General features: G+C 40.5%; 1 protein-coding gene across 1 annotated transcript; it reads right to left on the bottom strand.

Moving 5' to 3' along the window:
- Positions 1-32,542: 32,542 nt before the first annotated feature.
- LOC131241298 (tubulin gamma-1 chain) lies at positions 32,543-49,241 on the bottom strand. Its single transcript, XM_058240086.1, has 11 exons — positions 49,029-49,241; positions 48,112-48,312; positions 40,632-40,743; positions 38,096-38,496; positions 35,571-35,624; positions 35,389-35,493; positions 34,363-34,437; positions 34,235-34,279; positions 33,688-33,816; positions 32,888-32,992; positions 32,543-32,809 (listed from the first exon to the last, which is right to left on the bottom strand). Exons 1-11 carry the CDS (start codon positions 49,155-49,157, stop codon positions 32,741-32,743), a joined length of 1,425 nt encoding a protein of 474 aa, XP_058096069.1. The 5' UTR covers positions 49,158-49,241; the 3' UTR covers positions 32,543-32,740.
- Between the last annotated feature and the right edge of the window lie 16,857 nt (positions 49,242-66,098).

A 66,098-nucleotide genomic window follows, 5' to 3' on the forward strand; every position in this document is an offset into this window, starting at 1 on the left:
GTAGAAAGGTTTTAACAATGGGCATCATTGTCCCCACTTTATGTGTCGTGGTCCACTTGAGGTTTGGGTCTGCTTTAGTTTTACAGTAAAGCCTTAAAATGATATCTCAAAATGGTTAGACGGTATGGATATAACACATATATCATAGAGGACCCCACACAATTGGTGACGGCAGCGCACCCCAAGATTATATAACTCCGATTTATCCGGTTTTGCCCTTTTTTTCTGGGATGGCATTTGAAAATTTATCATCCAACGGCTCACACTAAAACACGACTCGACCGTATGTTATGATTCTATGTGCTCGACCTTATAGTACTATTTTACTATGTACTTAACCGCATAGTAGCTTCTCATGAGGTCGAGTGTTGGCAGCACGCTAGCGGTCCGATGGTGAAACTTCCAAAAGAATGGTGAGATTTTATAGGGAGAACGGTGAGATTTTATGATTTTATAAGAAGAGTGGAGAAACAAAACCGGTGAAACCGGTTATTAAAATACCAACTCCACCTCTCTCTCTCATGCATATTTCTTATGAAGCCTTCTGCAAGAAGAGAAGGTCCTACCCTAGAAATTTTTGTGAGGCCTACCGTGAGATTTTTTGAGAAATTTACCCGTCCATCCATTTTTCCATATCTTTTAAGGGGTTGAACCTTAAATTGAACCAAATCCAAATCTCAAGTTGATCATATCACAAGAAATAGTGAGAATAATGATTTCAACCATTGAAAGCTTGCTAGGCCCCACAGTAATGTTTATTTGTCATCCACCATTAGGGCTGTACACGATCCAGGTTAGCCCGGTTAACTCGCTCGACTTGGCCCGAAAAAGCTTGACTCGGCCTGACCCGGATCTGGGCTGTGTTGAAGCTCAATTCTTTGACCCAGAAGTTTGTATCGTGGTTATTACGATACATGGTCGTGGTGTTAATGTTCGATGGGTCATAGTTGCCATGACCATTTATATATATATATATATATATATATATATATATATATATATATATATATATATATATATATATATATCCTAAATCATTATCCTAATCATTTAAGACAGAAAAGTGAGAACATCATCCATCCCTTTGTTGATGGAGCAGGCCCGAACTCACCCGATTGTTGATCGGGCCGAGTTTCGGCTGGACATGTTGGCCCGGTGACCAGGCCAAGCCGGGTTCGGGCTAGGTTTGACAGGTGACCGGACCGGGCCGGGTTGAGCCTAGTTCGACTCGGTTCGGCCTGATGTACACCCCTATCCACCGTTAAAATCAAATATCAGCTCAATCGGGAACTTTTGTTCCATAAAAGAAGTTTTTAATGGTGGGCTAGTATGATCCACTTAGAATTTGGATATGCTTTAGCGTGGATATATAATAAATCTATCAAGATGGCTCCCACTCCTAGAAAGGCTTTAACCGTGGAGGCATTATCTCCACCGTTTCTTGTGGTGTGGTTCACTTGAGCTATTTTTGATATACTTCAATTTTGAACTCCGTCCTAAAATGAGGTGGTAAAATAGATAGACGGCATGGATTTTAAAAATCTTACTACCTGAAGTGAAACCAAAGGGCAGTAGAGTATTTCTTCCCTGCCATGGCCATCCTGGATAAGCTCCCAAATCAAGATACTGACGGGTTGTAGGGAGACTTGATAATAAAGTGACGTCACCAAGTTCCGTGGGACCCACTATGATGTATGTGTTGTATCCATGTGGCCATCCATTTGGAGAGATTATTTTAGGGTATTAGACAAAGAATGAATCGTGGAGTAGACCCCACCGTAGAAAACAGTGGAAAGAGTGATGCCCACCGTTGAAACCAACCTAAGGTCCACTATGATGTTTACATAAGATCCAACGTGTTTATAAGTTAAGACAGACATGAAAGAAGGGAAAACACAAATTTCAGCTTAATCAAAAACTTTTGTGGCCCTTAGGAATTTTTAATGGTAGGAGTCAACTCTATCTTCTGTTTTTGGTGGTGGGATCCATTCGAGTTTGTATCCTACTCATTCTTTGACTCATACTTTAAATTGATATCTCCACGTGAATGTACGGTATGGATATAACACATATATCATAGTGGGTTCCACAGAACTTGGTGATGTAGCGAGTGGGTACTCAATCAGTAGCTAATCCCCGTCCGCTGGGGACGCGGATTGCGCCCTACCCCCGCCCGTCCGTGGCCCGTCTCTAGCCATGGACGGGCAGTTCTGTCGGCGGGCAAACCGTAATGTATTGGTTTATCCACGCCTTCCACCGTTGAAACCTTGTTAGGCCTAATAGTGATGTTTATTTGTCATCCAACCTATTCATAAGATCATATAGACATAGATGAACGGAAAACAAAAATATAAGCTTGATCTAATACTTATGTGCCTGAAGAAATTTTTAACAGTAGAAGTTCAATTCAACTGTTTCATGTGTTGTGGTCCATTTGAATATTGTATATACCTCATTTTTGGAATCAAACCATAAAATTATCTAAGAAAATGGATGGATGGAGAAGATAAAATATATAAATCATAGTGGACCTCACTGAGTAAAGGCTGGTGCATCACACACCAGGCATATAGCTGGTGTAGATACGTGTCACCCAAAGACAAGCGCCCGATGTTCCTCGAGCTCCAAGTTGTACTAATGGTTCAAAGGAGATCAAAGTTACATGGCCCCACAATGATTTATTTATTATATCTACACCGTTCATCCACTTTTCGAGATAAATTTAGACCATTAAATAAAAAATAAATTATACTCAAATGGACCACACCAAAAATTGCAGCAAGGACAATGATTTTCACCATTAAAAAATTCATAGGGCCTACCATAATGTTTATTTTCCATCCAATCGGTTAATAAGATTACAAATACATAGATGAAGAGGAAAAAAAATCTCATATTGAATAGAAACTACTGTGAACCTCAAAAGGGTTTCAAGGGTAGACATTCAATCCCCCATTGCTTTTTGCAGGTGACTGGATCTTTATATTTGTCTTATCTTTTGGCTCAAGCCTTAAGACGAGCTTGCCAAATGGATGGACGTTTTGGATATAACACATAATTCATGATGGGGCTCACAGAACTTGCTGACGTGAGTACACCAGCTATATAGTTGGTGTGTGGTACACCAGCCAATCCGCTTCCGTCTCGCGGATTACCTAACGAGAGGTTGAGTAACTAAAGTAACGTCACCACCAAGTTATATGGGTCCCACCATGATGTATGTCTTATATCCACACTGTCCATCCATTTTGAGGGATCATATTATAGCATTATCTAAAGAATGAGGCAGATCAAAAGCTCTAGTGGACCCCACCACAGAAAAAAGTGGGGAGAGTGATGCTTGTGGTTAAAATCATCCTAAGGCCCACTATACTGTTTATTTGACATCCAATCTGTTGATTAGGTCATGCAGACCCATATGAAGGGAAAAAACAAAGATTAGCTTGATCCAAAACTTTTATGGCCCCCAAAAAAAATTTAATGGTTTACGTCCATTCAACACTGTTTCCTTTAATGTGGTCCACTTGAGATTGGGATATACTCATTTTTGGTCTTATATCATAAAATGATCTAGAAAAACAGATAGACGGTATAGATGAAACACATACATCATGGTGGGGCCCACATAGCACCGACCAACCGCCATTGGCAGGTGGCGTGGGAGTAGCTTTCCCATGAAAATCCTCCAGAAGGATTCTATGTGGAGCCCACTATGATCTTTGTGTGAAATCCAACCCGTCCATTCATTTTTAGATATCATTTCAAGACATTATACCAAAAATGAGAAGGATCCAAAATTCAAGTGGGCCATACGAGATGAAACAGCGGGGAAAAGAATGCTTACCATTGAAACCTTCGTAAGCTCAACCTTGGTGTTTATATTCCATCCAAACCATTTATAAGGTTATTTTCACTGAGATGAAAAGATAACACTTGGAACATAAATCGATACAAAACTTTTGTAGCCATATGAATGTTTCAATGGTGGTCACTAAATCCTCACTGTTTCCTCTCATGTGGCCCATTTAATTTTTAGATCCTCCTCATTTTTGGTCACATGTCCTAAAATGATTTCAAAAAACAGATGGACGGGTTGGATTTATCACAATTATCATAGTGGGCCCTACACAAAATCCTTACACATGATTTTTCAACGAAAGATCCGCTTGCAATTTCAAGAATGTCTCCATGAGCATAGGAGAGAGTCTTTTTTTTTTAACACTCTCCCTCTCTGTACAGCTGAATCTCAACCGCTCTCATCATCTCACGCTGAAGGCTCGCACATAAATTCCTTGTCGTATGGTTTGCAGGAGACCATTACTATCTATTTATAAATATGGGAGCTTCATTAATTTCTATTAATATGAATGAGGGGATATCAATTTCATCTGGGTCCCACTCATTAAAACCGTTCATTCGTTGGGGAGAAAAAACTGCAGTGGACCAACAATCCAAACCATATTTCTTTTACATGGTTTGGATTTGTTGAACATTGTGATTTTTTGCATGTGGTCCACTTATGTAGCCTTGTGGTAGATGAAGAGTTCAGATCATCGTACTCACATGCCATTATGAAGAGTTCAGATCATCATACACCGAAAAGGTTCTATGCGGTCGAGCTCATGGGAACTTCCCATGATGTCGAGCTGTGTGGGGCCCACCATGAAGTATGTCTAACAACAACACTGTGCATTTGATGGGTCCCCTTTAAATTTACGGCTATCCCAAAAATCAGCCATATACGGAACTCAGTTAGGCCATACCATCTAAAATCATGCCTAAAACATATAAAAGCACTAGGCGGGGATGCATCTGAAACTTGGTCTGACCCCTCATCCAAGTGGGACACACATAATGGATGGGCTGAATTTTGAACCATAGTACAGTTGGCCCAAGAAATGATTATGAACGTTTTAATGGAGGGTAACCCCTCTCAACTTTTGTATGTGGTGTGGCCCACAAAAGTAACAGATTGCCTTGATTTTTAAGCCTCAAGCCATGTTCAAACATGGAATGGTGCATCTGACTGATGGGGTAGATGGTCGAGTGAATTTCACAACTTGGTTTAGTTTAAGTTAATGGAAGCCACGTCTACAAGTTCCGAGTCCTGAGTATCAAGGTACTGTGCAGGCGGAGTATCAAATAACTGTTGTTCTTTTTATTTTCTTTTTTCTTTTGAAAAGCTTTTCTGGTTTGACGAGTAGCTAGCTTTGTGGAGAGAGGGTGAAGCCCATGGCAGTCCAAACCATTGACTAATGGGCCCACAGGAATGGTGGATGCCTCGAAAATCTCTCTCTCTCTCTCTCTCTCTCTCTCTCTCTCTCTCTCTCTCAAGTCTAATAATCTTTAATATTTCGTCCTTTTTCTTGAATTCTGACCGTTGCTTTACCTTTTATCTTAAACATCTATAGGGTCGTTTGGCACTGTGGGGGTGGGCTCTCTCTCTCTCACTCGAGTCTAATAATCTTTAATATTTCGTCCTTTTTCTTGAATTCTGACCGTTGCTTTACCTTTTATCTTAAACATCTATAGGGTCGTTTGGCACTGTGGGGGTGGGCTCTCTCTCTCTCACTCGAGTCTAATAATCTTTAATATTTCGTCCTTTTTTTTGAATTCTGACCATTGCTTTACCTTTTATCTTAAACATCTATAGGGTCGTTTGGCACTGTGGGGGTGGGAGGGGGCGTTGAGGGGATTAACCAGGGTTTGGGACCAGGGTTTCAAATCCTACGGTTTGAAATTCAAGCTTTCAATCCTTTTAAGAGTTGCACATGTAACATGTATGTCACTAGCCTATTAATTCATTGGGCACAAGACCCACTGAAGATATCCCAAAACAATCAGATTATCAATTGTATCACTATAATTACGTTAATAAAATAATTTGCACCGTCTAAACATTGTCTGTGTAAATCAACCTAAAATCGTTGGTTAGTCACTCGGATGTGATCTTGTGCTCGTGGCACATTGGAGTCTTGTAATTTCACCATTTTCAAGGAAAGCATATATTTCAACGGGTTTATTATAACCATTGTCTCAAACATTACATACATACACTAATTAGATATATTAAAGTTGATTTAGTAATTAAATTCAAACATATGTTAATATACTATGCATAGCTACTTTTGGAATACATGAGATTTTGAATTCAGGCGGCCAAACACAACAAGAAGATTTCAAATTAAGGGGTTCCAAATCCAACCCAGAAGGGTTGGAATATTCTCTCATCTAATCTCGAAAAGTCCATAAGCAGCCACTATCTACTGTAGGGCCCATCTTACCAACGGTCAAGGGGTGTTTGGAGCATGAGATTAGATGGGTTTAAGTGGGATGGAATTACCAAAATGTAATCATTATACTGTGTCAAGGATTGTCGTCTATTCCCATGTCTTGGAGGCCATTCCACTTCATGTTTGGGAAACGAATTGACTACTCATCTTACCACTACTAGTCGGTGCTCTGTGGGCCCCACCATGATGTATGTGTTTCATCCATGCCGTCCACCCATTCTTCCATGTCATTTTATGGTATGAGCCCAAAAATGAGTTTGATCCAAATCTCAAGTGGACCGCATAGTTGGTGTCACGCCCCAAATCCAGAAATCGGATGCACAGGAATCCCGAATGCTGAATCCGGTGCCGACAGCCTCCGTAGTACCCCATTCTCTGCTCCCAGCGCACATATGCCAAGTTCCGATCCTGGGATCCTACAATGAGGATTTTCCAATGTACATTTTACTCGTAAGAAGCATAACCACAAGTATACCCAAATCACAAAGGCATCATCATCACATATCCACTAATATAAACATTTGACTACAGTGCTGAAAGGGAAATACATATATCAAATATCAAAGCTCCAGAAGACGGCTGCATGCTCCAAGCTTGACGCTGCTGCAACCTAACATTACCTGCACGCATCTATCGTGCATAAGCTTATAAAAAGCTTAGAAGGTGGTGTAAGTGTGTGCACAAGGTAAGTCACAAGTATTCAATACAATGTCATCATCATACAATACCGGTGTCACGCTCCAAACCCGGAAATCGGATTCACAGGAATCCCGATCGCCGAATCCGGTGCCGACAACCTCCGTAGTACCCAATTCTCGGCTCCTAGCATCCATATGCCAGATTCCGATCATGGGATCCTACAAGGAGGATTTTTTTTTTTGTATATTTAACTCGTAATAAGCATAACCACAAGATTACCCAATTCACAGAGGTAACATCATCATCATATATTCACTAATATAATCATTTGAGTACAATGCTGAAAGGAAATACATAAATCGAAAGTCAAGCTCCATAAGACTGCTGCACGCTCCAAGCTCAACACTGCTACAACCTAACATCACCTGCACGCATCTATCGTGCATAAGCTTATAGAAAGCTTAGAGGGTGGTGTAAGTGTGTGCACAAGGTAAGTGCCAAGTATTCAATGCAATGTCATAATCATATAATGTCGAAATAGGCGCAAGGTCATGAATAATATGTTATCAGAGTAAGCGAAAATACTGACAAGTCCATGAGTCAAGCAATATCAGAATGCGCAATACAGATCAACTATATAAATGAGGAATCATAAAGAGTCAAATATCAGATGTCGTATCTAAACCATATAAATGCAGAAACATAGTAACCCAAAATGACATATGCAGCGGATGTAATGCGATATGCGGTGCGAATGTAATGACCCTGCTGGAGTGTGAAGTCGAGGTGATAGTACGTAGTATCACTGGCTATGGGGTCCATCACAAGGGGCTTCTATCCAAATCAGTCCCATACCTAAATTTGGATAGTTAGACTCGATGTGGTAAACTCCTGATCTCAGGTAAGTCGCGCGCCCCAACTGAAATCCTAGTCATTGCGAAGGTACACGTAACAAATAGTTGCGTACCACCAGCCCGAGTTGATAGTGAATGAATGAATATGCAACTCCTGCCCAATAAGTCCACATATCAGTACGGTTTATCTCTGGGATCATCACTGGGGTTTAGTACACTCCAAATGGCACTGCCGCTCTCCCAGCCGCACAGTCCAAGTGAACGTAAAAAACCTTACTATCCGCCTGGCCAATAGTCTGTCAATACCTATTCGGCACGTCGATAGCGGACCCATTCACGAGCTGGTCAAACTCAGCCTAACAATGGCCCCAGCTCTTGGGCGGGTAAGGCCACACCCCCTCCCAACCAACCACGACACAGTGAGAGACGCAGCCTCCTGGTATTCTGCACTCGGGCACTCATATGTATCCACTCGGTCTCGACGTTGGGGCGTCCTTTGATACCAAGAGGGTTTAGAAATTTTCACCCAGGGCCATCTATGGCAGCCCGATGCTAGAATAAATTTTTGGTGCCCCGTCTGGCCATCCACGATATACCTGTGGAGGCTACAACCCTGATGTCGCTAGGGCGTACAGTAATCATAATGCAAGATGCATGAGTCATACAATCCAGTCATGCATCAATCCTGTGCATACCGTGCGCTCATGTGAGATAATCTCCTCCTATCAGGGAGTCTCATAACAACATGCTCAATGACATATGCAATGATTAACCATATCTCATAACAAACATGCACATAATGCGTATGGACATGTATCATGATGCTATGCTGTCACATACTCATAATCGGTATCAACGATCGGCTTCGACAATGTGGACATTTAACCAACATTGCCCCCAAGGAATGGCTCACATAGAGCCAAACATATAATGGGCCCACGGCCCCACATAAAGGCCTAATATACAACACAATGGGCCTTACTCAAGGGCCACATATACACAAAGGCCTAATATACTCAAGGGCCCCACATAAAGGCCTAATATACAACACAATGGGCCTTACTCAAGGGCCACATATACACAACAGGTGGGCCCTGCTCATGGGCCTCAACTACATGACATGTGGGCCCTACACATGGGTCTCGAATACATCAAATGGGTCATGCATCATGGGCCTAATACATATCATAATGGGCCTTGCCCATAGGCTACGAATACATCACAATGGGCCTTGCCCATGGGCCTCAAATACATCACAATGGGCCTTGCCCATGGGCCTCAAATACATCACAATGGGCATCAACTACGGGTCGCATATACATTATATAGGTATCAACAATAGGCCTTGGCAATCAAAATCGGCCTTAACAATCGGATTCAACACTCGGAACCGACCTCGATACTCGGCGTCGGCAATCAGAATCGGCCTATACAATTGGTATCGATGAGAATGGGCCTAACTAGGCCTAAGGGAAGGTCACCATACGGGCGTTTAACCATCATTACCCAAAAATGTGGACATTCAACCAACATTATTCCCAAACAGTGGTCCACATAGAGTCAAACATAAGGTGAGCCCAAATATCCAACAAGTGGCCTCAAATAGTCATTACAGGTGGGCCTTACACATGCAGCATGTGGGCCTACACATCATGGCGGGTCGATACATTGGGCCGCACCATTGGCCTAATATACACATCACGGTGGGTCGCATCATTAGGTCGCACCAATGGGCCTCATATCCAACAAGTAGGCTGCATCAATGAGCCACACCAATGGGCCTTATACACATCAAGTTGGGCCTCGATAACTGGGCTGGAAATATATCACAATGGGCCACGACATACGAGCCGAAAATACATCATAATGGGCCTCGACCCATGGGCCGAAAATACATCTCAGTGGGCCTTACCAAATGGGCCATAAACGCATCCTAATGGGCCTCAACCATGGGCCTCTTACATATCATAACGGGCCACAACCATGGGCCTCAAACGGCTATAACCATGGGCTTCAATATACATCGCAATGGCCCGCAACCCATGGGCCTCACATACATCATGTGGGCCGCAATACACGGGCCTCAGATACATCCCAATGGGCCCCAACACCTGGACCGGGTATACATCATATTGGGCCTCGAACATGGGCCATATATATCACATTGGGCCTCGCCATCTGGGCCTTAAATACGTACATCACGTGGAGGTCACATGAATGGACGGTGTGAATATACAACATATATATCACGGTGGGTCCCACTATGATATGGGTCTCCCAGGAAGGTGGAGGGTTTATAGATCACGATGAGAGCTAGGATTACATCTAAAATCATTTCAATAGTTGTAGGTGCAACATGTGTATCACTGTACACAATCATTTTATGGGGGTACATGGCTCACTAATTGTAACCAGCATTGTCCAAATTTTGCCTATGTGAATCAACACCTTCCAGACATTGCCCAGCACCATCCAAACACTCTGGACGGTGTGGATACGAAACATACATCGAGGTGGGGTCCGTAGCACCGCCTAAACACTATTCGGCACCGTCCAAGCATGTCCAGCACTGTCCAGATCATCTGGACGGTGTGGATGAAACAAATACATCACTGTGGTCCCCACGTGGGTCCCACAACATATACATATACATATATATATATATATATATATATATATATATATATTATAATATATATATATATATAATAATAAAAATAATATAATACTATCATTATATCTGACCAGCGCCCGGCCCTGGACGAGCAGCCTGGATACAAAATATATACATCACGTGGGCTCAAAATACATCATATCGGGCCTAATCAAGTGGGCCCCAAATATATCAAATCGGCCTCATCAAATGAGCCCCTATAAATATCAAGGTGAGCCTCAACAACGGGCCACAAATACATCAAGGTGGGCCTCCTCAAATGGGCCTCATAAATATCAAGGTGGGCCTCCTCAAATGGGCCTCATAAATATCAAGGTGGGCCTCCTCAAATGGGCCTTATAAATATCAAGTTGGGCTTCAACAAACGGCCACACAAATGGGCCCCAGGTATATCAAATGGGCCACACCCAAATTATAAGTGGTGACAATGATTTCCACCATTAAAATTCCCAAGGCCCACGATAACATTTATTTCCCATCCAACCTGTTCGTAAACTAACATGGTGATAGATGAAGTGGAAGCAAATATCAACTTATTAGGAAACTACTATGGCCCCTTAGAAATTTTGAACGGTGGACGTCATTGTCCACTACTTTAAATGGTGGGGTCCACTTGAACTATGGATCCGACTCATTCTTTATGCCCATGCCATAAAATGAGCATTCCAAGTAGCTGGACGATTTGGATGCAGCACACGCATCACAGTGGGTCCCACCGTCCAGGTGTGGACGGTGTGAGTAAAACACATACATCACTGGTGGGTTCCACGTGGGGCCCACCATAATGTTTAAATGTCGTCCAACCTGTTGATAAGGTCACGCTAACCTGGATGGAAGGAAAAACAAATTTCCTATTGACCCAAAACTTCTGTGGTGACCCAAAAAGGGTTCCAATGGCAGCCGTTAGACCCCACTGTTTCCTGTGATGTGGGCCACCTGAGTCCTAGATCAGGCTGATTTTTGGAGTGGGTCCACTTCAGGGAGTGGCCCACCCGATGAACGGTGTGGATATCAAATATACATCATGATGGGGCCCACGGCAGGGGTCGTGGGTCCCTGCCTTTCGCCCGCCCGTAATGACTTAGGCGTTGCCTGCCCCTGCAGCAGCAGCGCCTGCTGCATATGTTCCTTTAAAAAAAGAAAAAAAAAATCTCTGAGGTTTTTCACGTGTGGGGCCGGCATCGGAAGCATCCGCCCCACCCAATCGGTCCTATACTCCATAAGCAATCTATCAAGCCCAATATTGGGCATCTTTCAGAGTGTAGAAAAATTTAAGTGCATTTAAACAGTGAAAATCACTGTTTTCTAAGGTATGGCCTGCCTGAAAGTTGGATCAGCTTCATTTTTCGGCTCAATGCCTAAAATGAGTGGGTAAATAAGATAGATGGCGTGGATTGAATACATACATCAAGGTGGGGCCTATACAAGTGGCCCACCCCAAAATGTCTTAAACCAAGCTCATATTTGTGTTTTCCATTCAATGTCCAGTGTCCCTGGACGCTGGACAGTCTGGACATAATACATACATTGAGGTGGGCCCCACCTATAGATGTGGGCCACCAAAGAAGGGGTTGGAGGGCATGGGAAATACATACATCAAAGTGGGGTCCATCCAAGTGGGCCACACGGCCACATCATCGCATACAATAGAAAGAAAAAAAAAGAGAGGGAGAGAGAGAGAGAGAGACGAGACATGTGTGATGGAGGGCTCCGCCACTATGAGTCCTCCCTTGCTTTCAATCATACATCAAGTGGGTCCCAATACATGTGGGCCCACCAAATCAAAGATCAACGGTGGAGATTCCTTCTCCACCCAAAATGGACGGTCTAGATGGCCTCTTTTCATGCAAGGAAATATAAACATCATAATGAGGTCCATGGAGAATGGCCTCATCATGGAATGATTATGAGGATCAAGTGGGCCATCGGCCACACCTAAGGTCCAAAGTGGGATCCATACCATCAATCGGTAGGCCTTACATGAAAAGAGGCACCCACCTCTAGATCAACTCCTTCTTCCACCATGCAATCTAGAGCTCCAAGGAGACAATTTCGACGGTTAAGATGATGATCTAAGCGTTGGATTGGGTGGTAGGAAGGTGGGCCACACAAGCTCTCCCATGGAAGCTTGCTTGGATGTGGGATGCTTGCTTGGAGAACGAGAGAGATGAGAGAGAGAGGTGTAAGAGAGAGAGATGGGGGTGATGGGTGTGATGTGTACTTATGTAAGAGAGAGTTGACTTTAGGGGAGGGGTGGTTGTACTTGGGGATGGGTGAGTGATGGAGTGTGATGTGTACTTTGATTGATGGGATTGATAGGATTTATGTGATGGATTCTTGGGATTGCAATGCGCTGTGTTCTCCTCGAACTGAACGCGGGCCCACATATCCTGGCACGGCTATCGCCTCGGCGAGCGAGACGTGGCGTCGAAACCGCGGCGACGGCGCGGTCGCAAGGGTATAGGTCTCGGGTCGAGCCGACTCTAGAAAATGGGATATGACTTAGGGTTGCACGCAACTGCCGATTATATATCGTGAGTCGCCAAAATTTTACCGGGAGGACCGCGAAAGCCAACGGAACAGTACGGGCTAGGATATGGGCCTTACAACCAGAATTACTGGTAATCCATAAATCGTACAATATCGGAATAAGCAAAAACATTGACAAAATCATAAATTATCAGAGTAAGCAAAAATACTAACAAGATCATGAATTATCAGAGTAAGCAGAAATACTGACAAGAGCAGGAATTATCAGAGTAAACAGAAATACTGACAAAATTATAAATCATATGATAACAGGGTAAGCGGAAATACGGACAAGTCCATGAGTCAATCAATATCAGAATACGTAATATAGGACAGCTATGCAAATGAGGAGTCATAAAGAGCCAAATATCAGATGTCGAGGATGCTATGCAATATGCAAATCCTGATGAGTTCACAAATAGCGTCAGCCATATCTAGGCCATATTAATGCAGAAACACAGTAACCCAAAATGTCATATGCTGCGGATGTAATGCAATATGCGGTGCGAATGGAATAACCATGCTGAAGCGTGAAGTTGGGATGATAGTACGTATTATCGCAGGCTATGGGGTCCATCACAAGGGACTTCTATCCAAACCAGTCTCATACCTAAATTTGAATAGTCAGACTTAATGTGGTAAACTCCTGATCTCAGGTTAGTCGCGCGCACAAACCGAAATCCTGGCTATTGCGAAGGTACACGTAATAAATAGTTACGCACCACCAGCCCGAGTGGATAGTGAATGAATGCGAATGCTACTCCTGCTCAATAAGTTTATATATCAGTACAGTTAATCTCTGAGGTCATCACCGGAGTTTAGTACACTCCAAATAGCACTGCCCCTCTCCCAGCAGCACAGTCCAAGTGAGCGTAAGAAACCTCACTATCCGCCTGGCCAATAGTCTGTCAATATCTATCCGGCACGTCGATAGCGGACCCATTTACGAGCTGGTCAAACTCAGCCTAGCTATGCCCCCTACCCTCGGGCGGATAAAGCCACACCCCCTCCCAACCGACCACGACACAGTGGTAGATGCGGCCTCCTGGTATTCGGCACTCGAGCGCTCATGTATCCACTCGGTCTCGACGTTGGGGCATCCTCTGGTACCAAGAGGGTTTAGAAATTTTCACCCAAGGCCATCTATGACAGCTCGATGCTAGAACAAATTTTCGGTATTTCATCTAGCTATCCACGATATGCCTGTGGAGGTTACGGCCCTGATGTCACTAGGGCGTACAGTAATCACAATGCAAGATGCATGAGTCATACAATCCAGTCATACATTAATCCTGCGCATACCGTGCGCTCACGTGAGATAACCTCCGCCTATCAAAGAGTCTCATAACAACCTGCCCAATGGCATATGCAATGGTCAACCACATCTCATAACAGACATGCAGATGATGCGTATGGGCATGTATCATGATGCTATGCTGTCACATACTCGTAATCAGTATTGATAATAGATGCCGATGATCGACATCGATAATCGGTCTAACAAAGAGGCCTAAGGAAAGGTCACGATGTGGACATTTAAACATCATTGCCCATCAATGTGGACATTTAACCAACATTTCTCTCGAGGAATGGCCCACATAGGGCCAAACATATAGTGGCCCATGGCCTCACTCAAGGGCCTCACATATACACTGTCATGGGCCGAATTAAATGGGCTTCATATACAACACATCGAGCCTCATCAAATGAGTCCTAAATACATCACATTGGGCCATACTACCAGGCCCTTGAATACATAATAAAGGAGGCGCAACACATGGGCCGTAACAATAGGCCTCCAATGCGTCACTATGGGCCCCAACTCATGGGCCTCAATACATCATAGTAGGCAACCACCCATGAGCCTCAAATATATCATAATGGGCCTTGTATACATCAAGTGGGCTGCACCCATACCATTGCTGAGTCAAAACAGAGATCATACCCTTGTGAAGCAAAACATGAAAATTTCAAAAAATGACCCAAAACCAATGGGAAGAGAAAGAACTTGTGCATGCAATTTTAGCATTCAAAAATTACCTTATTACAAAAGCAATTTGAAAACTGATGTGGGACCCGGGGGGGTCCCTTGATATACATTGATACACCACATTCTGAACATTGCCAGTACTTATATTTGTCATTAGATATGTGTGTAATTTGATTGTTATATGTAAGCAACCCTTGTAATAATATGCTTTGCTCAACGCATGTTTTAAGAAGTGCGTAAAACATCCAGTCTGTGGGGGCCACCATGTCAGGTTCTTCTACCCTCAATGTTAGTCAATGAAACAAAAAATCAACTAAATCCTAGGTGGGCCACATCATTTGGAACAATGGGGATGGAATACCAACTAGAGGTTTGTATGTGGTGCTTGTTGCTACCACACATGTGATCAAGGGTTCATATTTGGTTTTTGTGTGTAAGCATGATGTGCGGTTGTACCAAAGTCTACTTGACTCAAAAGTCTTATTGAATCGCTGGTGTTCACCCGCATTGAGACGGACAAATTAGAGATTGGATATAGGATTCAGTTATCCTCTCAACCACCCATTGTGCTCAGTGTTGAGGTGATTTGTGAAAGGATAGAAGTTAACATTTCTGAATGAATTCTTTTTGCCTTGTAATAATAGACGTGAGAATTTATTTTTTCACCAATACTTTCAGCTCAATATTTCTTAAAAGAACAAAAAAGTGTGTGTGTGTGTGTGTGTGTGTGTAAAGGCTAAATAATGCTACTTTTGTTAATAATTGAAAATGTGGCTTATTACAATTAACAAAGTATTGAATAACCAAAGAAATAAATGAACCAAAAAAAAAAATACATGATTCGTCTATCAAAACAGACGACTAGGATGGGTAGTCAGCAAGATGTTGTATGGGTATAATTAGCTGAATAAAAAATTAGTCGATCATGAATCTACAACTTAAGATTGCGGATATTTAATCTACTTATAACGTACTATAGCGAAATCTGCTAGGCAGTAGTGATCTATGTTAGAACTAGGCTAAGTTATGCTAAGGTAACTATAAAGTAGATAAATGTGTTTGGTGTGGGCATCGAGCTCTTCATCGCGTGCTCCTTTTATAAGCTTCAAGGAGGGGGTGATCTTGCATTATTCATCATCATAAAATATCTAGTAAATTGTCTCTGGAAATTTTCGTGATTCTTCCACGTCAGTATAGCCTATTGTGTATGCTTATGTGTATAAGAGAGACCTTCACTTCTTCAGATTGTTAATTGGCTAGAGTCATCTATCATTGGTATCCCATAGAGAGTGCTTTTGGCATGACTCTAACATTTAATGCTAGATAAAGATATGTTTTGATAATATGTTAGCATTTAATGTTGAGAGAGATATATATTAGCTTTAATGAGACTTTTGCTTTTTTATATGGTATTTTTGTTTACACCCATTTTTGACGCCCCGATGTAGGCCAATAAGAATACGTCATGTGGAGACACTGTGTTTCGCATAATTAGAATCGTACTCTCACCCAAAGGAGATTTGCATCTAATTTTTCTTCGGCATTATGCATTTTATCATTATTATGATGGTATAGACACCTATCAAAGCCCTTAGGGGGACAAACCACTGCACGCCACATGGCCATGATAAACGTGCCCATGAAATGAGGGTCGTGCCTGGCACGGCTATAAAAGACTCGTTGGACGGGCGTATTACATCTCACCACCGGATGTGATATCATCGGCAAAATCACCTCCAACAGACGTTTCAAAATGGGAGATTTTCCTAAAGACGTTGGAGAATTATTAGCAATTCAGAAGATTCTAAATATCCTCATATTGGGCCAATTTATGTACGAATCCAGCATAGGATTAAGCCATGATAAGGAGCAATGTTCAAGTTGTCGGTGTCGTTACAAGTTTCGCTGACCGAAGATAAAGATATAATATCGTTATCGCCGATAATATCGCCGATCACTGGAAATGCGAAGAAAAATGGTGAAAATTGGAGAAATTGATGGAATTTTTCAGTAAAACTTCAGAACATGCCTAAATACACATATTTGCATATTTAGGAATAAAAAAAATTACAAAACAATGCATTAAATAATAAGTTTTCATTTAATAGGGCTCAAAAAGCATGCGTTGCCATAAGAAATCGCTCCAATTGTAATCAAAATGAGTTTATATAATACTTTATGGGGCCCACTATAATCAAAATCACTCCAATTGTAATTAAAATGAGTTCATGTAATACTTTATGTGGACTGAGTCAACTCTATGGGGTCCACTGATTTATATACTTTTATCCACTCCGTCCATCCACTTTACCGTATAATTATAGGGCTTGATTCCAAAGATGAAGCATATCCAATGATTAAGTGGACCACACCGCAATAAATAGTGTGAATTTGAACGTCTATCGTTGAAAATTTGTTAGGGGCCATAGAAGTTTTGGATCAATGTAATTTTTGTTTTTTACCTTCATCGATGACTATGCAATCTTATGAACAGCTTGGATGACAAATAAAGATCATTGTGGGCCCTAGGAAGTTTTCAACGATAAGAGTCATTGTCCCCACTGCTTTTTATGGTGTGGTCCACCCAAGATTTGGATCTGTCTAATTTTTGGGTTCATGACCTAAATTGATCTCACCAAATGGATGGACCGTGTGGATATAACACATTCATCATGGTGGGGTCCACGGAACTTGGTGACATCCAAGCCACCGAGGTCAGCAGACGCCTGCTGCTTTCACTCCAAAGGGACGTCCTACCCCCGCCCGGACGTATTACCATCCAAGCAGGGATCTGCGGGGCCCACCGTGATGTAAGTGTTTTATCACGCCGTTCATCATTTTTCTCAGATCATTTTAACATATGAGCCAAAAACTGAGGCAAGTATAGGGCTTAAGTGGACCACAAACTGGGGATTGAACGTCCACCATTAAAAACTTCTTGGAGCTGGAGAAGTTTTGGATTAAGCTGATATTTGTTTTTTCACTTCATCAACGTCTACATGACCTTATGAATAGGTTGGATGGTAAAAAAGAATCACGGTGGCCCTTAGGAAGGTTTCAACGGTGGGTGTCATTATCTCTATATCTTCCTTTGGTGTGGTCCACTGGAGTTGTGGACCTACTTCATTTTCATAGTGAAATCTTAAAATAATCTAAGAAAAGCAATTAACGGTGTGGATAAAATATTTACATCATGGTGGGCCCCACAGAGCCCTGCTCGGACGGATTACCGTCTGAGCGAGCAGGGTAGGACGCAATAGAAGGGTGCGCAGATTGCGTACCGAGTAACTTAGCAAGCTAAGCGTACTAAGTAAAGTCTGTGGGGCCCACCATGATTTGAATATTTTATCCACTCCGTCCATCATTTTTAACATATAATTTTAGGGCTCTAAACCAAAAACTAAGTACATCCAAATCTCAAGTAGACCTCACCACTGGAAACAGTGTGAATTGAAATTCTACCGTCCAAAATTTCTTGGGGCCACAGAACATTTGGATCAATCTTTTATTTGTGTTTTCCCTTCATCCATGTCTGTGTGATCTTATGAACAGGTTGGATAATAAATAAACATCACTATGGGCCCTAATGAGGTTTCAACGGTGGAAGTCATTATTCCCACTGTTTCCTGTGGTGTGGTCCACTTGAGTTTTGGGAATTCTTAAATTTTTGGCTCAACCACTGAAATGAGCTAGAAAAATGTATGGACGGTGTGGATAACCCACATACATTCACAGTAGGCCCAACTGAGTTTACTCAGCACGATAAAAGCGTATGGAGTAACTCATACGCAATCTGATTCTGTAAAAGGGTTTCATAACTCAAAACCCTAAAAAAACTCGAGCAAAAGCCGCCGATAGAAGAGGTTCCGGAAGGGAACCCTAAAAACTCGAAAAATCTCTCCAAATTTCTCAAGATTTCGCATATTTTTCGCCCCATTAATTCCGATCAACGATCCTATTCTACAGGTACATACTTCCAAAAGTTTCTTTTTTCCCTTTTTTTCTCGATTTTTTTTGGTATTTACGCAGCTCCCTATATTATCGTCCCTTTTATCATCAAGAAGGAGTTGTCGGCTACAGTTATCCCTTGACAGAGATGCGATTTTTGGTCGACAACTGTATTTTACATTAAAAATCGATAAAATGGCCGAATATTCACCGATATTAGGAAGAGAAATGAAAAAAGTGAGTTTCGGTGTCGCAACTCCAGCAACACCGATAATATCGACGATATTATCGATTTTTCGCCGATAATATGAACACTGATAAGGAGGAACAAAAACATCATCCGGGGTGGGTCCACAACCATAGCCCATTTAGAATTAAGAAAATGGGAAAGATTGATGTGACCCAGCACATCTTCGATTGGTATTTGATGTTAAATCTCACATTTGTTGGGAACCGAGTGATCTACACCAGATCTCCACAACAAGCAGCTGCAATTAAGCGAAAGATGCTCCCTTGATCAAATCAGGAGTCTTGTAAGGGTGCATCTATGTAAGGAATGGAAATCTGAAGAGTCAATCGCCTCCAACATTTCAGAGACCATCCTGGTTAAAAGCTTCTAAGATTGTTAAGGAGGAGATCATGCCCGGAAAACACGCACGAAGAATCCAAAAGACCGGTGAGGGGCTTCCACGGCCTCGAGAAAGCTATAAAAGGAGCACTCAAATAAGAGCTTGAGACCTCATGCCAAATACATATATCTACAGGTCAACTTTATTTTCATGTCTATTTTACTTTTCTTAGCTTAGTTCGCTACTAACCATCAGCTCCGGCTGCAGTGCGTTTACCTTAAGAGTAGTTAAATATGTGCGGCCATAAGTTGTCAGATCCTTATGTCCATCAAGTTCCAATTTAGTTTTCATACCTTGGTCATATCATGTTGATCATCCGCCCCGATCTTCTGTTCCAATAGGCATATAAGATATTTATCTTTTTTCTTTTTTTGCTCTAATATTAAGAGCGTGAGGTACAACAATTGTACTATGGCCAATATATCAAAAAAAATCGATCGTGTTTAAGAGCGTGAGGCATGACAATTGTACTATGGCATGACTCTATTAAGCGGGAATCTTTTACTTTAATTGAAAAATACCACGTTAAGGCACTAGTGAGATAAAAAGTCCTTAAATCGGTCGATTCCGTAATCACTAATACAAGGCAAAAAGAACTCATTCGCAAGGGTTTTCTTCCCTTGCTTAAATCATTGGCATACGATGCGCACTTCTAAATCAGTCAGTGTTCAAGAGGACTCTGGGTTTCGATCTAGTCTCCAATCTGTCCGTCTCGATGCAAGGGTACCAACCAATTCAATCAAATATCTATGAGTTGAGTAGACTTTGGCATACCCAAGCAATCAAACGCGTACACGTAGTTCCTATCTAGACCTCATTTGCATAAGTGGTCTTACTTGACTGAATTAAGGGTAACACTTTTAATAAAATTCTAGCATTTAATGCTATCTCATGTGCATGTCTCTAATCTTGCTCTTGAAGTCATCTATACCACATATGTCAGGGTTGCAACGTAACACTTTATAGACCGTTCGATCTAGACATGCCAGACTAAATGTAAACACTCAGAATACGAATAAGATTTCGTTCATTATTTAGCACGTGGCATCTCACTGGTTGAGGTAGGTGTGCCAAAAACAAGTGTAAACAACCCCACCATTGTGTACCTTTTATTAAACTCATTAATCAGGAGTAACTTCTCTAGATGAACAGAATATGGTGGCTCATATGAGTTTTTGATCAAGTTTATATTCCCTAGCTATCAGGGGCAGCTCTAAGGGGTAGGCAGGTGAGGCAATCGCCTAAGGCCCCCTAATTATGAAGGCCCTATATTATAGCAAAATTAAAATTTCTTAATTATGAAGGTCCTATATTATAGCAAAATTAAAATTAAGAAGAAAAAAAAAGCCTAAATTTTTTGAAATAAAACTTATTGAAAAACCTACAAAATAGGAACATCTAAAAATTAGTTTACAAATTTGAAATTGAAAATTTAAAAAAAAAAAAAAAAAAAATCCTAGAAACTAGCACTATCAATAATAGCAGTCTAACTCTATCGTCTCTTTTCAAAATAATAGCATCATTCCCAATCAATTCTTCTCCTAAAACCTAGGACCACAACTACCTACTTTATTACTAATTAAGTTCTCAAAAAATTAAATTCTAACGTCATTTTTCTAAATTAAATTCTAACTTCATTTTTCTAATGGTATAGTGGCACACCAATGTCTAATTAGATTATTAGTAGTGGATTGTTGTTTTTACTAAACAGCAAAACAATCACACAACACAACCGACCTTTTTGCATAAAAAAGTTTTTTTAAAACTAAAGATTATAAAAATTTATTTACGAACAATTATGTTTTAAGTAGATTAAACGGTTTAGCAAATTTATCTATCAAAACTGATTTATTGGGTACACTTGAATACAAAAGTTTAATTAGTAATTTTATATCTAAAAAGACAAGAAGCAAATTTATGATTTAATTTTGAATTTATTAAATTTTTTTATTTTTTAAACTAAAAAACCTCATTTTTATTACTTGCCTAAGGCCCCTAAAAATGTTGAGCCGGCCCTGGCAGCTATCACCTTGCTAGGATGGTTGACTATAAAGCATGTTTGAAATAAGATAGGATTTAAAACCATTAAAATGTAAATAATGTTAAGCTGCATTAAGGATTTTCATAGCCATTTTTCTCACACCATTTGCCATACATGTGGTATACACATGTCCCTATTCAACCCCAACCATTGGATATCAAACGGATCGAATAGTCTTAACCATCTGATTTAAGAGGTGGAACTTGGACCGCGGCATTGATAGCCATCTATCTAGACGGTTAAAAATCATTCACGACGTTATTCTCCAAAAAAAATGTGGTCTATGATATTTATGTTGCGGACTCAAATGAATGTAATTAAGCCCTTGGCCCGCACTAGAGGGTAGTTTAGTCATATAAGTTACAGGACTAGCATACAGGGGTGTACATGAACCGAGCTAGCTCAGTTAGCTCGCTCAACTCAACCCGAAAAAGCTCGATTTGTTCAAGCCGAGTCAAGCTGATTTTTTGAGCTTGAAAATGAGTTCGAGCCAATTTCGAACTGGCCTCAGCTCGACTTGACTCGGATCGAACCACTTTGGTGACTCGGTTACTTTGCTATTGATGTTGCTCACCAAGTGTTTGATGAAATGACTCAACGAAGTGTGGCTGGTGGCAAGGAAGGTATGTACAAGAAACAAATATCTTTTTTTTTCTTGATTTTTATATTGCTTAGAAGGTGTTCGAACTCGACCCGAGCTGGCCTGAGCTGCTGACCAAACCGAGCCAAGCTGGCCAGAGCTGCTGACCAAACTGAGCCGAGCTGGCCAGTCAAGCTCGTGGACCGAGCCAAGCCAAGTTCGAGGTGAGGCCAGCTCAACTCTGTTCGACTCGATGTACACCCCTACTGGCATACACAACGACTTCAATGGTGAGTCGGCTCGTCTAGGTTCTGCCGGCGCATAATGATGTATGGTATCATTTTTAGAGCATAACCTAAAAAAATGGGGCAGTTTCAAAACTCAAGTGAACCACATTACAAAAAGCAATGAGTATTGAACTCCAATCATCTAAAACATCTTCAGAGTTACAAAAGTTTCGAATGAATCAAGCTGATATTTGTGTTATCCGTTCATCATGTGACCGTACGAGCAGGTTGGAAGGCCAGCCTAAGAAAGGTTTTGAGGGTGGGCCTCGCTATCCCCACTGCTTGCTTTTTGTGGTGTGGTCAACTTGAGCCTTGGATCTGTCACATTTTTGGGCTCATGCCGTGAAATGATCTTGCAAAATGGATGGATGGTGTGGATATAACACATATAGCATGGTGGGTCCATAGAACTTTGCCACATCAACACACCACTGAGGTCGGTGCTGTGTGCCCCACCACGCAATCCGCATCCGAACCTACCAGCATATGTAGATCATTGTAGCTGCATCTTCTTTAGTGGCATTAGCTATAAATTCACTCTTTGATTTGCCTTATTTTTTCAGTTTTGTTATTATGCCAATCATTGGTGGGCCTTCTGCATGTGAGGCCACCGTAATTCGTGGGCAGTTGGGGACCACCAAAACTCGAACAGAATTTTCACACGTTCAACCGTCACCGTCAGATGTCAATCTCCTGTTTAACGGTAATTCTCATTCTCTCCTTTGTCTTACCCCTTTTGGAATTTAACTTGGAACTCTTTTGAAGAGCTGGCCGTTCAGCCAGTGGGACCCACCGTGAAGATGGTGCTGGCACAGAAAGCAGGGGATCCACTCAGCAAGGGCCACACGTGTATGAGAAATAGGTGGCTAGAGAGAAGCAGTGGTGCGATTTAGAGCTGTAGACGAACCGAGTTAGCTCAGTTAGCTTGGTCGACTCGAAAAAGCTCGATTGGACTCGTGTTCGAAACTGAGTTCAAACCGAGTCTAGCTGATTTTTTGAGCACGAAAAATTTCGAACCGAGTTCGAGCTTGCCTGAGCTCGAATCAACTCAGATCAAACCCTAACTCAAATCGAACCAGTTCCGTGACTCAGTTATTTTGATATTAATGTTGCTCACAAGTGTTTGATGAAATGATTCAACCAAGTGTCGGCTGATGGCAAGGAGGTATGGATATGAAACAAATACCATTGTATCTGGATTTTGATGTTACCTATTGAGTGTTTGATAAAATACATGTTGTTTTACGTACAGTGAGAAATTGAGAAAATGCTGCATATGATCAATCTTGACTCAAACTGCCCGAACTACTGACCGAACCAAGCCCTGCTGGTCAGTCAGGATCGGGGACCAAACCGAGCCAAGTCAAGCTGTGCCGAGCTTGACTTGGTTCAACTCGTGTACGGCTCTAGTCTGCAATTCAATGTCAACTGTGGCTAGCGTCCATGCAATAGATGAACTGATCCAGATTTCACCAATCGTACGGATGATGATTGTAGTTTCCGCCATTTAACGGTCTGGATCAACATTTGGGTGTGCAGAAGGGTAAATCTTATTGGGGCGGGCCTTCCTCCTAACACACCGGAAAACAAGAGCAATGGGCAGCCACCGTATGATCACGTGAGTTCGGATGCATGGTAACCAGTAACTACCGTACGTTTGAGCTGCGTGGGGCCCACTGTGATATACGCGGATTAGATACTGACAGGTTGAGTAGCGAGACTCGCTACTGAAGTGACGTCACCAAGTTCTGTGGACCCCACTATGATGTATGTATTGTATCCACAACGTCCATTCATTTGGAGATATTATTTTAAGGCATGACCCAGAGAACGATGCAGATCCAAAGCTTTAGTGGACCCCACCAAAGAAAACAGTGGGAAGATTGATGCCCACCGTTGAAACCTTCCTAAGGCTCACCATGATGTTTTTTCGAAATCCAACCTATTCAAAAGTTCACAAAGGCATTAAAGAAGGGAAAACATAAATATCAGCTTGATCAAAAACTTTTGTGGCCTTTAGAAGTTTTTAACGGTGGTGTCACTCTCCCCACTGTTTTCTGTGGTGGGGTCCACTTGAGCTTTGGATGTGACTCATTCTTTGGATATTACCCTAAAATGATCTCTCCATGTGGATGGACGGCGTGGATACAAAACATACATCATGGTGGGGCCCACAAAATTTGGTGACGTCACTTCAGTAGCAGTCTCGCTCCTCAACCTGTCAGTAGCCAATACGCGCCCCACTGTGATGTGTAAGTGCCATTCAAACCAATTCCAATGTTGGCACTAAAAACCAAAATCCAGCCTGGTCGATAACTGAGCTCGGGTATTTCAAAAAAAAATAACAAATATAAAAAACTATTAAATAAAAAGAGCCAAAAGCAAAGTATAACTTTCACTTTTTCCGAGTACGAAAGATACTGATACATGCAACGAAGATGGTTGTACGTGCATATGACACTGGCCTGCCAGAAAAGAAAAAGAAAAGAAAAATAAAAAGAAAGGCCAGATATCTACGTCACGGTTGAACAAAGTTAGGATACTCCTGGAATTTCATTCCTCAGCTAACAATTTTATTTTTCAAATATAAATGTTTAATTCTTCACACTTTTTTGTTAGTTTTTATATTTTAGATAAATTTCTTTTCCAGCTTTTCCTCAAAAACTCGCCCGCTAACCTAGGAGTATAAATTGTCATTATCCTTCTACCATCGATGATCAACATTTACCCCGAACGGATGGGCTTAGGCAAAATTTAGAGAAATCTAATGTAATAAAAACCAGACCTGCTTTGATACTAATTTGTTGAGGGTCAATTAGCCACTTGCTCTAAAAGCTCGAACTAATAGAGCATGGCGAATTAATCCCTTTATCTCATAGTCCAGGCCCCATATCGCATAAGTTAAGACCTCAATCGAAACCCTCTCTTGAGCCCCGAATCCATGGGTTCCGCCTCACACGGCCCTCAAATCCATGGGTTTTGCAAGTTGTTCACTCCAAGTGTGCCCCTACATCACACATGCTACCCCATTTGAGCCCGGTGTGAAAATGCTCCGGCATTAGTAACTCTCCTACCTTTAAAAATGATGGAAAAAATAAAATAAAACAATTTGAGAGATTGAAAATCCAAGCAAAAAGAAAGGAATTACAAAACTCGCAGGATTTGAAATCCCCTCTTATCAAATCTGCCAAACAATTGATGGATTTGTAATACCCTCAAATCCCCCCCAAAACTATGGTACCAGACGACCTAAAGATATTAGCTAACTCTAAAATTCTCCACAAAACATAAGTATGAAATCCTCGACAACTAGATAAACCGCACGTGAGGCAGGCAAATGCGGCAAATCCGGAGAATTTAACAGAACTATAGACTATTCTTGATTTTCTTGGGAAACTCTATTCATCAACCAAACAAAATATAATTGTTTCTCTGAAAATATTAAGCCGGCTCTAACATTACTTGAGAAGCCTGAAAGCCAATAAAGGAATTCGTCAGCAGTAGAACAATCCCTAACAGATCCAGAATTTATGAGCATACATTCCTCTGTCCATAGAGGGGTCCAGCAGATCTGGTATATATATGACAGGACACTGGTCCTAGATATCCGTAACTGTGGATGATGCAGGACAATTAACCACTTGCTCTAAAAGCTCGAACTGTTAGAGTGTGCCGAATTAATCCCTTTATCTCATAGCTCAGGCCCCATATCTCATGGATTAGGACCTCGGCCGAACCCCTCTAATCAAATCTGCCAAACAATTGATGGATTTGAAATACCCTCAAATCCCCTCAAAACTATGGTACCAGACGACCTAAAGATATTAGCTAACTCTAAAATTCTCCACAAAACGTAAGTATGAAATCCTCGACAACTAGATAAACCGCACATGGGGCAAGCAAATCTGGAGAATTTAAACAAAACTATAAACTATTCTTGATTTTCTTGGGAAACTCTATTCGTCAACCAAACAAAATATAATTGTTTCTCTGAAAATATTAAGCCGGCTCTAACATTACCTGAGAAGCCTGAAAGCCAATAAAGGAATTCCTCGGCAGTAGAACAGTCCCTAACGGATCTAGAATTTATAGGCATCCATCCCTCCATCCGTAGAGGGGTCCAGCAGATTTAGTATATATATGACAGGACACTGGTCCTGGATATCCGTAACTGTGGATGATGCAAGACAATTAACCACTTGCTCTAAAAGCTCAAACTGTTAGAGTGTGGCAAATTAATCCCTTTACCTCATAGCCCAGGCCCCGTATCTCATGGGTTAAGATCTCGCCCCGTGGGCCCCAAATCATATGGGCTGCTCACCCCGAGTGTGTCCCTGCATCCCATAGGCTATCTCACTCGAGCCCGGCGTGAAATACGTATTAATCACCCCTGATAAGGAGTCTCGAATACAAGACCTCTCCCGTGGGCCTCGCCCACCCCGAGTGTGCCCCTACGTCCTACAGGCAACCCCACTTAAGCCCAATGTGAAAATACCCCTGCATTAGTGGACCCTGAAGCAATTGCATCGAATGATTGTATCATCCAAAAGATGACACGTTTGGCTGACATGGATGCACGTCTTGATGCTCCGACTCCCATTAGGAAGAGAGACATGGCACATGCTCTGATGTAATGACCTTTACCCTTTTTCAGGGTGGCTGATTCACATCCACGCACTGCATTACGATGAAAACGTTGTTGCCTAATAAAAGGACATATGTCACATGGGACGGTGAATCCAGACCACCCATCCTCTGATACCTTCCCATGGATGGCCCACATTGGAAAATCACACCAAACTAACGTACCGAGACTATCAGTTTTTCTCTTTGAATGCTGACCAGTAACCATTGTCATTTACCATCCATGAATTTCAAGGCCACTTTTCACATGACTAGGATAGACCGTTCAGAGTGATAAAGGCGGAATGCCATGCACAATAAGACCTATTGATCAAGTGCCTTTTAATCTGGCGCAGAGATGTCCTGTCTTTAGTTCAACCGAATTAATCATTTGTTGAACTAATCATTTGCTTGACCGAATTATGGGTGAAATGTCAGATTGCACGCCACTTTTGCATATTTTCGGTTCCATCAAGATTTGCGAGTCAGTTTGGATCGGGTCGACCGAAGGTATGTATAAATGTGGGTTTTATTTCCTAATATCATATGGAAATGTATAAATACCCTCCATAAGTGTGACTAGGATTTGTCGAAACGAAAGCTAGAGAGTTTAACAGTGGAAAAGCAGATTTTGGTGCCTAGCAAAGAGAAAGCTAGAGTTTCTAGAATAAGTTGTTTCATCTCTTGTAATATTCTTCTGATTATAATGGATTAAGTATTGCCTTGTATTGCAGTTTTTTTTCCGCAAGGGTTTTCTACGTAAAATCTCTATGTTCTCTATGGTTGCGTAGATTTTTCTTTCTCTATTACATTGTTTGATTTGATATGAGGTTGCTTCCATGCCCAATAAGTGGTATTAAAGCCAAAATTCGAGACAAGTTCACAAGTAATAACAATTTTGAATTATGGATGTTGAAGATGAAAACCCTCATAATTCTACAAGGGCCATAGTATGCACTCGTTCGAAAAGCAAATCGTTCAAAATCTATGAAGGAAGAGGATTGAGATGAACTTGATCAGAAGGCGTTTAGCACAATCTAATTATGCTTGGCCGACGAAGTCATTTATAATGTTATTGATGAGACGACTATTGCAGGCTTATGGACAAAGATGAAAAGCATCTATATGACAAGGTTGCTCGCAAATCGTCTATATCTGAAGAGACAGTTTTACACTCTAAAGATGACGGCAGAGTCAACTCTCTGAGCACATTAATATCTTCAACAAAATGGTTTGCAAGTTGACAAGCGTTAAAGTGAAGATCAATGAAGAAGACAAAGCTCTAATTTTGTTGACATCTCTCTTGGAGTCCTACAAGTATCTGGTTGATATTCTATGCTATGATAGGGATAACTTGGACGTCGAGACCGTTATCTCAGCCCTTCAGTCAAAGCAGTTGACAAGGAAGAGCAGATGTGTACTTTTAGGGAAGATCGTCTGAGTGAGAATAGAAAGTTGCAATCTATATCCAAGTTGAAAAGCAAAGGCAAGTTGAAGTGTTGGAATTACCAGAGGGTGAGACATATGAAGAATGATTGTCAATATCTCAAAACCCAGAATAAGGAGAAATCAGATGATTCGTCAAAGGAAGCCAATTCAGCGAAATCAAGTGAAAGATCGGGTGGTTATTACATGTTGTCAGTGTCCAAGACCAATAACTTCTATCAAGAGTGGCTTTTTTGTATAGCGAAATTGTACCATATGTGTCTTCATCGAAGTTGGTTCACCACACATAGCAAGTATGATTGTGATTTGATTCTTATGGGCAATGATCATGTCTGTAAGATGTCAGAATTGGTTCGGTTTGCATCAGGATGCTTGATGGGGTGGAACATACTCTAATCAATGCGAGGCACACTCCAAATTTAAAGAAGAATTTGATCTCTTTGGGAGCTTTAGATACACTCGGATACAAGTTCGTCAGTTATGAAAGTGTCCTAAAAGTTTCAAAAGAGGCACTCACATTTATGAAAACACAAATGAGTGGAAATATTTATAAGTTGATCAGGAATATTATATTGAGTGAAATTACAACATCTGTAGTGGAGTCCATGTCGGCATGTTTGTGGCATGCGTGCCTAGGCCACATGAGCGAACGATGTATGAAGGTACTTATATATCATCAATTTAATTTCCAGTTTTAAAAGTTTTGATTTAGATATATGTAAACATTGAATATATAGAAAACAATCAATATTAAGCTTTAAAACCAGGAAATATGTTGGTAAAAGTCAACTGACTATGTGCATTCGGATGTGTGGGAGATGTCGCATGTTGTTTCTGAAGGAGGGTCGTCATTCTGTTACATTCATTGACAATTTCTCTAGGAAGGTTTGGGTTTATTATTTGAAGTATAAATCCGATGTGTTTGCCACTTTTAAGATGTGGGAAGTGATTGTTGAAAAACAAACTAGGTGAAAAGTGAAAACTCTAAAGACAAATAACGGCAAAGAATTTACTTCTAGTGAGTTTAATCAATACTGTAAGAGTGAGGGGATAGTGAGGTACAACACAGTGAGGCATATACTATAGCAGAATAGTATAGCTGAACATATGAATTAGACTCTTTTAGAAAGAGCCCAGAGTATGTTAAGTAATTCTGAGTTGGGCAAGGAGATATGGCCTGAGGCCGTCTCTACGGCTTGCTATTTAGTAAATCGATCTCCCTCTATAACGATTGATTGTAAAATTTCAGAAGAAGTATGGAGTGGTCATGTAATTGATTACTCAGGGTTGCAGATATTTGGTTGTGATACTTACTCTCATGTGCTGTCAGTTAAGAGTGATAAGTTAAACTAAAGGGCTAAGAAGTGTATTTGTCAGCTATGGTGATGAAGTGAAAGGATAAAGATTGTATGATCGAGTTTCACGGAAAATCATATTTAGCTAGAACGTCAAGTTTGATGAAGGTTTCTTGTTTCGAAAGGATGTTCAAAAAAAAAATAAAAAAATCAGCAATTGATGTTGAAACAAACAAGGGTGAAACACTTGAAGAACATGAGCCGCGGGTAAGGGCGTGTTTGATTTTCAGTGGTAGTGTAAATACCCGTGAAATTGGTAATTATTACCATTTCACCCGTTTGATTTTCCTTTGAAAATTCACCGCACTTTTCACCTCGAAAACCGGTTTAAAAGAATTATTTTAAATGTAGACCCCAATGTGATGTATATGATAAATCCATTCCGTCCAGTCCTTTCAACACAATATTCTAAGGCATGGGCCGAAAAATGAGGCAGATTGAATACTCAAATGGTCCACACCAAAAGAAACAATGGGCCTGAGAGGTTTTTAATGGTAAGTGTTTAATTCCCTTTTTCTTGTGGCATGGTCCACTTGAGCTTTCGATATGCCTTGTTTTTTGGCTCATGCCATAAATTCATCAGGCATAATAAATTAACGGTATTGATAAGCGATACGCATCACGGTGGGACCCACAAATATATTGTGACGTTCTTAGTTTTTATGTCAAAAATGCATCTTGTCAAATCAAACATCGGATAAAGGGAGGTAAATACAGAGGAAGTAATTATTACATATTTTCATGAGTATTTACCCGGCCACTGAAAATCAAACACGCCTTAAAGGTATAAGAAGAGATGGAGCACCACCTATCAGAAGACATCCACCAAGGGATGGCAGAATACCATTGAGATACATAGATGATTCAAACATTGCATTTACTCTCATTACAGATGAGGGGGATCCGTTTACTTTTAAGAAAATAATAAAAGACAGATACTGAGAAGTGGATGGCAGCGATGCATGATGAGATGGACTCTCTACAAAAATGAAGTGTGGGAGCTGATGGAGCTGCTTGTTGGGAGGAAAGCGATCAATTGCAAGTAGATTTACCAAATTGAATGGGTTAAGGTTAAATTGGTAGTGAAAGGTTATAATCAAAAGGAGGGTGTCAACTTCGGTGAAATTTTCATGCTAGTAGTCAAACAAGTATCTATCAAATTTGTATTGACTTTGGTCACCCAATACAATCTGGAACTGGAACAGTTAAATGCGAAGATGACATTTCTACATAAAGAACTAGAAGAGTAGATCTACATGAAGAAACTTGAAGAGTTCGAGGTGCGGGGAAAAGAGAATTTGGTTTGCATGTTAAGGAGGTTGTACAACTTGAAACAGTGGCCTAGGTAATGGTACAAAAAATTAATTAATTATTTCATTTTGAGTGAGCAAATTATCAGAAGTGAATTCAATCATTATCTCTATTTTAGAGCATTGAATGACAGTGAATTCATTATTCTGGTGTTGTATGTTAATGATATGTTTATCGTCAACCATAACAAGATTGAAATCAACATATTAAAGACTCGATTATCCAGAACATTTGAGATGAAAGCTCTTGGGGCTATAAAGAAGATTCTCGACACTGATATACACAGAGACAGAGATATGAGCAAGCTATAATTGTCTCAGGAGGAATATCTTGAGAATGTCTTAGTCAAGTTTAGACTAAAAAAGGCAAAACCAGTTAGCACACCCAACACTGCTTACTTTTAACTTTCTTCGGATTTATGCCTTATGTCAAATGAAGAAAAGCAGTATATGTCTCATGTGCCCTACTCGAGCATGGTTGGCAGACTTATGTATGTCATGGTCTGTACAAGAACCAAATATTTCACATGCAGTGGATGTTGTGAGCAAATACTTATCAAACATTGGCAAGCAACATTGAGAAGCAATAAAATGGTTATTGCGATACAAATGAGGTAAGATGGACTACGTCTTAGTTTTGAAAAATATTGAGAAGAAACTTGTAAGCTATATGGATGCGGATTATACAGGGAATGTGGATAATAGAGGATTGACTACCGATTACTCATTGGTGGATGTCGAAATTTCAATCTATGGTTGCACTTTTCACGACCGAAGTTGAATACATGGCAGTGACAAAAGCATTTAAGGAAGTTGTTTGGTTTAAAGGGATGATAAGTGAGTTAGGCCTTTCAGGAAGTCGTGCGATTTAGGTCGACCTAAATCACAATTCAAAATTACAGTGATTAATTTAGGTAAAAGGCTAATAACCATGGTGCAAGCGCCCGTAGGTGATCAATTCTAAATGTTATAAGATCAACAATCAAAGAGAGAGTTGTCTCCCACAACCATGGAAATCGACATTCAATGTGTTTTTTTCCATAAGAAACGGATATCTGTGTTTTTCAAGGAAAGCCTCAGAAACGCAAATCAATTAAATCAAACATTCAATGTGTTTTTTCATAAGAAACCGATATCGTGTTTTTAAAGGAAAGCCTCAGAAATGCAAATCAATTAACATGCATACTTCTTTTTTTCTCAAACAGCAGAAGAATATATTTCCATGGAAATCAATTTCTTTTCCATAGATTTTCCACCTTCACAAATGCACATAATGTGTTAGGAAATATAAACAGACTACAATACATACAAATGGTTTGTGAAATCATCACAAAGAGCAAATCAGAAACCACAAACATCAGATTTTATAACAAACATTTTTGGCCTGATGCAACCCGTTAGCATGCTGTAATTATCAGTATTGGCCATTTTAGTTATTAAAATTAAAATTAAAAAAAATTTAAAAAAAAACAAAAAAACAAAGAACAAGAAAAAGAAAAGAAACAGATCCCCTCAGGAATAGAGATGCAGATCACCTGATGTTTACAGTGCCAGTTTTGGATCCACTGTTCCTGAGACGCTGCCTTCTGCAGTCAGAGCCCGATCTGGGTCCTGCAGAAAATTCATCCTCAGTTCTGACAGGAAACCGATCTGTAGCGAGATGAGAAGATGGTTTCAATGGATATGTACCTCCATTCCCCATTTGATATAATCTGGGGATTCACAGGCCTTGTATTCCTCAACCAAGCTCTCTATGATCTCTCGAGACTCGTCGAATTCAGAGAGATCATTATCCTGATATGGAAGAAAATCACTTGAGGTAAAAAGAAAAGGAAACAAATTTTAAAAATAAAAAATTAAAATTTAAAAAAAAAAAAAAAAAAAAAAGAAGTACAGAGTTGTCGGAGCTATGCCTATGATTTCACAAGGGATTACCGTCCAGGTATCTTCGTTGCAATATCTTGGTCATCGGAACTTCATTCCAAGAAAAGGGGAAACCCCATAGCCAATGGACTGCCCAATGATAAATGCTAAGGAGGTTTGAGGAAAGAGAATCAACTGTTTTCCTCATGGCACAGACGTCCACAAGGCTACATGAACGAAATGCAAGATATTCATCAGGTAGGGCCCACCACAAACCAGCCCTGGCCCAAAATCAGTGAGAGAGTCAAGAAAAGAGGATCAAGGGTTTTTGTCACGACATGCATCCACAAGGATACATGAACTAGATGTGAGATATTCATCAGGTGGGACCCACCACAACAGGCCTGGCCAGTTTTTCAATTTATGGATGATTGTTTTGCTGGAATTTTGTATCTGTATGGATGTGGGTGAAGGATAAGCTATCCATGGCAGTATCAGATAGTACAATACAACTGGAATGATAAAAGATCCATTGACAGTGGTGGCAGATCCTCCAAACTACAACGCTAACAAGTGAATAGAAGTAAATGCAGTTGAGAACTATTATGGTGACAGAGGGGACTTACTGCAAACATTGGGAACTTCCGGTAATTGTCGAGGAAGGCCTGCTTCTTTCTCAACTTCTCATACTGGCTCAAACACTTGCTGAAGAGGTGGCGTATACTAGTGTGGCTTGCTAGCATCAGGCCACTAACCTATAAAACAGAATGTACAAGCTTTAAAAGATTAGTCCTTTGAGGATTAATCTCCTTAAAAGCATTTCATCATGTGAATAAGAGTAAGGGACCATGGAGAGAGAAACACATGGAAACTGGCATTTATCAGTTTGGGAAACATGTTGGCGTGGGGCAATGACTTGACAATTAAGCTTATCGTCTAGCACTGTACCTCTTGCAAAACTGGAATGAGGAAAGTCCCTCCCTCCCATTTTGGAGAGGCAGACTGCAAATTGACAGCTCAATTGCTGAGCTGTTATCAGCAGGCCCACGAGTTTTCAACACTGATTCAAAAAACCCACTACATGTGTTTCTCACCCCAAATGACCACTAGAAGAATTGAATGCAGATGGATAGAAACGGAAATAAAACTTAAAGGAGACCAGAAGGAATTTACTCTATGAGCAGTTTGAACATATGGTGACTTCCTAGACAAGGCAACCTGCAAAAAAGTAAAATTGTCAACTCCAAAGAAACCCAGGCATATTGAGAATAATCCATTTTAGACTTTCATCTAGTGGAAACCTGAATGCTTGCAGGGCCCCATTCAATGAAATTAACCAGCTTTCTTTCCCGTATTCTCTGCAAGCTTTCGTGCACCTGGTTCAAAAACACAGAAAATTAGGACTACTGTAAGCTGCTTCTTTTTTTCTTCTTCCTTTTTCAAAAGGTGGACTACTGTAAGTTTTGAACATTTGAAAGGTTAAAATAGTCCAAATCACAGCAGTTAAATGTCAGCAATGGCAAGTCAGTTATGAATTAGTTTGGGAGTTGCACTCACACACCTTAGAAATAGAATCATTTTTTTAACAAGTGAACTTAAATTACAAGAAACAAAAATATAACGAGGTACAAAAGGTTAGGGCACATCTGGCACAGGTTGACCCCTTTGGTGAAGAACATAACTGCAATGAAAATGACATCAGAAACAGTCCATATTCAGTGGTGAAATTCGATGCGGAATCTCACTAACCATGAGATTGCACAACCAAAAGGAACTTTTTGCTTGAAGCTAAAATGTGAACTGTAGTTGCCAAGAATAACCAACTGGAACATGCATCCAGACAACAAATGGGATGGGAAGAAGCATGCCTGGGTGCATCACTGCATCTATGTTCTTGAGACATTGCAAGCACAGCCTCTGGGAGATTGCCGCTCAGGCATACTCTATTGGCAAAGTGAAACTGTTTTCATGCATCTAAATTTGTGAATTCTATAATTGAGAAGATAAATTTCAGTTTTTTTTAAAAAAAAAAAATTGTTGAGAAGATAAATTGTGAACTCAGCTACACAAACAATAGACTAGTAAATCAATTTTTTAAGTGAATCCATATATTTCATTTCAACTCATTTATAGGAAAAGAATCATTTGCGTAAAATGTAAAGTTAGATTACCAAGCCTTCTAATAATTAATGGAACTAATGAATCATAGCAAAAACATTTAAATTATAATGGAAATAAACAACACCCCTATGAAAAATGATATAAAGAACAGATTACAAATTAAAAAAATTAAAAAACAAAACACGTAGAAACTTCTTTGGAGTTACCTGTGTAGGGTCCACTTCTCCTTGAATGATGTTTAGTATTGAAATGTATTTCGCTTGACTTGCTTCTTTTGTTCGAGCATAGGAAGAAACCATGATATTTTTCGTCTGCAAAACAGAAATACTAAGAAGAATGTCTATTCAAAGCATGCAAAGGCATCAAGGAAGCATTTCGGCCATCTTGCCTGCAGAAGTCTTCTCATCACGTCTAGCACAGTTGTTTTACGAATCACATTAGCCTGCCAAAAACACAAGGGCATCAGACAGACCTGCTTGGATCCCATAAGCATCCAAATTCAGCTTGAATATTTGAATATAGGTAAATCAGCACATTACAAAAAGGACAATCATAACAGCCATCAAAGGGATGTGGGGCCATGCTAACAATTCAAATGAGACCAAATAATCACGAATTTAACTTGGAAAAGTTAAAGAGCACCATTGGATTCAATAGTAGCAAAAGAAGAAAAGTTAAGAATTAAAAAAGAAAGAATAAACAAAAGCACCTCGGCAAGTTTCATTTGTAATGAAACATCAGTGCGTTCCAAATGTCAACTATTTGACCCTTAAGAGTTTTTATTCTTGGCTGACACATTTTCTTGACAAAGCAATTCATACCAGAAAAATGGAAAGCTTAGAAAAAGGGAAAAAAAAAAAAAAGGCATACCTTTCTCTTTAAGACAGCAATTTTAAACTTTTATCTACATTGAGGCTTCAAACATCAATTAGCCATGCGCGAAGCTAGGATTTTTTTCAGTGAGTTGTATGAAACAAGTGGTTTTCCATGTCTCTGCCTGATTAATTTTTCAGTCTTGACATCTAATGGTGAATTTTCTTTTTCTTCTTTTTTTCCCCTTTAGAAGTCCATTTGTGACATTAGAAAAGTACACAAAAAAGTCAGAGATATATTTAAGAGAGTCTGAAGAAGGGGGAGGGGGGGGGGGGGGGGGAGGGAGGGAGAAAGAAGGACAACCCCACATGATAACATATTCTTACACATTGCCTATATCTTGACAAGGGTGGCCTAAAGAAAGACTGACTAACCTTCCCACAAGGCACATGCATAAAGCTTGCTTCTTGATAAGTGAATCCTAAAAGTAGAACCTAATGCTTCTCAGTTGAAGTATATACAATTCAAGCCCTTGAAATGGGTGCAAAAGCAGATGGGTGACAGATGTACTCTTGAGTCGGTGTAAGACTACAATAATAGTAGACTTTGAAGCAAGAGCACAAAATAAGTGAGGCCATAATCTTGAGTCTTGAGTCCGAACATATGCCTCAGCATATGCATCTGCGACTACACAGAAGTAATCTTTTATTTTATCACTTTGTTTCCCGAGTTGTAATATTGAAAGGCATTCACTCTCTACAGTTATTTGTAAATTCAATTCAGATTTATTCTGAATAAACTATAACTTTGGACATAAATGTGCAACCTAATTATTTTACCTTTCATGGTTCTTAAATGGTTGATCCCTTCTACAGATTTGGAACTGATCTCTCAAGGAATAAACTGACTGTAGAAACTGCCATTTAATTATAGCAATGTGGATTTACCATCCAACGGATTCAAGCCTAACATGAAGAGAAAAATATCACTGTATGCTATGGCAGAGCATATCATGGGGTATGCAGTATGAGCATTTTGCTTCCAAAGAAAACAAGTAAAAACCCCAGATGCACAGCAAGTTAAAGCCAGGCTAGCTAACTAATTGTTACACACCCATGTCAAGCCCATTATTTGTAAACAAAAAAGCTAGCATGATTCCTTTTTTTTTTTTTTTTTTTTTTGTGGTGGGGGGGGCGGCTAACAATCCAAATTCAATGTACATGTGTGGCTCACTTGATGAGCATACAACCTGATTTTTACACTTGACAGATGGTCTGGATCTCTGACACGGGTGCCATCCACCCAAATACTTGGCACGTGTCTCCCTCATGTGATGGGGCCCTCATTGAATCAAAAGCCTATCCTTAGCCAGTTGCTGGTTTCTCAATGAAGTTGTTCCCCCATGTGGCCCTCAGCACAAATCAAACCACCCCCCATGCATGGGGGGAAACTCTACCTATATGAGTCACGCTAGCGCATTTCATCTCTAAGCTACTTCAGAGTCCACGATCAGCATAACAGACTTGTGATAGAACATAGAAGAAAATTTGTTCAGATATTTCAGTAAAACTAACATATCTATTCACTGGCACAGTAGAGTAATGTTGGTCCCCTTGGGTTGTCAACAGGCAGACCAGGGCATTCCCAAGCCTGGCCTTATTTTCAGATGCTCGAGCCCATACCAACGGCCTCAATGTGAGGATGAGGCCAACCTGTGTAAAAACTAAGAAGGGAGGGAATTTAGGTATGGCGGTAGAAGGGGGGTTGGGAAGAAAACGGGATTGGGAGGGATGAGGATAGGATATATTATAAGTTATTTACAGAAGCGCGCTCCTCTCTAAGATATCAATCAATATAATATCTATTAATGGAATGTGCTCAGCCAGTCACTTGATTCAGGACGGTACCAGCCTGGTTAGGCAATGGCCTTAACTTTCAGGCTCAGGACCACCCTCATGGCTTGATAGAGGAGCCCGAGACAATCCAAAACAGGCCAGGCCCGAAAGCCCCCTGGGCCAGCCCAGCCCATTGATAACCCTAATTCCAACTATATTTTCTATTAATATTCAGAAGTGATCTCATGTATAGTTGAAGTCTAACCTGACGCTCAACAGTAAGCGGCGTGTACCCTGTCATTAGAAAATGGCATCTTGGAGTTGGAATTAAAGAGGCAAGAAGTCCAACTAAGTCATTGTTCATATATCCCGGATAGCGCAGTGTGGTGGTGCTAGCAGACATCACGGTGGAAACCAATGAGTTTGTTTGCGCAAAGGTAGGATTACTTAGATGAAGGCGTTCCACAGCAATCCTATTCAATGCAGTATTGTCAAGAACAACAACACAATCGGCATTTAAGGTCAGCCGCTTAAGAGTCAAAAGTGAGTTGTAAGGCTGGACCACAACATCACTCGTCTCCATCTGATTGGGAAACACACTGTACGTCTGAACAAGCTTTTTGCTGTAGCGATCATTCAGGGTCTCCAACAAATACGAACCCATTCCTGCGCTAAAGCAAGTGATGAAGGTCAACCATGAAAAAGAATGGAAAGTGTGAAAGTAATAATTTTTTTTTTTGATAAAATAAGAAATTATATGAAGAGCTTGCCCTGGAAGAAAGGACACATTACATAATAAAAGCCCTGCAAGACAAGTTCAGTATGCATGCCTTAATCTTATACATTGCAATCACTACATCAACCTAAATTCAAAACATACAGGGGAGAAGAAACATAATCATGCATTTTGCTATAAAAAACACACAGCCATATCCATATGGAGACTCTTTACAGGAAATTTACTTCTGTATGAATTACACTAAAACTGGAAATAGAACTAGCTGGACTATAAATAGTAGAAAAAGGAGGAGGCAATGAAATAATGAGGTACTCAAAGTCTCAAACTACAAAAATAATAATAATAAAATAAATAAATAAAATAATCGTTTCCAGCATATCACCAAATAAAACAGATTGAAGGTATCACACCAAAACAGCGAGCATGTTAAAAACAATCAAATTCTGCCTGAAAACAATGAATCCACGAATCCGCAACATGATAATGATGCATGAGCAACTATGCAATACTGCTGAGATTGTTAGATGAACAAAAGGTTATATTCGAGCAAAATCCTGAAGCCAAAGGAAATATTTGCAAAGAACGCAAAATTACAGTTTGTGAGGGCATCAAGCAATAAGTTCAGCACTTATACTTTTTGAAATAAAGCCACGTTGAGATCTGAAGGCTGAATCAACTAATGAAGCAATGTGCTGCCAACACCTTTTGGTTCAAATGAACTATTTTACTGATGCACCAGTATGGACACGAAGTACCACAAGCATGTCATGCAGACACAACATAACCAAAGCTGAAATCCAGTATCTGGATGCATGGCTCTATACAGTTGTCAGACATAAAGATGCATATTTCCCTTAAGTGGGTAAGCACACCAACATTCCATACTATTTTAAATACAAAGAACCCAAAACCTTCCATAGCATTCAAATTTTTGGCAGTTTCCAGAAGAAAAATCTTGAACCATGTGCATAATACATAGCATGGATATTAAGCAACAGAATCCCAGAAACTGTAACATTTGTAATACAAAACTATATATACATGACAGATGTAAATCATCCACCTTTAGTATAGACATAAGATAGTGAATCGCCTGTAGCAGTTAGAATTGATATTAAAGTAGCTTCATGGAGGGGGGGAAAACATGATTGTGAATTCTGTAGGAGTTAGAATTTATATTAAAGTAGCTTCTTGGAACGGGAAAAATAAATAAATTTACATGATTGTGAAATTGCCTCAAGGACAAGGAACATCTAATGCCAGGTCAGGTACATAAATGAACTCTTCATACATGATAAACTGAAGTGACTGAATTAAGATGCATCTAATATCGGCATGGGCATGTGACAGGTAGTGGATGTATTATTGGGTCTGGAAGGATATGTTCACAAAAAAGTTCTATAGCTCAATCAAAACCCCTACATCCAACAGACCCCAGGCAACATAGATCGCTGTTTCACAAAAGATATGTTCTTTGGTTCTCCAGCAGTGTAATGAATGATACACAGGCAGTTAGAAATTACCAAGAATTGCATACGTGGCATACAAGTAATTCAAGCTAAACTGTCCAGATGATGGGTACCGATTTGGGTGCATTATGAACCAAAAATAACTCATACTTCATTAACAAAATATTATATTGATAGACATTTATTGAACGGTTAAAAATGAAAAGTATCCAGAGGCCTTGTTTCAAAAAAAGTTTCCCCAAGTCTGAGGTTAGGATTTGACCAAACTGATTTTAAGACTGCAACTTAGCGACACTGGGTTCCACAATTTAGTCGGTTTAATTTGAGTTTTTATATGCCAAGTGTACAATTTCTAAGTGCCTGTGTATCAAGCGTCAGACACAGCCAGAGTATCAAATAACTCCCCTTCACGAAATATCTCATGCTGAGGAGCATGTAAATAAATAATAATAAATCAGACTAATGTAGGACACAAATACAGAATAATCCATTGGGGAAAAGGCAAGATATCCAAGAGTAGTTGCTCTAAAAGCTCAAAGACCATGAGAGCCAAGGCAGACATCTAAGAAACATTAATAATGCGTAGGAAATACCTGAGCCCGTTCCCCCAGCAATTGAATGGCACAGAACAAAACCCTCGAGGCTATCACTACCATCTGCCTCTCTATCAACCATATCCATTATATCCTCTTCAACCTGCTCTCCCTGGTTAAAAAATCATAGTTTAAGTATTAGTCTAAAGAAAATAACAAGTTGATATCCTCGCAAACATAAGCAGTAAACAACAAAAAAGGCACTATACCACTGCAGGTTTGAAAAACATTTCAAGCCAAAGTAGAAAGTAAGGGCATTGTAAATTGAGGAAGTATATGATCCTCGGCAGAGAAAATGAGGTTTGTCCTTGGATTGAAGTTCACAAACAGGGGTCATGATTCAGGATTCAGACCGTCGATCTGATTAACAACACCATGAGCAGATTATGACATAAAAAAAATCCCTAATTGCAAGATATCAGTGATTCAATCTCTAACCTTTTCCATTGAATGTGGACTATTGTTGCATTTCTTTTCTCCGTCACCTATTCATAAGCCACTGAGTAAATGCTTAAGATTATCCAAACTGGGAGATCTTTGTGTATGGTAGTAATTTCTTGTGAACGAGCTGCTTAAATGAAAGTAAGGGCCTGTTTGAATCGAGAGAATACAAAATATGGACATGAAAATCCCCTATGGATTCCTCAGGAAATGGAAAACTGCAGAATCCAATAATAATTCTGTGGGCTTTAACACCATTCATGGTGGGGAGCATCGTATCAATGGCCTGGATCACTATAACATGGGTCGCATTGATGGTAGATCTTGACCAGTGGGCCTATGTCATTTCCTTAGGCCAAGGATCATGTAATGCCCCTAGTAATTGCCGTGATGAAATTAAAAATCAGCGCCATTGCTCCAGTCCAGCTCCTATGAAAAATCAAAATTAACGACAACTTCAAAGCATAACTTGTTCGAAATTGTGGCATTTCTAAAAGTCATGCCCATCATTTTTTCTTTTTTCATTTTTTTTTTTGAGAAGTAATAAATTTTATTAAAAGACAGCCCAAAGGCAAAGAATACAGCAGCAAGCCACAAGAAAACAAGAAAAACAAATCGCCCCAAGGGACCAGTGTTTTCGGTAGTGCTCATAGCGTAGCTAAAACGCTACGTAGCATAAGCATGTAGCGTAGCTCACTGGTAGAGTAAGCTATGTGGCATGTAGCATACACTACATGTAACGTAGCATATCGTCTAGCACAGGTAGCGTATGCTACCTGAAATCTCCTCTCTTTTTCTTCTATGCTAATTCAACGCCTATTTTAAAATGGTGGTGACTCATTCCCATCGCATGTGTCACTACATTAGATCAATCCGGACCATCCAAATTGTGGTCCATATCATGGATAGAGCACTTGTGGTCCATACTGTGAATTTGTGGTGTTTGATGTTTCAATAAATTATTTAAAATAATAATAAAAAAAAAAAAAAGAGGTCACACTTAGAGATGTCTGAAGGCACAGAAACAAAGAATTTGTGCATGGAAATATGTGGTTGACGATCCCTATTCACAGTCAAGAACTCATAGGAATTATGCATTTTGTAATTTTTATGATATTTTTCTATTATTTTAATTTAAAATATTAACTATCGAGTAACTTACGTTATACGCTGCTACACACTATAGAGGACCAAACACTACGCTATACGTTGCACGCTATTTAAAACATTGCAAGGGACAAACCACTAGGGGTCCCACTCCCTAATAAGCGTGCAGTCCTACTACTCACTACCACAACAAAATTGTTATGATTGCTGAAGGTGCGGTTGTTCCTCTCAGCCCAAAAGCTAGCAAGGAGGGCTAAACGCCACCTCGACCTACTCTTTCCACTGGGAACACCTTCGTGCCACATCAGAAATAAATCTTCAATAGCTTTAGGCATAACCCATAGAACTTTGAACAACTACAAAATGGCGACCAAATGCCTAAGGTAAAGGAACAATAAATGAAGCTGTGATCCACTAATTCGGCGTCCATCATACAAGGAATGCAAATATTAGGGAGCACCATCGCACTCATACATAAATTATCAATGGTAAGCACCCTTTCATGCCAACTAACCAACCGAACACCACAACCTTGGGTGGGGCTCGTAATACCAAATTGGGCTCATAATGGCGCTACACATAACGTAGACAAACAATCGGGGACAAAGACAAAACATGGTGAAAAAGGATTTCACCGGAAAAAAAAAAAAAAATGCCGGATTTATCCATTCAAACCACAGAATCTTTCAAACCGGATCGGGATAGATTCCTTGGATGCAAACGAAAAGACGTGGCAGCTCAAACACCTCATAGTAAGTGAGATTGTGCCTGCACGGAGGAGTCCACACCCCACCATCACTCACCTCAGAGAAGCACTGGGCTATAGAAAGATCTGGTGATGGAGCAAGGGCAGCCAAGCCAGGAAACTCCGATCTAAGAGAAGATTCCCCCACCCAAATATCATCCCGGAATCTTATATGAGAGCCACCCCTGACAAAAAATCCGATTCCCTCAAAAAACTTTGTTAGAAAGATTGGTAATCCCTTTCCAAAGATGAGAAGCTCCATAAAGGGAGGAAGCTTTGGTCCACCATCCCATAATAAATATCTCATATTTTCCGGCAATAATGGATCTCCACATGTTATCCTCTTCCTTCCCGAATCTCCCAACCCATTTACCCATTAAAGCAAAATTAAAATCTTCAAGACGCCTAATACCCGCACCACCACCCTCAAATAGCCTACAAACTTACTTCAAAGATGGAATTTACCTTTATAAGCAGCACCTTGCCAAAAGAAGTCACACCTTAGCTTCTCAATTTTGGCAAGAACCGAAGAAGGGCACTTAAATAAAGACATGAAAGCATACTGGCGCCAAACGCATCTGAAAGTACAGCTGGCACTACATTGTCAACATTGATGTGGTGGTATGGTTCAAAGAGACCCCATAAATTATGATTATTTGCATATTAACTTCCAACAGAGTAGATATAGGCCCTAAAGCATCGAGGATTCACAAACTGAAACTCATAATTTCCAATGATAATGGATCTCAATAATTCACCAAGGCCTGATTGTGTTACAGTTCAAGTATCAATGGCATATTTCCGCATTTCGCATATTAGTAGCATGCATGAGTTTATTAGTGAACCTTGATGCGTCGAAAATACGGCACAAATCACGAACAAGACTTCTACAACAAGGGGACCACCAAAATAAGTTGCATTGGATTCTTAACTGAGTTGAATTGCAATAGTTCAATCCAATGACAAGAATAAGTATAGCTTTGCTCCATTCACAGTGAACAATTGATGCCAAATTCGACATTGAGCCTGTTAAACAACTAAAAAGAAATGAGAAATAAGAAAAAACGTGATATTTATACTAAAAGAAAGGCTAGGACACTTTTACGTAATTAGAGTTCCCGTGGCACAAGGTGCTACTTACAAACCATACAAACTAGACTAGATAACTTGACCCCTTTTGTATAGATAGGAGTTACAACCCACTTTTCCACAAGCATCCTCCATATGGAACAAAACTCACAAGGCAACAAACATAAGACACAACAAAAAGGTTAAGCTTCGTGTTCTCAACATCCCCACTCAAACTCAACATGATGGAGTTCAAGATCTTCAATCGGAGCTTGTCTTTAGATTGAGCTTTTGACATCCATTGAATCTTTTCATGATGAGTAAACTACACTCGAAATGGTTGAGAAGCGGACTACACCCACAAAAACATGTGAAGCCACAAGTGCAATAATGCACAAAAGGTGAGCGGACTACACCCACAATCAATAACAAAGGCTTAATAAAGAAGAGAAGAACATAAGAAGAGTGAGTTCTCTCCCCCTCACCTTAAAGTTCTATTTATACAAAAGATATAAAGAATATGATTTACAATAGGAGACTTTAAACAAGAGATAAAGCTTAAAAGGAAACGGGATCAGAAGACCTAATCCTAATTCTCATCATATATGGTACTCCACATGTGTACATAAACATAAAGCTATGTACACCAACACTCTCTCAAGTTGGTGCATGGATATCATCTATGCCGAGCTTGATACTAAGGGGGCGTTTGGCGCATGGTATTAGATGGGCTTAGGTGGGATGGAATTGCATCTAGTCCTGTGCCAATTCCACTCCATGTTTGGGAAGAATGGAAAAGCTTGGAATTAGATTAGATGGAATTGCATTGGGTCCCATGCCAATTTCACTCAATGTTAGCAAGTTCTGTAGGTCCCACCATGATGTGTGGGCTATATCCACACCGTCCACCCATTTTTCGAGATCATTTTAGGGCGTGTTTGGGGGGTGGGATTAGAAGGGATTAGGTGGGATGGGATTCAAAAAACATAATTATTACCCATGGCAGGGATTGTCCCCTATTGCCATGGGATAAGATTAACTCCATGCTTTGTTGGTAATATAGTGGTACCTTGAATGGATATACCCACCATCATTTGAAATTACTGAGAATAACACACATGTGTTATATCTAAACCGTTCATTTGTTTTATAACCTCATTTTATGGCATGGGCCTAAAAATGAGGTAGATCCAAAACTTATGTGGCCCCAAAGAAGTTTTCAACAGTAAGTATTCAATCCCCGTTGCTTTCTATGGTGGGGTCCACTTAAGCTTTAGATTTACCTGATTTTTTGGCCCATGCTCTAAGATAATCTTGAAAAATGGGTGGACGGTGTGGATATAGCCCACACATCATAGTGGGACCTACACAACTTGCTAACATTGAGTGAAATGGCACGGGACCCAATGCAATTCCATCTAATCTAATTCCAAGCTTTTCCATTTTTCCCAAACATGGAGTGGAATTGGCACAGGACTAGATGAATCCCATCCCACCTAATCCCATCTAATCCCACTGCCCAAACACGCCCTTAGAGCATGGACCAAAAAATCAGGTAGATCTAAAGCTCAAGTGGACCCCACTATAGAAAGCAACGGGGATTGAATACTTACCGTTGAAAACTTCCTTGGTGCCACATAAGTTTTGGATCTGCCTCATTTTTAGGCCCATGCCATAAAATGAGGTTACAAAACAAATGAATGATTTAGATATAACACGTGTGTTATTCTCAATAGTTTCAAATGATGGTGGGTATAGCCATTCAATGTACCACCGTATTACAAACAAAGCATGGAATTAAGCTTATCCCATGGTAACAGGGGACAATCCCTGCCGTGGGTAATAATTATGTTTTTTGAATCCCATCCCACCTAATCCTTCCCAATGTCATGCCCCAAACTCGCCTTAATCGTCTTAAGGCGTATTGTTGATGTGGCTTTTATGAAGACATCTACTAATTGATCTTTTAAACAAACAAAAGGCGTGTGTAGAAGCTTGGCAGCTAACTTTCCAAGATGACATGACAGTAGACTTCAATGTGCTTTGCACATTCATGGAAAACCGGGTCATGTGCAATATGGATTGCTTCTTGATTATCACAATGTTGAGGAATTAAAGAAGTCATCGCGAACCTCATATCTTGAAGGATGGCTTTCACCCATAATAATTCACATGTTGCATGAGCCCCGATATCCAGCTTTAGCAAAGAAGCACGCAACAACATATTGTTTCTTGTTTTTCCGAGTAGATTTCCTCCTACAAACATGCAATGCCCCATAGTAGAGCGTCAATCAAAGGAGGAGCTAGCCCAATGAACATTGAAAAAACCAATGATATTCAAATGACCACAGTTTGAATAGAGAAGACCACGCCTAGGTACAACTTTCAAATAACAAAAAGTTCGATAGACAGCATCGAGATGATGATGACACGATCATTGCATAAACTTGATTACAATTCCCGTCACATGGGAGATGTCTATACGGCACGGGTAAAGCCGAGATAAATTAGTCAACCCACTAGTCAATGATATATGCCCGGTTATCAATTTCGTCTGGTTGTCTCTCACGTAACTTATGATTCACTTCAATAGGTATATCAATAGGATGAGCACCAAGTAAACCGGCCTCTGAAAGAAGATCCAATACATATGTTGTGATAGAAAAATTCCTCATTTTGAGCGAGCCACATTGAATTCCAAGGAAGTACTTTAACAACCCTAAATCATTAATTTCGAATGATCAGGTCAAGAATTTATTAACATCATCTATCTCAGTTGTGCTCATGCCAGTTGGAATGATATCATTGACATATATGACAAGAATTATCATGTTGCCATTCGTATGTTTTACAAATACGGAATGGTCATAACATTCCACCGTGCTCCGCAGCAGCCCGCTTTGTAGCAACACTCACGCTAGCCTCTTTTCTAGGTAGCCCTTTCCACGCATGGCAGCTACACTCTGGTTGTCCAGGTAACCCTCTCCACTTATAGTAGTTGCACTCTAGTTGTCCAAGTAGTCCTCTCCATGTCGTGGTGACTTTCACTCTATTTCAAGTTGCCCTTTCCATAAGTCACCCCTTCCATGACTCGAACACAAAATGTAGTGTCGGTTCTAGTACCATGATTAATAAGAAGAAGAGAAGAAGAACGTGGGAAGAGTGAGTTATCTCTCCTCCTCACCTTAAAATTCTATTTATAGAAAAGATACAACGAGCATGATTTACAATAGGAGACTTCAAATACGAGATAAAGCTAAGAAGGAACAGGATTAGAAGATTTAATCCTATCCTAATTCTAGTCATATACGGTACTCCACATGTGTACATAACTCTATGTACACCAACAGATACCGTGTTAAACAACTAAAAGAAAAAAGGAAAAAGATTTATATCAAGAGAAGGGGCACTCTTACTAGATTAGAGCTACCAAGTACACAAGGTGCTATATTGTTTACACTCTCTCCATGCTAGATGACTTGAGCCCTTCATATGGATAGGAGTTACAACCCACTTGGCCACTTTCCCACAAGTATCCTCCATGGTGGACTAAAGTCACAAGAGAATAAACATACAACACAGCCCAATAAAAGGCTGAGTTTGTAGTCTCAATAAAGCATATTCCAAGTCCACCTTGAAATGCATGGAATTACAATTAGGGGCTTAATTGTTGTTCTGAAGTCCAGCAAACTCCATTTTGGTTTATCTTCTCTTTACTGAATCCAGCTACTACAGTTGAAAGCAAATGAACATCCAAACCTGCCAATGGATAATAGCTACATATTTTGTGCATGAATTGTAAAGCATACTGGTGAGTAAAATGGATAACAGCTACATATTGTGCGCATGAATTGTAAAGCATACTGGCGAGTAAAATGGATAACAGCTACATATTTTGTGCATGAATAGTAAATATCAATATTCTTCATGAGAGGAAAATTCCACATAAACATGAGCGTCCTTATCATCTCCATAAGATGCATACGCATATTGCCTTAATTAACTACCAGAAAAGAAGAGTAAGCCTCGAAATATTTATGATTTTTTAATAATAAAAAAATAGTATTTGGATATTGATTCGAGTATAAAAATGAGCTATACAAGTGGAAAAGGGCAAACCTGGTGATAGCCACTAGCCCAGTTATTGCCAGCACCGCCTCCATGGTCTGAGACAAATATGTTCTCGTGATTATAAAGATTACGGTACTCGCTGTTTTGAATTCCATTGATAACTCTGGGCTCCAAATCAATAAGAAGAGCTCGCGGTATGTAGTGCTGATCATCAGCTTGATAGAAAAATACGTCTTTCCTATCACCTCCCTGCAGCATTCCATATACAAGATATCTATGAAACAAGAGAAATGTGAGTTGCCTACACTCCCTACAATTACCCATATAGCACACAAGACATGTGCAACATCCAGGCTGTTCATCTGGTGGGGCCTGTTGTGTATTTCTGTGTCCAAAAGATCAGGCAGGCCTAGTCGGCAGGTGGACTATGCATAGATGAAGAAAATGAACCGTTAAAAAGAACTAACTGGCAGTCAGCACCTGTACATGAGCAGCCTGCCTGATGACAGCAGTGACCCAACTTTCAGGCAAAGGCACATAGACAGTGGGAAGCACCTGAGACACATGCGATATCCTGATGTTCATCAGTGGGCCCCATGGATCCACTTTGTCCATAGGATCAGGCCATCAAATTCAGAAAGTGGAGCCGCACGTGCATGAAACGGAGGAACAGTTGAAAAGAATGGATCAACCGTTAACATTCAGAGTACAATGGCTGCCCGCATGATCTTTGGGTCAGGGCACATGCACGGTGAGACCCACCACGGATCTTGCACACACGTAGCTAATTGGCACGTGCGGATGAGAATCGGATTCATGACATCTGGGTTTAGCTATAGCAAGCGTCGTTCACCAAATCAAATCCGCATTTTCATTTCCATGGATTTCCTCTTTTTTTAAAGAACATACACCGAAATTGCGTACATGAACTTTGCAGGAATTAGAGAGAGAGAGAGAGGAGTTGCCTGGGTGGCGAAATCTTCGAGAATGCCTTCTTTGCTGATGCCATGTTCGAGGCAGAGCTGCTTCCAGAACTCCATTCCTATCTGATTTCCACATTGCCCCACCTGCAGTGTTATGATCTCTCGGGGCATTGAATCAGAGAGAAAGAGAGAGCAGGAGATCGAGGGTTTTGGGAGAGAGAGAGAGAGAGAGAGAGAGAGAGAGAGAGAGGGCAGAGAGAGCAGAAAATCGAGGGTTTTAGGAGGGAGCGCAGTTCGGTTTCGAGAGGGAATAATACATTTCCGGCCGGACTCCTGTGTTAGTCTTTCACCATTTAAAAAAATGGTGGTTACTTTTAAAACGTACACCTGGAACTGATTTAAGTCAATCAGACCGTCCAAATCTCCTGTGCATGGAGCATAATTGAAAATTTATACTTAGAAGATGCTACTAATCTTCTGATTTATCCATTGGACCGCCCATTATTTTAGTTTTAAGCATAAATTAATAAGCCATTATTTTTTCTTTTTTATTTTTCTTTTTTTCGGTTAGCTTGTTAGTACACACCCATGTGCACACAAACTCCATGATAGCCACCCCCGCTAGGGATCGATACCAAGACTTTAAGTGTTGAAACGAGGTATCTCCACTCGGTCTGCCAGTTGAGCTATGTATCTGGGTGTGATAAGCCATTAATTGGACTGTTAAGATATCTTGATCGGTTTGATCTCAGAGATGTGCTACATCGACGGTCGGAAACAGTTTGGATGGTCTCTACAGCCATACATCTTTACCACCTTTCATTTTTCAAGTAAACTCTTATTGAAATTTCTCTTTTACGAGATAATAAAATTGTAAGTTTCTTTCATCACGGAGTGATTGTCACTTACATTTATGTTGCCAGTTTACATGTAAACCATAAGTCAGGGAGGGAAGGAAAAAAATAATAATAGGAGAGCGTATTACAACTCTCCTCTTAATGAAGTTAGTGACTATCATTGGTATATCAGAAAATATAACCATTGCACCTGTAAGTCACTAGCAAGTGAATTAAAACAAAGCTCTTTGCCGTGTTATCAAATGCTATTTTCTATTAGTAAGTGATTTGATTCAACTTACAAGCATCCAAACAACTCCTTGTTGAAGAAAAATGACAATATGACTCTAAAGTAATTAAATAAAAAGAATGCAGAAAGTTAATAAGATTAAGAGCCATGTGTTTGTGCGGCCGTCCTTTCACTTGATTTCACTGATTCAATTCATGAAACCTCAGAAGAACTATAGACTTCATTAAGCCTCCACAGTCTTATGCTTTCATACTACTTCAATGGACGAAAAAAAAAAAAAACCCTAAAATGTTGATTGCTAAACAAATTACTGAAGTACTCATTCAAGCAAATCTATAACAATTGATGAGGTACTTTATTCAAATCATAAACTTCAATAGCTAGCCTAATAGAAACTAAGGGACAGTCTTGAAAATAAAATAAAAATAAAAACATTTTCCTCGATTTTTATTTCTTGTTATAGGTCAAAACAGACCTTTTTGCATTATCTGAAGCAAAACAGATAAAATTTAGTGTGTGGTCAGCAGGGAGGAGTTACTTGATACATTTGCAGTGTTGATGATCTGTGGGGATGCACACATAAATTGTATACGTGGCATGCATGAAGCTCGAATTGAACTTTGGGGCTGTCTTTAGTGGGCTGTGGTTCAAATCCTATTTATCAGGTGATCCTCGCCTTTTCATTATTGAATTTCATATCCTCACCTGTTTTAATAATTCATTCGATGTTCATCCCAGTTTGGAGCAGAGAGTAATTTTTGTGTTATGACAACCTACAAGCGTCCATTATTTGGACAGTTCAATTGGAAGTACATGTATATTATATGTACATTTTTTATATGCATGAACATGGAGCGTCACACTCTACCAGAGTATCAAAGTTATTGCTGTCGTGGCAAGAGAACCTATATATGTCCATCATGGCCAGAGAACAAAGACGTCATACCTTCGCTCGACAAGGACTGTTAAAATACTGAGCTCATCTTTTAGGGGTTATTTAATTTTTAATTTCTCTGATAAATACATGAAAATAAGTAATTATTACTTACTCCACCTGTTTGAAATTTGTCAGGAATTACCTTTCGAAAATTAGTCCATAAAAACCCTGTTATTACTGATTTAAATATGTGGGCCCATCATGACATATGTGAGGGTGGCAATGGGTCGGTTTTGGGTTGAGCTGGGGTCGGAACAAACCCAGCCCATCTACTGAATGGGCTACGAACTCTTGTCCAAACTCGACATCTGACCCAGTACTGTGTGGCCCAAACCCAATCCACATAAAATTCGGCAAGTGTGAGCCCCGATTGGACCTGACCTGTTTAGTTGTATTCATCTAAGCTACCTTACATTATTTTCTTTTGGGCTTCTGCGTCGAGCTGGGTCAGGTCGTCCAGCCTATTCCATCAGTAATTTTGATGGGCGAAAACAGGTCAATAATGGCTCAATACAAGCCGGGCCCATTTAGTTAAGAGAATGGATCACCTCCGGCACCTACAGCACTCGTTGTGGTACACACATCCAACAGCCGAAAAACGCCCTGTACCTCAACGAGTGGTGCAGGCGACTATATATGATCCGTACTTCTTTACATAAACAACCTGCTACCCTCATAAGCAGGGCTGGCTAATTGACACTTGACATGCGGACTGATCTGACCTTTTGCCCCCATTATATTAAACCGAAACTGGTATGGGCCGAATATCTTTATGATTGATAACAGTGCAACTCACAACTAAGATGTAAGACATCACAGGTCCGCGTTGACTTAAATGTCTACCAATCACGGATCAGGAAGGCCCAAGCAAACTGATTTGGAATACGCCATATGATGTTATTTCCACCGTTTTGGAAGTTTTGAATTTCGGCACAAAATGCCACTAGGGCTCCTTGAGTGCTCTTTCAAAGAAGTGACAGGGGGCTCACTCAAAATTTGCACCATGGGTGTGGGTAGAGCTGAACACAAACCAAGCCAGTTCGGTTAGCTCGCTTAGGTCAGCCCGATTTAACTCAGCTTGGTTCAGCTTGAACAACCTGTTTAAGTTGAGCCAAGCTAGAAATCCCAGCTCATTTTAAAATTGAGCTGGGTTTACACTTATATGCTAGATCAGTTTGATTCGATTCGAATCTTGGCTCAGTTTAGCTCAGCCGAGTATAAATGTAGTATATATAAAAAAAAAAAAAACACATGACTGACCAAGTATTAGCTTCTCTTCTTCTACTTCCCTTCCATTTTTTGAATCTCATTTTCCTTTCTCCACTTATACTTGATTGGCTGATCCGTCCGCTGTCCAGCCCGCCTGCCACACTTGACTCCAAATTCTCATTGCTCTCTCTCTCTCTCCTCCACAGCAACCTGACTCGCATACGGCACACCCGGCTCACCCGTGGCCGTGACCCAATCCAAAACCCCAAAATCCCCCAAATAGACCAAAACCCAAACTAAAATTCATTTTAAAAAAAAAAAACCTCAAAATCTGAGCCAAGTCAATAACCCAGCCAGTCAGCAACCTGACCCAGTAAGTCGGCTCAACCCGGCTTGAGTTCCGTACGATTCAATTACCAAATTAAGCCGAGCTAACTAAGTCGGTTCAATGATCAAGCCGAGCAGAACTCAAGCTGAATCCCAGGCTGAATGAGCCGAGCCGATCTAGGCAGAGTTCGGCCCAGTCCAGCTCGTGTACAGTTCTAGGGTGGGAGATCAAAGTTGCTCATTAGGTGGGCTGCACCTTGATGCGATGGTCCACGAATTACTGTGGTCCACGCATACACGGCCGACACATGCACATGAAATTGGTCCACAGTCCAATAACTTTTACCTTACTCGGAGCTGCCTGAGTTTTAAGCCAAGGAATCTTCTCCGTAGGCCTGCCTACTACCTAGTGAGTAGTTTGGATATTTTACAGAATTGCTACGTGAGAACCTGTGGCCACAATCCCTTGTCACGTCCAGACTCGCAAAATGTGAAGTCTACTCACAGACGCACGTGCCACTTGGTGTTCGAGGGATTTGGGTCTTATTTACTTTGTGCCTCTGGCCCAATATGACAGGTCACTGCATTCATCAGGTCGTCCTCAATGTTCTGAAAGCCAGAACCGGTTTGTTAAATCCCCATAGGATTAAAATACTAAATTGCAAATCATATGACCATAGGATTTGTTTTCTTTGAATGAAAATACCGGTATCAATGGTTTGGATCAGTAAGCAGTGGCTTATACCTTGCAAATTAATGGCCGGTATGTTACCGTACAAACACTGGGTCAGACCATCATACCTTGGTGAGAATAACGTTCAGATGCAGTATCATACGGTGATGGGGATGAGATGCAGATGACGAGTTTGGAACCTTGGACATGTCCATGATGTGGGCCCACTATGTGTTTTTAAAGTCAGAGCCACAAACTGCAAATTCCTTACAACCATGTTCACACTTCAAATATTTAATGAATGTGTGGCTGTTTTCTCAATGTCTATTTTCGGACACTTGCTGGTAAGTATCGAATCTGAATCTGAATGTTTGAATGTGTCAAGATGCATTATAGTGAGGCCCACCGGATGAACAGTCAAGATATCATACGTGTGGGGTTATGGCGTGCGTCCAAAGGGAGCCTCAAAAGAGTCACCATCGAAACTCAATATACTCAAAAGAGTCACCATCCAAACTCCATTCATTGCGAGGGACAATGACAATTTAAGTTCACCGTTGCATGAAGCACAGGAAATCAGGACCCGCTTGCAAGATTCTGGCCCACCACATCAATGGACGAGAAACACGGTGGCCACAAAACCGGCGTACAACATTTTCGTGTTGTATTTAGGGATAAAGGTGGGCCGTGCTGTTGAGGACCCAACCGTGGTCCGGTGCAGCTCGATCTGATGCTAAAAGACCGACTGGGTTGGGTCTAGGCGTAGTTCTCTGTCTTGCATTTTAGACTTAATGAAGCCTCTACCGGTCCACTGCGATCCACTTACACTTGGGCAACTGCACATCTGAGTTGCTGCCGTTGCTTTCTATCCTTTGCAAACCACCAATTGACGGTTAAAGATCATCAGATCAGCTTGATTTGTTTGTTCCCCTTTTCAGGGTAGGCCACCATCAAGGGCATTGGTGCATGAATGGGCCTACTGTTTTACAGCTCAGATCATCTCACTGCACGTGCACAATGACAATTGGGATGAAATGAAATTTTTGGTTATTGGGCCATGGTTAGAAACCCCAAATCCATTATTAATTCTGGGCCGCATGATCAGTTAAGTAAATACCAGTTGTAAGTGGGGAACAGCATGGGGGTTTGTTTCGCTGTGAGTGTAAGTTAAAATGAAGTGGGATAAGGTTTTGAATGCCAAATGTAGTGGGAGGTCTTGGCTTAAGAAGGAAGAACGAGTACCGATCAGCACAATTAGCACATTCTGATGGGGTTTTCCTCCTCAGGTCAGAGGAGATGTGGTGCGGTTCGGATGCCACAAACAGTGAAATCACCGCATTGCTCGACCAGTCGAGTGAACAATGCTCGACCAGTCAAGGGTCACTCAACTCAAAGTCCAGCATCTCAGTGAACAGTGCTCGACCAGTAGAGTGAACAGTGCTCGACTAATCGACGGCCAGCTCGACCAGTCGAGTGAACCGTGCTCGACCAGTCGAGGACTCTGCTCGACTAGTCGAGCTTACGCAGATTTGAGTCCGGATCTTATGCGGACTGCGGACTGCGGAAATTGGAGGCGGTTTCACAAGAAGTGCAAAAGGGAGTTTCCAAATCTATAAATATGGGTGTCTAAGGCCTTTTTAGGTAATGCGAGAGGGTTTCCTAAAGCTTTACAAGAGTTTGCTAAAGGGTTTAAGGCTATCAAAGGTGGGTTTGTGTGTGTGTGAGAGAGAAAGAAAGAAAGAAAGGAAGCTTGTAGAAGGGAAGTTATGCTCGTGGAGGTGATCTACTGTGCAATTAACATCTCAGCGCTTCTACGTCCTCGTGATTAGTGAGATCTCTCCGTTTTTCTTTTATTCTCTTATTATTTATCCACTCCTGCATGAGTGAAGAAGGTTGCAACGTTCTACTTTAGAGTGGATTGTTGATTTAGACGAGGTCTCGTGGTTTTTACCGCTTTGAGAGTTTTTCACGTAAAAATCCCATGTGGTGTGGTTTATACTTTGATTTATTTCATTGCTTTATTATCCCATAATTCTAGTTTGTTTTGGAAAGGCTAGATCCTAAGGTTTTGTGCAAGGCCCCCAATAAAGTGATATCAGAGCTAAGTTCATTGAACGAGTAGGATCGGTTTTGAATTGTGGAAGGTGGCTTATCAAGGATGATCAGCCCCAATGGTTCTAACTGGACCATATGGAAGGCTAAGATGGAGGACTTGCTTTATTGCAAGGACTTATATTCTCCAATTTTAAGCATATCAGCAAAATCCAAGGATATGTCTGATGATGATTGGAAGAAGTTGGACCGGAAGGCAGGGGGGTTTATCAAACAGTGGCTGGATGATTCTGTGTTCCACCATGTATCTACGGAGACCTCAGCCGCTAACCTGTGGTTGAAATTGGAAGGACTGTATGAGAGGAAGACAGCCGGTAATAAAATATTCTTGATAAGGCGACTTGTGAATCTCAAGTTCAAAGATGGTGATTCTGTGGCTGAGCACATGAATGAGGTCAGCAATATAATGAACCAGCTCTCCGCTATGAAGATGGTCATGGATGATGAATTGCAAGCTTTAGTATTACTTAGTTCATTGCCTGACAGTTGGGAGACATTGGTGGTGTCTCTAAGTAACTTCGCGCCAGACAGAAAAATATCCATGGAACAGGTAACTAGTTGTCTCTTTAATGAGGAGACAAGGAGGAAGTCTCAGGGGTCTACTCAGCAAGAGGCCCTTGTGACACAGGAACGGGAGAGAGGAAAGAACATGAAGGGCAGGAAAGCCCGAGATAAATCAAGAGGCAAGTCGAGTACCAGGAAGAATGTTGAATGCTGGAATTGTGGCAAGAATGACAACTATAAGCATGAATGTCGTAAGACTAAGAACGACAAGAAAGGAAAAAGAAAGGAGAAGGAAGATAAATCAGACTCCACTGTGGTCGCTTCAGATGGCGACGTTATAGTTATTCTTTCAGTAGATCACGATATATGTCTCACGGCTACGAGTTAAGACACCAACTGGGTGATTGACTCGGGAGCTTCTTTTCATGAGACTCCATGCAGAGACTTCTTCACAAACTACAAGTCTGGTGACTATGGGACCGTGAAGATGAAAAATTCTTACGTGTTGAAGATCGTAAGGGTCGGTGATATTTGTGTGAAAACCGATGTGGGCTGCACATTGGTTGTCAGGGATGTAAGGCATATCCCAGACCTTCGCCTCAGCTTAATGTCAACAGGAAGGTTGGATGATGATGGCTATAAAAGCCGATTTGCTAGTGGGCGCTGGAAGCTCATCAAGAGTTTGTTGATCACAGCTAGAAGAAAGAAGTATTGCACCCTTTACAAGGCAAGTGTCAGTGTGTGCAAGGGTGGGTTGAACGCAGCGGAAGATTCAGCTATTAACATGTGGCACGGACGTCTAGGCCACATGAGTGAAAAAGGGCTTCAAGTACTAACAAAAAAGCGACTTCTTCCAAACGTGACAGGTATACTTCTCAAAACCTGTATTGATTGTTTATCAGGGAAACAACATAGAGTTTCATTTGTTAAACTGCTTCTCATGTTAATAAAGTACATGCATTAGATTTGTTTTATTTTGATATTTGTGGTCCTATATGAGGACACAAACCTTAGGTGGGGCATTGTATTTTGCTAGTTTTATAGATGATGCATTTAGGAGAGTTTGAGTTTATAATTTGAAATTCAAGAACGAGTTCTTTGGTGTGTTTAAATTGTTTCATGTTATGGTCGAAAGAGAGAGAGAGGTAGATAATTGAAGTGCATCCGCACTGACAATGGTGGTGAATACATTGGCGACTTTCATGAGTATTGTAAGTCCCTAAGTATACGGCATGAATAGACGGTTCCCAAGACCCCTCAGCGTAATGGTATGGCTGAGCGAATGAATCGCACAATGTAAAGAGAATAAGATGCATGTTGTCCCATTCGAAACTGCCCAAGACGTTCTGGGAAAAGCAATGCATACGGCAGTGTATCTGATAAACATGTCTTCATCAAATCCGTTGAATGGAGAAGTACTTAAGAAGGTGTGGACTGGACATAATCCATCATACAGTCATCTCAGGGTGTTTGGATATAGGGCATCCGTTCACGTACTAAAGGACGAGAGGTCCAAGCTCGATATGAAGATCGGGCGCTGTGTTCTTAGGGTATGGTGATGAAAAGTTCGGTTACAGATTGTAGGATCCAACCGAGAAGAAGCTCGTTAGGAGCAGAGATGTGGTTTTCTTTGAAGATCAATGCATAAAAGACATTGATTAGCGAGCGGTTATCACTTAATATGAACCGTTGATGAGTTTTGTCTTTTAGTGTTAATTTGTACGCCTTAGATTAAAGAGTAAGGATAATTTGAACAGTTTGATTTTTGAACTGTGGAACATGAGGTATTCTACATATCAAACAGAAGCTTCCGATCTATTCTACATATGCCATGTCTGCAGAAACTAAATGAAAGTAATGAAACCTCGTGTCTCCATAGCAACTACTGAATCCAGCAATGATTTTTAAAGCCGCGCCAGCGCATTCGTTGCGGAATCCTGACCTCAGTAACGACGAAAGCGAGAAATAGCATCATCTCGGCGAATATTTAAATCGGTTTACGACAACGAGATAAAAATTAGCTCGTCTTTACGCGTGCCACGTGGCACGTAGTTGCAATCAGGTGGGGCCCACCTTGAATATGCCCTCGCCCGAAAAGCAGGCCGGCATTTTCTTTTATTCAGAAAGTCCATTTCTCTCGAATGCTTGCGGCCCCACTTGCGAACGACTGGCCTGGTTTTTTGGGCCCGCGCATGTCCACGTTGGATTCCATCTGATGTATGGATGATATGGCGCACACGAGAACATAATTACACGCGGGATGAGCACTATTTGATTACTATGACTGAGGTCGGTTCCTCTCCAGGTAACAGTAAATAAGCTGATTGTGGATGCACTGTTAGTGGGGCCCACGAGTCTTGTCAATGATATCAAAACTTCTCAAAACGGGCGTGGATTAGGTGTTACCCGAATAGCAGCTTAGTGGTCCCACCTTGATGATATTTTGTATATCCACTCCGTCTATCTTTTTAGCATTCCAAATGACATGGATCACAAACATTAAGGGCCTGTTTGGGCGGTGGGATTAGTAGGGATTAGGTGGGATGGGATTCATCTGTCCTGTGCCAATTCCACTCCATGTCCGGGAAGAATGGAAAAGCTTGGAATTACATGTCCGAGCCAATTTCACTCAATGTTAGCAAGTTGTTGTAGGTCCCACCATGATGTGTGGGCTATATCCACACCGTCCACCCATTTATCGAGATTATTTTAGAGCATGAGCCAAAAAATCAGGTAAATCTAATGCTCAAGTGGACCCCACCATAGAAAGCAATGGGGATTGAATACTTACCATTGAAAACTTCTTTGGGGCCACATTAGTTTTGGATCTACTTCATTTTTAAGCCCATGTAATAAAATGAGGTTACAAAACAAATGAATAGTTTAGATATAGTACTTCCTAAGGCCCTCTATAAGCAGATCCATAATGCTTGTTTTCCATCCAATCCGTTGATAGGATGAAAAAAAATGGATGGATGAAGGGAAATATAAAGATTAGCTTGATCTAAAGCTTTTGTAGCCTATAAAAAGCTTTTAATGGTTATTTGCCACTTTTCCAGTGGTGTGGTCTACCAGAGACCTGGATCTGCTTAAGTTATGGGGATAAGGTCCTTAAATGAGCTGCTACAAAGGATGGGTGGCATGTATATGCAACGCATTCATCAAGGAAGGTGGGCCCCACATGGTAAGGGTAACACCCACTATGCTGTTACCCGGTTAACAGCTAATCCGCTCCCCTCAAAAGGATCTCCCTGCCGTGAAAGTTCGACCACTCAAAAACGTTGCCGATCTAAACCATCGAGAGGCCACAACATGAATTTGAAGGCACTTGGATGGTTGTCCATAGAAAAGTATGGGCCCTTTTTTGGGCATTCCATCATTCTGACGGGCTCACGTAATTACAGTTTGGATATCAGTTATCACACACGGCCTGGTGGGCCCCGCCAAAGAAAAGAACAAGCTTATTCCGCAAGGACAGACTGTCATGGACACATTTTAGGGGACGCGGATTTCCTGCGAAAGCCTTTCGCTGCGCTTGAAACTTGGGTGGGGCCAACGTGATGTTTTTGAGAAATCTACTCCATACATCCGTTTTCTGATCTCATGTTAGGACTTAAGACAAAAAGTGACAAGGATCCAAGACTCAAGTGGGCGGCACTAGAGTAAAAGGTGGGTAGGAAAATTACTACCGTTGAAAACTTTTTGGGTAGAAAGTGATGTTTACATGACATCCATACGGTTAATAACGTCATTCCTACTTGGATGAACTGAAAACACAAATATTAGCCTGATTCAAAACTTCTGTGGCCCATGAATATTTCAACTGTGTACGTTCAATACTCACATTTTAGATCCACTTGAGTATTGGATACCGTTCATTTTCGGCCTATTATCCTAAAAATATCTCAGAAAATGGATGGCCGGAGTGGATTTCTCAAAAACATCACATTGGGCCCCACCCAAGTTTCCAGCGCAGGAACTTCCTGCAATGGCTTTCGCAGGAAATCCGCGTCCCATTTTAGGGGGCTCAACGCGCCGCCCACGTGGAGCAAGCGCGTTCCGCGAGGATATGCATAAGAAACGGCTTTATTACGATTAATAAATAAATAAATAAAATATAAGCCGAAGAATATTTTCAGCTAAACTCTTCGGGAGATGACGGTGGAATGACCAAATATCCTCAGTTACTTTTATTTTATTATTATTATTTTTTGAAAGTAGAGGTTGAGAATTATGTAGCTATTATGTATGACATCCAATTCTTCCAACATATGCAATCCATCAAAGGGATGACAAAATAAAAAAAATTCTAGCCAATCAGGTCATTAGATGGGCCACACTTGAATTTGAAAGTTTTCAAGCAATCTGCATTATTTTTTTATAGCCTGGCCTATTTTATAATTGAACCTGTCATATTTTTCACTTTTTCTAATATCTTAATGTGGTGTCGTTTCAAGGTTTGAATTTCAGATACATATAATGCACCACCACAATTCTCATTTCTCACACTTAAGGCTTGTTTGAATACCATGAATAAGTTACTTTTTCTACCTACACTAATAGATAAATAATATATTTGAGATAAGTAAATTTAGTTTATGATTAGCTGTAAGTAACTTTTTTATTTGAAGTATATAATCACTTCAGTAAATTCTTTTATCCTTTTATACTTTTCTTGAGTTGCTGATAAGTATATTGTTTACCAAGAATAATTATCTTCTTAATAATTAGAATTTAAGATAAGCTATTATGGCATAAGTAACTTATCTTAAGCAACGTACCATACAAACGACTTCTTAAAGAAGAATAAAAAAAAATGGCATTCATGTAACTTCTACGGTTCTACCTTTAAAAAACACCATCCAGGAATTTTAGTTATTCAAGGTATTATTTAGTAAAATGCTGATGAATTTTGTGGTGAGAATCTCAATAAAATGGCAGAGAAAGCAGTTATTTGATAATGTGGCAGACCGCTCATTCATAGTCATGCACGCTAAAATTGGAAACGTGGCATACACTTTTCTCATATTTAAGACTGCCCAAAATGTGAGATCCCCTGTAAACGTAGCATGCCCCGGAAAACAGATTGATAAGAGGATACAGAGCATTGATTACTGATTAGTGTACACTTTAATTTGGACCGTTGATTATTTTTCATTTTAACTTCCATTATATCTATGCCAGTCATCCATTCAAGATCACTCTTCGGTGAAAATTTTGAACCATGACTCATCTATAGCAGGAACCACAATCTCAGAGTTTTTTTTTTTTTTTTTTTTTTAAAATGCTACGTGCATATGCTCGCACGTTTGCAATATGTAGTAGCTCGCCTCACCCTTGGAAAAACTTGAAGCACGTATGAAATCTGATCCATTCACGTGGCGGTTCCTACTTGTAGACGACAATATCGGGAATCAGGCTGATATTAATATATTCCGCAAGTGGGCTGCATCTGTCTTAAACAAATGAACGGTTGAGAGAAATTAACCACTTTCAGAACATGTACGCTCGGGCACAATCTTTTATCAGATCATCCTGATATTTTATACATTTTATATCTCAACAGAGGACATCGCCTGATGAACGACTGAGATATAACACACATGCTTTCGGTCATCACGTGTGAGGCGAGTGCCTTACTATTACACTCGAGCGAAGTGCACTTGGCATTTTCGCTCTCAGCTGAAGGGTAATTTCCGGCTGTACGACCCATATATGGCCCACCAACCTTTTGAAGCCCACTTGCTTTTTACCACCCAAGATTAAGCCCCAGCTGTACGGCCCCATTTCTCAGGTCGAAAATGCCCCTGCTTTGTACCAACCGTTCAAAAGAGATCAAAGTTACATGGCCCCACACTTATGTATTTATTATATCCACAACGTTCATCCATATTTCGAGATCATTTCGGAGCATTATCCAAAAAAAAAATCATATCCAAGATCTACTGGACCACACCACAAAGAGTAGCATGAAAATTGATTTTCACCGTTAAAAATTTTGTAGGGCCCACCATAACATTTATTTTCCATCCAATCTATTCATAAAGTCACAGAGACCTGGATGAAGAGAAAAAATAAATTTCATAATGATCCAAAACTTCTGTAACCCCTAAAAGGGTTTCAATAGTAGATGTTCAATCCTCCACTGCCTTTTAAAGTGTGGTCCACTTGATAGCTAGATCTGTCTTATTTTTCATCTCAAGCCTTAATATGAGTTCACCAAATAGATGGACAGTTTGGATATAACACATACCTCATAATAGGATCCACAAAAAGGCAGAAAAAAAAAAAAAAAAAAAAGAAGCCAGGATCCTATAGCTACGGATAATAACCGTACATCTGTAGCCATACACATGGTGCCATATAGAAGAAGTACAGATTAACCCGGTCGGCACCCGAGTCAATCCGGTCGGCACCCCGAGTCACTGTCCCACTGACCCGGTCGACCCCAACTCGCTGTCCACCTATTCAGATCGGCCCAGTTGGGGTCGACCGGGTCAACCTGATCGACCGAGTTAGAGCTGCGGTTACCCATGGCTACGGATTATAATCGTATCCATAACAATCGTGCTATGCATTTTTTATTTTTTATTTTTTGATATGCAGAATTTTATTCTACCTATATTTTTCTCAAATACATATTTATATAAATAGGTATATATCAGCATATAAAAAAAAATTTCTCTTTTTTTTTTCATTTTTTTTCTTTATTCATTTAACAAGAATATCTTCTAAACCAAAATTAGTTACTTGACGTACCACAGATGGTTTTGGGGTAGGAGAAGCTACTTTTGCTAACCAACCTGGTTATTTTTCAAGATTCCATTAGGTAGATGGTTAAAAATTCATTTTATTTACTTCATGGTCAATTTCAATCAGTTCACGGTCAATTTCATTCATTTCATTCACTTCGCGCGCAATTTCATTCACTTCGCGGTCAACTCAATTCATTTCACGGTCAATTCCCTTCACTTCACGGTCATTTCCATGCATTTCATGGTCAATTCCAACGATTCCCCTTCACTTCAAGTCAATTCAATTCATTTCACATTCATTTCAATGCATTTCATAGTCAATCCGCTTCACTTGACGGTCAATTCCATGCATTTCACAGTTAATTTAATGCATTTCACGGTCAATTCGCTTCACTTAACCGTGAAATCTATGGAATTAATCGTGAAATGCATGGAATTGACCGTATAGCAAAGGGAATTTACCATGAAATGCATGGAATTGACTGTCAAGTGAAGGGAATTGACCGTGAAATAAATGGAAATGATCCTGAAGAGAAGGGAGTTGACCGTGAAATACATGGAATTGACCGTGAAGTGACGGGAATTGACCGTGAAATGCATTGAATTGACCGTGAAGGGAAGGGGAATCGCTGGAATTGACCGTGAAATGCATGAAAATAACCGTGAAGTGAAGGAAATTGACCGTGAAATGCATAGAAATGACTGTGAAATGAAATGGAATCGCCAGAATTGACTGTGAAATGCATGAAAATGACCGTGAAGTGAAGGGAATTGATCGTGAAATGCATGGAAATGACCATGAAATGAAATGGAATTGCCGGAATTGACTGGGAAATGCATGGAAATGATCGTGAAGTGAAGGGAATTGACTGTGAAATGCATGGAATTGACCGTGAAGTGAAGCGGAATCACCGGAATTGAGCGTGAAATGCATGGAATTGACTGTCAAGTGAAGGGAATTGGCCGCAAAATGCATGGAATTGACCGTGAAGTGAAGGAAATTGACCATGAAATGCATTAAATTGACCGTGAAGTAAAGGGAATCGACCGTGAAATGTATGGAATCGACCGTGAAGTGAAGGGAATTGACTGTGAAATGCATGGAATTGACTGTGAAGTGAAGGGAATTGACCGTGAAATGCATGGAATTAATCGTGAAGTGAAGGGGAATCGCTGAAAATGACCATGAAATGCATGGAATTGACCATGAAGCAAAGGGAATTGACCGTGAAATGCATGAAATTGACCGTGAAGTGAAGGGAATTGATCATGAAATGAATGGAATTGACCATGAAGTGAAGGGGAATCGTCGAAAATGATCGTGAAATGCATTGAATTGACCATGAAGTAAAGAGAAATGACCGTGAAATGCATGGAATTGGCTTTAAGTGAAGGGGAATCGCCGGAATTGACCATGAAATGCATGGAATTGACCGTGAAATGCACGGAATTGACCGTGAAGTGAAGGGAATTGACCGTGAAATGCATGGAAATGACTGTGAAGTGAAGCAGAATCACCAGAATTGACCGTGAAATGCATGGAAATGACCGTGAAGTGAAGGGAATTGACCGTGAAATACATGGAAATGACCGTGAAGTGAAGCGGTATCGTCGAAATTGACCGTGAAATGCATGGAAGGGTCGACCCCGTTCGGCTGAAAACTGTTTGGCTCCACTTCTTCTTTTATACTGGACTCATTGAAAGCAATTAGCGTGAAAGTCAATGCAGAGGATGTATGTGAGATAATTTCGGAGGGTCTAATGTTAAATTCTTGGAATCAACGTATATTAAGAATCTATAGTTTCCTCAACAAGTTTGAGTGGAAACTAAAATCATAGGATAAATCTATAACTCAGGTATGACCCAAAGAGCTTTGAGGGAGAACGGGGTCGACCCCATCTGAACCCGGTCGATTTCATGGTCAATTACATGCATTTCACGGTCAATCTCGGCGATTCCCCTTCACTTCACGGTCAATTCCATACATTTCACGGTCAATTCCCTTCACTTCACGGTCATTTCCATTCATTTCACAGTCAATTCCCTTCACTTCACAATCAATTCCCTTCACTTCATGGTCAATCCCGACAATTCCCCTTCACTTCACAGTCAATTCCATGCATTTCACGGTCAATTCCCTTCACTTCATGATCAAATTTATGCATTTCATGCTTAATTCCCTTCACTTCACACTCAATTCCATGCATTTCAAGGTAAATTTCCTTCACTTCGCAGTCAATTCCATGCATTTCATGGTCAATCCCGGTGTTAATGTGAAACACGTTCTTAAGAGAAAAGCCTACAATATTTCACGTTTATTAATGCATTCACGTTATCTCAGAAAATGAATGCAGGTAGCCTTGAGTAGAATGGAACATGAAAGATGTAATGTAATAGTAGGATGAAGATTTAATGAAGAAAATCGGTGAAAAGAAGGAATAGGGATGGAAGAGATGAGTTCGGACGTGTATTTGAGGGAATAGGGATGACAGAGATGAGTTCGGACATGTATTTGAGGGTAAGGGAGTGAATGGAGTGAAATGCATGGAATTGACCGTGAAGTGAAGGGGAATAGTCGGAATTGACCATGAAATGCATGGAATTGACTGTGAAATGAAGGAAATTGACCGTGAAATGCACGTAATTGACCATGAAGTGAAGGGAATTGACCGTGAAATGAATTGAATTGACTATGAAGTGAAGGGGAATTACTGAAATTGACCATGAAGTGAAGGGAATTGACCGTGAAGTGAAGGGGAATCGCTGGAATTGACTGTGAAATGCATGGAATTGACCGTGAAATGAAGGGAATTGATCGTGACATGTATGGAATTGACCATGAAGTGAAGAGAATTGACCATGAAATGAATTGAATTGACCATGAAGTGAAGGGGAATCGCTGGGATTGACCGTAAAATGCATGGAATTGATTGTGAAATGAAGGGAATTGACTGTGAAATGCATGGAATTAGCCGTGAAGTGAAGAGAATTGATCGCGAAGTGAAGGGAAAATGCCGGAATTGACCTTGAAATGCATGGAATTGATCGTGAAGTAAATGAAATGAATGAAATTGACCGCGAAGTGAATGAAATGAATTTTCGACCATCGACCTGATGGAATCTTGGAAAATAACCAGGTTGGTTGGCTAAAGTAGCTTCTCCTACCCCAAAATCATATAGGTACGTGAAGTAACTAATTTTGGTTTAGAAGATATTCTCGTTAAATGAATAAAGAAAAAATTTTAAAAAAAAAAGAGAGAAAAAAATTCTATATGCTCATGTATACATATTTATATAAATATGTATTAGAGAAAAATGTAGGTAGAATAAAGTTCTCCATGTAAACAAAAAAAAAAAAAGAGTACATAGATTGCCGTGGACATCTGTGACGGTTATAATCCGTGGCCATAGGGAGCCCCCCAGAAGCTGAAAAAGCAGGGGCATTCTCGACCTTGGAAATGGGGCCGTACAGCTAGGCTTATTTTGGGAAGTTAAAAAGCAAGTGTGC

The sequence above is a fragment of the Magnolia sinica genome, chromosome 3 (genome assembly GCF_029962835.1).
Source record: "Magnolia sinica isolate HGM2019 chromosome 3, MsV1, whole genome shotgun sequence".
Lineage (NCBI taxonomy): Eukaryota > Viridiplantae > Streptophyta > Magnoliopsida > Magnoliales > Magnoliaceae > Magnolia > Magnolia sinica.

What these genes read in the sequence shown, in the direction of transcription:
- LOC131241298 (XM_058240086.1), bottom strand. Translation starts at nt 49,157, where the DNA reads ATGCCCCGAGAGATCATAACACTGCAGGTGGGGCAATGTGGAAATCAG. An exon ending in GGAAGTTCCCAATGTTTGCA is followed by an intron (nt 32,993 to 33,687) that starts GTAAGTCCCCTC and finishes CTTCCATATCAG; the next exon opens with GATAATGATCTCTCTGAATT. An exon ending in ATATCAAATGGGGAATGGAG is followed by an intron (nt 32,810 to 32,887) that starts GTACATATCCAT and finishes AATTTTCTGCAG; the next exon opens with GACCCAGATCGGGCTCTGAC.